The sequence below is a fragment of the Ochotona curzoniae genome, unplaced genomic scaffold, assembly GCF_017591425.1.
Source record: "Ochotona curzoniae isolate NIBS_2020 unplaced genomic scaffold, NIBS_Ocur_1.0 scaffold_4701, whole genome shotgun sequence".
Lineage (NCBI taxonomy): Eukaryota > Metazoa > Chordata > Mammalia > Lagomorpha > Ochotonidae > Ochotona > Ochotona curzoniae.
The window spans coordinates 73768653-73836529 of record NW_024467122.1 but is presented as its reverse complement, the minus strand read 5'-3'; the positions used below and the strand labels follow the sequence as shown (position 1 = coordinate 73836529).

The 67877-nt window shown below is 52.8% G+C and overlaps 1 protein-coding gene across 1 annotated transcript; it reads left to right on the top strand.

Annotated features, from left to right (window-relative positions):
• The first annotated feature begins 14594 nt into the window (after nucleotides 1–14594).
• Nucleotides 14595–37388, top strand: LOC121148421 (ammonium transporter Rh type C-like). Its single transcript, XM_040968462.1, has 10 exons — nucleotides 14595–14851; nucleotides 24988–25174; nucleotides 28814–28964; nucleotides 32845–32992; nucleotides 33528–33694; nucleotides 34406–34543; nucleotides 34686–34822; nucleotides 35059–35183; nucleotides 35387–35460; nucleotides 37287–37388. The coding sequence occupies exons 1-10, from the start codon at nucleotides 14665–14667 to the stop codon at nucleotides 37386–37388; spliced, it is 1416 nt and encodes a 471-aa protein (XP_040824396.1). The 5' UTR covers nucleotides 14595–14664.
• The last annotated feature ends 30489 nt before the right edge of the window (nucleotides 37389–67877 follow it).

Genomic DNA, 67877 nt, shown 5'->3' with positions numbered 1-67877 from the left:
ACTGAGTACCTCACTTCACCCCCAGGCCCACACCCGGCAAGCCTCTGAGGTCTGAGTATGTGCCTCACATCTCTAATGGAGAGGTGTTGGGGCACACTGAGTCAGTCTAATGCCTGACGAATGCAGGTGCCGGCTCCCTGCTAATGCACCTGGGAAACCAGCAGCTGATGACGCAAGTACTTGGGACCCTGCCATGCATGTGGGAAATTTAAAGTTTTTGGCTCCTGGCCTCCGCCTGGCCCTGCCCTTATCATTGCAACCATCTAGGGAGAGAGCCAGCTGATGGAAGATTTTTCTCTCTGTCTCTCCTTCTATCTGTAAATCTGTCTTTCCAATAAACAATAACAAATAAATCTTTAAAAAATAAATAAAAAGGAAAGAGCAAAATACAAGGTCCTCCATTTAAAGATGGAGTTCTAAGGTGGAAACCTGAGAATATTAGACCAGGCACAGGGACCCAAAAGATATGCAGGTCTGTGTGACTATGCAAGGAAAGTGTCTGTGGAGCTGGTCCTATGTGGAGCAAGAAAAGAAGTAAAAGAATGATGGGCCCAGTATGATAGCGTAGCGGTTAAATTCCTCACCGTGTATGTGCCAGGATCCCATATGGGTGCCAGTTCTAATCCCAGTGGCCCTGCTTCCCATCTAGCTCCCTGCTTTTAGCCTGGGAAAGCAGTCGAGGATGGCCCAAAGTCTTGGGTTCCTGCACCTGCATGGGAGACCCAAAAGAAGCTCCTGACTCCTGGCTTCAGATTGGCTCAGCTCCAGTTGTTGTGGTCACTTGGGGAGTGAACCATCAGATGGAAGATCTTCCTCTCTGTTTCTCCTCCTCTCTGTATATCTGACTTTGCAATAAAAATAATTCTTTGAAAAATAATAATAAATAAAAGAATGTCAGTCAGACTTGGGCCATCCTCCACTGCTTTCCCAGTCAGATTAGCAGGGAGCTGAATCAGAAGTGGAGCAGCTGGGTCTCAAACTGACATGCATCCCAGGCAGAGGTTTTGCTCACTACCCCACAGCACCAGCCATTGGGCCAGCAGATTTTAGTCCAGGTGGAAGCACCTGGGAACTTAAAGGGATGACTACCCAAAGCTGGCCCATTCTTAAGTATCTCAGTGGAATCAGGCTGGGAGACAATCTAGGCATGTGGGTAAACTCTCCATTTTGTTTTTGTTTTTGTTGTTGTTTTTAAAATATGTATTTATTTATTTATTACATTGCATTATGCGACACAGCTTCATAGGCTCTGGGATTCCCCCAAACCCTTTCCGTAACCTCCCGCCCCCATGGTAGATTCCTCCATCTTGTTGCTGTATTACATTTCAAATCCAGTCAAGATTCTTTCATTGCAAGTGTATACCAAGCATAGAGTCCAGCATCTTATTGTCCAGGTAAATTCAACTGTTTCTTGGGGAGACCATCTCTGGTCTTAAGGCAGTGCTGGCAGAATATCATCCCGATCAATTTGAAGCCACAACATAACATCAATGACAATTTACAACATTATGGAATTAATTGGCATGGTATTGAGTGACCAATATGTTAAAAAAAAATGCAAGTTTTTAATCACATGCTGTGACTACTTCATTGACATTTCAATTTTAGTTTATATACTACCGGCTTCTATACACCTTAAAATGGCTATAGGGTACTATTCAGCAGTCTCGTGTCTATTTTCATTTTAGCAGTTTATAGTGTTGAAGTATAATTTTGCTGAATTTGGCAGATTTTAGGATAGTCTAAACTGGGTTATAACTAACAAGGCATATGTCAATAATTGAGGTGCAGAACAGTTTTAGGAGGGGTGTGCAGAGAAATCTTCAGTACCTTAGTGAAGAGTAACTAATCTTTGTGTCCTACCTAGTAAGGTATGTGTGAGTCCACACTGACCGTTTCCTGTCTGGTTCTAAGCTTTCCTTGTTGTTCTCTGTCGATCTATTTTTTTTTGTGTGTGTGTGTGTGTGTGTGTGTGTGTGTGTGTGTGTGTGTGTGTGTGTTTGGGGGGGGCTCCGGAGCGACCCTGATGGTCATTGCAAGAGAGGGTGGGGATCCAAAGTTGAAACTAAGTGAGGACCAGAGAAAGATCCTCTCCCTAGTCCCGAAGGAAGTTTACTGTTCTGTTTCTGCGGACCGCTCAGGGTTCCTGGCTGTGAGTGTCAGTGGATTTCATGGTCATGCCTAGCTCAGCCCATCATCACCCCCAACTCTTAAGCTAACCAGTGGGACTTGTAACTCCACAGGATTAGGCCCACATATCTCTCACAGAATCCATCCCCAGACCTGGTTGTCTTGTATGCTGGTTGGTATCATAACCCAGCCTAATGTGACCTGTACTCTGTCCTGACACTCACTGTCAGGTGCTGGTATCTAGCTCGGCCAGACAGTCCCCCAGCTCTAGCTTTCATGTGGGCTGGTGTGTGGTGGTCAGCAATGTATCATACTAACAAGCCAGCCCAGGTCTCCCACGTGGGCTGGTGCATTGGTCTGACACATAAAGGTCTTCCGGTCTCTCCCCTCACTTACCTGCAAATGCAGTGGCATTGTTGTTGGAAGTCCCTCAGGAGTCATTCCTCACCTGTAAGATACTTCCACAGCAGTCCTCCCTATTCCATATCCCCTTGTTCCTTTCCCTATTCAACCCATAAACCTTGTGCCCAGGAGTACATGGGTTCTGCAGCCCAGCCTTCAGAAGCCCAGTGGGTGATGTGCTGATTCAGAACTCTGCCCACCAACCAGAGTCCCAAGCTCCTGGCACATGTGCTGGTCTGGTGCCTTACTCCTCCACACACCCAAGATCCAGGTTCTTCAGACCTTATCCACCAGCACACCAGGACAGCAAGCTGTCCTGGGGCTCTCCTCTCCCCTCTCCTCACCTCACCTCTCTCAGGACCAAGCACCTGGGGAAATCCCCAGGTTTGCTCCACCTTCCTAGAGGTGAGCTCCTGGGTCCCCACATGCTCACCAGTGCTATGCTCCTAGCCCTCCCCCGCCCCCGACACCCAAGCCTGCATCCACAGGCCCCCACAGCTTCCTGCTGCCCCTTGGCTGGCACAAGAATGGCAGCAGGTCACTTCCAAGATTTATTTTTGAAAGATGGAGAGACAGGGAGATAGTCATTTGCTAGTTCACTCACTGGATGTCTACAGTGGGCCAGTGCTTGGCCATCCTGAAGCCAGGATCTGGGAGCTTCTGCTGGGTCTCTCACTTGGAATGCAGGGCTGAAGCACCCGGACCATTATCTGCCACTTTCTCAGGCCACAAGCAGGAGCTTAAGTCCCATTTTCACTGGCACGGAAAGGGTCAGCAAGTTGCTGACATCACATTCCGGGTGGGGAACATTTCTTCTGCCAAGGGCAATTTGGATCTTTATAATGTTCACAGGCCACATGAAGTTATCAACTTAAAAGCTAACCTGCTTATATTGAATTTGGAGTTTATTGAATTTGGAATCCTGCCTGTAGTTATTTTGGCATGGACAAACCAAATGATTTCACAGCCTTAATACTGCCTGCAGGCTGGGTATTCCCAACTCTTGATAGCTGATGGAATGTTATCTGGAAGGAGGTGGGGCAGGCAGTGTGGAGATGCTATGGAGGGTGGAGTGGAGTGCACCCCCCACTAGTATGGGGTCCGGGACTGTGTGTTGTCCCCCCACCTTAGCAGCAGTCTGTAGGCCAAGCCTTGTATGAGGGCCATAGGACTCTAGACGTCTGTGGGACTGGCCCTCCTTTTTCTGGCCAGAGGAACAGAGTCAGGGCTGAAGGCAGTGAGGCGTGGCCCAGGTCTGCCTTATCAGGATTGCAGAGAGCCCAGGAACCCCTCACCTCGGATCCTGTGCAATGGTGTGGAACTCGGGGTCCACTCTTGTTTGTGGCAGCTCAAGGACAAAGGGCTCCGGAGGAGCAGCCTGGCTTCCCAGGGGCAGCCCAAGGCCAGGCTGAAATGCCTTGTTACCGCAGACACCTTCTCTGAAGCCAGCCCCCTGTTGGGACAGCAGCCAGCATCACTGATGGCCCCACTCATCTCTGCCTCTGCCCCGTGAGGCTGGGGGGTGGGGGGGGGAGGTGGGTGGTGTCCTCATTTGGAGAGTGGTCCAGTTTTCCCACTACACTTGGAGGGTCTTGTAGAGGCTCAGGGAAGCAGTGGGGCCTGGGGCAGAGAAGTGGGAAGCAACAGAGACCCCAGATGATTTGCAGGGTGGCCAGGGGAGCAAGTGGGAGCTGAGGCCTCACGCATGGGAATCTGCCCAGTCCCTCCAGCCTCCGGAGCTGCACCTGCAGTTTCTGCAGTGCCAATGGGTCTGAGCCTGGATCAGTACAGGAGCCTTGACTTCTGGCATCACAAACTCCATGGCTGCTCAGTTGTTTGGGAGTAGAGGCTGAGGAGCCCATGGTCAATTAGTCCTGCAGGAGCATGAGGTCATATGGAAACTACTGTATGGACAAGACTATACTGGGGGTTGCTGGATCCATTAGAGCACCATGAAAATTCTTTATCTTTTCTTTTTAAAAAAGATTTATTTATTTTTATTGGAAAGGCAGATATACAGAGAGGAGGAGAGACAAAGAAGATCTTCTGTCCAATAGTTCATGCCCCAAGCGGTTGAAATGGCTGGAGCTGAGCCAATCTGAAGCCAGGAGCAAAAAACTTCTTCTGGGTCTCCCATGTGGGTGCAGGAACCCAAAGCTTTGGGCTGTCCTCAACTGCTTTCCCAAGGCACACGCGGGGAGCTGGATGGGAAGTGGAACTGCCGTGATTAGGACTGGCACCCATATGGGATCTTGGCGCATTTAAGGTGAGGACTTTAATTGCTACGCTATCATACTGGGCCCCTATTTTTTTCCTTCTAAAGATTTATTTATTTTTATTGGAAATTCATATGTACAGACAGAAGCAAAGACAAAGATCTTTCATTCACTAGTTCACTTTCCAAGTGGCCACAATGGCCGGAACTGAGCTGATCTGAAGCCAGAAGCCAGGAACCAGGAGTTTCTTTTGGGACTTCCACATGGGTGCTGAATCCCAAGGCTTTGGTCCATCCTCTGCTGCTTTCCCAGGCCTCAAGCAGGGATCTGGATGGGAAGTGGAGCAGCTGAGATACAAACTAATGCTCATGTGGGAACCCGGTGCTTGCCAGGCGAGGATGTTAGTCACTGAGCTGTCACTCTGGGTCCCCGTGAAAATTCCTAATGCCATTGATCTGTGCCCTGAGAAGTGGCTAAAGGGGAATATTGCCTTGGTGCCTTTTTCACGGTGGTAGAAGAAAGATGATACTGGTTAGGTGGGAGAATGTGTCAGGCTATTCTTCTCTACCGTGGAATGGCTGCAGGCTGGGGCTGGCCAGATCCTGCGACGCACGTTGACTCACCTCTTCTGCAAGGCTCAAAACAATGAAACCCTGGCGTGAGCAAAGGGATCCAGGGAGCCTGATGCATGAGTCCTTCTCACCAGAGGTCCGTGGGTTGAGCTTCTTGCTCCCCTGGTTATTTTGTTTTTGAAAGGCAGAAGTGATGGAGAAACACACACACACACACACACACAGGTCTTCATCCAATTCATTCCACCAAATAGCCACAACTGTCATGGACTTCTATCTGGATCTCTTGGGCCATCTTCGACTGCTCCGCCAGGTGCTTTAGGAGGAAGCGGGATCCGAAGCAGAGCAGCCTGGGCTGTGATCACTGCTGCAATGTGGGGTGCCGGCGGCACAGTGCTCCTTAACCTTTTGCTCAACAATGACAGCCCCACTTTTCTCTCCCTGTCCCAGCAATATACAAGGGCTTCTCAAAGTTCACAGAAATGGAAATAAAAGATAAGTTTGTTTTATTCTTTCCAAGACATATTTGTTAATTTGAAAGCGAGAGTTAGAACGGCAGAAACGAAGAAGGAGAGTGAGGGGAGAAGGAAATTCCACCTGCTGGTTCTAAGTGGCTTCAGTGGCTGGGACTGAATAGGCTGAAGTCAGGAGGCAAGAGCTCCATCCAGGTCTCCCAGGCCCCGTCGCAGGGACCCAAAAACTTGGGCCGTCTTCTACCACCTCCCCAGGGGCATTAGCATGGGTTGGAAGTAGAACACAGCAACTTAACTTGCTGGGCCAAAATGTTGGCAACAAGATAAGTTTATTTTGCTGCCAAAGTGTGTGTGTGTGTGTGTGTGTGTGTGTGTGTATTAAAATTTATTTCTTTTTTTTTTGGGCCCGGCGCGGTGGCGCAAGTGGTTAAGGTCCTCGCCTAGCACGCCCGGGATCCCATATGGGCGCCGGTTCTATCCCGGCAGCCCCGCTTCCCTTCCAGCTCCCTGCCTGTGGCCTGGGAAAGCAGTCGAGGACGGCCCAAAGCTTTGGGACCCTGCACCCGCGTGGGAGACCCGGAAGAGGCTCCTGGCTTCGGATCAGCATAGCATCGGCCCGTTGCGCTCACTTGGGGAGTGAATCATCGGACGGAAGATCTTCTTCTCTGTCTCTCCTCCTCTCTGTATATCTGCCTTTCCAATAAAAACATAATAAAAATAAATCTTTAAAAAAATTTATTTCTTTTTTGTGGGGGAGGAACACAGATCATATCTACAGAGAGAAGGAGAGACAGAAAAATCTTTCACCCACTGGTTCACTACCCAAATAGCCACAATGGCCGGTGTTGAGCTGATTCGAAGCCAGGAGCTTCTTCAGGGTCTCCCACACGGGTGCAGGGTCCCAAGGCTTTGGGCCGTCCTCTACTGCTTTCCCAGGCCACAAGCAGGGAGCTGGATGGGAAGCGGGGCCGCCAGGATTAGAACTGGAACCCATATGGGATCTGGATGCGTTCAAGGCGAGGATTTAGCCATTGAGCCACCATATCAGGCTAAAAGTATGTATTTATTTAAAAGACAAAAACAGACAGAAGTGTGTATATATATAAGCTTCTTCAAAAACTTGGAAAATGTGTATTATTAAAAAACCCAAATTTTAAGCTTTGTTTTGAAGAATTATTTTTATTGCAAAGTCAGATATATACAGAGAGGAGGAGAGACAAAGAGGAAGACCTCTTTGATTTACTCCCCAAGGGACTATAATGGCTGGTGCTGCACCGATCCGAAGCCAGGAGCCTCTTCCAGGTGTCCCACACGGGTGCATGGTCCCAAGGCTTTGAGCCGTCCTTGACTGATTTCCCAGGCCACACGCAGGGAGGTAAATGGGAAGTGGGGCTGCTGGGATTAGAACTGGCACCCATTGGGGATCCCAGCTTGTTCAAGGTGAGGACTTTAGCAGCTAGGCTACCACGACAGGCTCCACAATTTCCAAACTTTAAAAAAAAAAAACATTTATGGGCCTGGCACGGAGCCTCGTAGCTAAAGTCCTCTCCTTGCATGCACCAGGATCCCATATGTCCAAAAAAAGATTTATTTATTTTTATTGGAAAGGCAGATTTACAGAGAGAAGGAGAGGCAGAAACATCTTCCATCTGCTAGTTCACTACCCAAATGACCATAATAGCCAGAACTGATCCAAAGCCAGGAGCCAGAAGCTTCTTTTGGGTCTCCCATGTTGATGCCGGGTTCTAAGGCTTTGGGACATCTTCCACTGCTCTTTGAGGCCATAAGCTGGGAGCTGGATGGGAAGTGGAGCAGCCGGGACATGAACCAGCACTCAGATGCGATCCCAGCACGTGTGAGGTGAAGATTTAGCCACTGAGCCATTGTGCCAGGCCTGTTATTGTTTATTTTGAAAGTCAAAATTACAGAGAGATACTGCTGGTTCACTCTCCAGTTGGCCGCAACGGCCAAGACTGAGCATAGAGCCAGTGGGACAGGGGCTTGAACACTTGGGCCATCTTTCGCTGCTTTTGCTGTGTTAGCAGGCAGCTGGATCAGGATACAGACCAGTGCCCATGTGGGCTACTAGCATGGCCCCATCTCTCATATGTGCTGGCTAGGCACAGTGGCTTGGCCTGGTTCTGCAGGTCCTCCTGGCTGTAGGTCCCACCCCCTACCCAGCTCTCATTCCCACTAGTGGGTGCAGGTGGTCTAGCCAGGGGAGGCCCATGGCTAATGCCCTGCTCACACCAGTGACCCCCAGCATGACCCAAGAACTCTAGGAAGCAGATAGTAGCAGTTTGCTCACTTCCCTGCCCAAATTTATTGTTACAGAGTATGCTGGCACCGTGGTATCGTTAGCACAGAGTTGGCATGAACTAGGTCCAGGATGCCCACCAGCTATTGGGTGCTTTTCTCCCTGTAGTGTAACACTTACCTAGATACAAGGCAACCCAGGCAGCTGCCCACAGCTGGGGGGCTCATCTTCTAATTCCATTTTCCATGTCAACTTTTTATTTTATTTATTTTTTAAAAATTTATTTATTTATTTATGTTGGTAACGCAGATTTACAGAGAGAAAGAGAGACAGAAAGAAAGATCTTTCATCTGCTGGTTTGGTCCCCGAGTGGCTGCAATAGCCATAGCTGAACCAATCCAAAGCCAGGAGCCTCTTCTAGTCCTGTAACGTGAATGAAGGATCCCAAGGCTTTGGATCATCCTCGACTGCTTTCCCAGGCCACAAGCGGGGAGCTGGAAGGGAAGTGGAGCAACTGGGATATGAACCAACACCCATATGGGATCCTGGCACATGCAAGGTAAGGACTTTAGCCATTAGGCTACCGCGCCGGGCCCCATGTGAACTTTTTTGAGCCTCCTTCATATTTGGGACTGTCCATGACCACTGAGCCAATGAGTCAGGTCCTGGCCCAGGAGGCATCTTGCCTCTCTCCTTGTAAATTCTGGTGGAATGTGTCATAGAATCCCTATTAGTACCAAGGTGTGGCATTTGCAGTGGAGAATATGGGCTTGGAGAGCTGGACCACCATCTGCAGAGAACATATTCTTTGGGCAGAGGTCCAATTGCACCCCACATGGGGATTCAGGGCAGTGTACTAAGAGTACAAGGAGCCACGGGAGAAGAGACTTATCTGCATGAGAAAGGGCACATCACCCAAGACAAAGCTGACGAGCTGCTTTCCACTCAGGGCCAGCAGCCCTGGGCATCCTTACCCTGTGGCTGGTGGGTGACTGTGAGTGGGGTCAGTGTGGTCATCCTGGTGAGCTGTCAGCACAGACAGGATCCATTGGAAGATGGCAGAGTCAAAGTTGAGGAGTGGGTGCCCATTGTCCTGTGGGTCTGCAGTCCTGGCAGCTAAGCACCTGTGACTCCGTGCGTGTGTGTAGGTGAGGTCCTGGAGGCCCTAGAGGGACACCGTGGTTCACCTGGTTCACTTCTGGTCACCCAAGGCTCCTACCTTGGTGTAGCAGCACTTGGCAGGTGTTGGTCCCAGGCCTGTCAACTCTACCTATTTTCCCACTGCCCTTTCTCTCTCTGTCTGCCCCCTGCCTGCCCCAGACAGGTGGGAGCCTGGCTGGCTGCCTTCCAGATATGATAGTCTATGATAGTCTCAGCTGACTGCCTCTCCTAGCCCCAGAACTCGCCTTATCTTGGGCCATCGCAATCTCCTGTCACAGGGCCTCAGCTCAAGTTCACCTTGAGAGGGTCCAAGCCTTGTTCAGTGTATAAGTCTTACCTGGAAATGGGGTTCGTGGAGGGGGGCAGTTAAAGGGCCAGATCCTTGCCTAGGAGCAGAGCCAGAGGGAGGATGGGAGGCGAAAGGACACAGCTCTCAGTCAGAAGCCAGGATTTTGTCCCAGGCTCTGAACCTTACTTGTAGAACGCCTCCGACAGTCACTTCCTCTTTCTGGGACTCAGTTTCTCCATCTTGGATGGGAGTGGCATAACCAGACACTCTCCCAAATCCTCTTCTAAGAATGTGTGATGGGAGGCTGGTGCTGTGGTATAGCAGACAAAGCTGCTAGCTAAAGCCCCGGCACCTAATATGGGCACTGGTTCCAGTTCCAACCCAATGCTGTGCACCTGGGATACGGCAGATGATCCAAGTGCCTGGGCCCCTGAACCCACACGGGAGACGCAGATAAAGCTCCTGGATCCTGGTTTCAGCCTGGTCATTGCGGCCATTTGGAGAGTTAATCAATGGATGGAAGCTCGCACTCTCCCTCTCTCTCTCTCTGGCTCTGGCTCTCCCTCTTCATAACCCTGCCTTTCCAATATTTTTATATTGGAAAGGCAGATATATAGAGAGGAGGAGAGACAGGGAGGAAGATCTTCCGTCCGATGATTCACTCCCCAAGTGGCCACAGTGTCCGGAGCTAAGCCGATCTGAAGTCAGGCGCTTTTTCCAGGTCCCCCACATGGGTGTAGGGTCCCAAGGCTTTGGGCCATCCTCGACTGCTTTCCCAGGCTACAAGCAGGGAGCTGGATGAGAAATGGAACAGCCAGGATTGGAACTAGTATCCATATGGGATCCTGGCACGTGCAAGGTGAGGAGTTTAGCCACTAATGTGTAACTAAATCTGTCCTCTGCATCTGTGATATGTACATATTTATGCATATGTATGTATATTTTTCTAAAGCTATGCATAGTTGTTTTCATAATATGCATTTCCATGAACTTTTTGAAAACTCTTCATTTGCATGGATTTTGAAATTTTTTGCACCAAAATAATTTCTTTTGTATCACAACACAGTGAAAGTGGAGAAGTCCATTTTATTTTTTAGCTTATCTTCTGTCCTCCACACTGCCAGCATGGTGGCCAGCCTCATCCCTGAGCCAGTGTGTGGGACCATCCGTGTCCCACGCCTGGCGGAACAAGGGACCGGTGCTGCTGTCTCAGCCCCGTCAGTCCCCTGTGCTCTACTGCTGCCTAAGGAGCTGCCTCATCTCCCAGGCAGAAGGCTGGGGTTCTGACTCTGTTACTCTAAGTTGAAGCATGGCCAGAGTTGCTTCCCAGGGCCCTGTAGCTCTGAAGAGGACACAAGGCTGACTCCGTGGACCCTACATGGGTCAAATTTTGAGGGATAACCCAGAGAAGCAACTCCCAGTTATATTTGTGACATTTTTCAATTTGCAAGGGTTTCCCCAGTCATTTCTAATCACAAGTAATAAGAACCACTGCTTTGTGAAAGACTTGCTACCAGGCCTTGGGGAGGACTGTGATCTCCAGCACTACCACATTCATTATAGCATTGAAGGAAAGAGATCCAGAGAGGTTAGGCAGCTTGGCCAAGGTCACCGAGCCAGGAAGTGGCAGGACTTGGACTCAAGCCCATGCCCCTTTGAGTCTTGGATCAGTCAGAGTGTTTGCAGGGGAGCATGTGGTTTCCTGTGAGCATCATGGCAAAGCAGCGAGTTGAGCAGAGCAGACACCCAAGTGCCCCTTTACAGGTGGAGGAAACAAAGCCCAGAGAGATTGTGTGACCCATTGAACAGTGACCAGCCCCCACAGATTCCAACCCCAGGCCTAGTGTGCTTGCCACATCCTCTGATTACCTGTGAGTCCAGCGGTGAGTGACTGAACGTGGATTTGGTCCTAGGTCTGTCTCACTCTCCAGAGCTTCCCTGACAGGAAGACGGCTTGGTGCTGGGGGGCTCTGGAGAAGGTCCAGTTTGCACGGGACAGGAGGGTAGTCTTTACAATGAACATGAAGTCCCTGTGTCCTTATCCTCACGGTGGCTCTGCCTAGGAGGCAAGCATTTGACCCGCCTTGTCTCATCCTAGGGCTCGGAGACAGTGCCTCTCACTGGCCTCCTGTCCCATAACTACTCAATTCCTTTAGGAACCTAGAAACCCAAGAATCTACAGGCAGCAGCTGCCTATGCTCAGCACATCTTCCTGTTCTCCTGATGCCTGAAGCCATGCCCTCCTCCTAGGGCCAGCCAGAGGGGGCAGGCAGCATGATGTGGTGGGAAAGTGGCAGCCTTTGAATTCTGGCAGCTTGGGGTCTGAGTCTTGAGCAAGTTCTTTAGCCAGTCTGACAACTACTTTTTCATCGATAGGATGTAGCAGCTGCAATATCCACCTAGCAAACATTTACTTGAGGATTTAAAACTATATTGAAAAAGTTGGGCCATTAGTAAATGGTCACTGTTGGCCCAGCGTGATGCTTCAATGGCTGAACCCTCACCTTGCAAGTACCAGGATCCCATATGGACGCCGGTTCATATCCCGACTGCTCCACTTCACATCTAGTTCCCTGCTTGTGGCCTGGAAAAGCAGTTGAGGACGCCCCAAGGCCTTGGAACCCTGCATCCATGTTGAAGACCTGGAAGAAGCTCCTGGCACCTGGTTTCAGATCAGCTTAGCTCTGACCATTTGGGGAGTGAACCAGCAGATGGAAGATCTCTCTCTCTCCCCTTCTCTCCATAAATCTGATCTGACTTGCCTTTCCAATAAAAATAAATATATATTTAAATTTAAAAAAAAAGAACAAGAAGGAAATAAAGAAATGGTCACTATTGCTGCTCCTGTTACTGTTCCTGTGGTTCTGGCTGTGACTTAGCAAGACACTTTCCTGGCAAGTGGGGTGGGGACGTTCTGATGCCCGTGTCACATGAAGGGACCACACCTGAGTTGCAAACACCCTGCTAGGATGCTCAGGTGAAGGCCATGCACACCTCACTTATGGGATGCATGCTTTGCTTGGGAAAGGCCCTGAGGAAATCTAGCAACACATGAACACCTTGCTTTTAAGAATCTACAGAAATGTATAGGAGGATATACATGTTCGTGGATGTTCGTGACAGCATTATTGATGCATTTACAAGGCTGGCATCCCAAACTGGAGCACTGGTTTAAGCCTCACCTGCTCTGCTTCCAATCTGGCTCCCTGCTAACTCCCAAGTGCTTGGGCTCCTGCACACACATGTGCAAGATCTGGCTAGAGTCCCTGGCTTGTGGCTTCAGCTGATGTTTTGGTCATTTCATGAGTGAAACAGCAAGTGGAAGACCTGTTCTTTCCCTCTCTCTGTCATTCTGCCTGTCAAATAAAAATATTAAACAAGCTCGTTGTGTAACACTAGAGGGCTGGCTAAAGCATGGTATCATCCTATTAAAAATGACGTGGGAGCACGTGCTTAGCCAAGCAGTGAGGCTGTCTACATTCCACATCCGAGTGCAGCTCTGTCGCTAACACCAGCTTCCTGCCATTGCAGACTCTGGGAAGTAGGTATGTTGGCTCAAATAACTGAGTTCTTGAAACTCATGTGGGAGATCTATTCTGTGTTCCTGACTTCCAGTTCAGGCCTTGGCTCAGCCCAGTCATTGTAGATATTTGGGTGGGGGAGGTGAAGCAGCAAGATAGGAGCTTCCTCTGTGTGAATGTCTCTCTCTGTTAATTATAACAATAAAAAAATAATACTTGTAGGACAAGATGAGCATAATTCAAGAAAGATGTTTTTAAAAAGTTACAGTGATGCTGTGGCATAGCAGATTAAGAATGACACAAGCGGGGCCCGGCAGCGTGGGCTAGCAGCTAAAGTCCTCGCCTTGAACGCGCCAGGATCCCAAATGGACGCCGGTTCTAATCCCAGCTGCTCCACTTCCCATCCAACTCCCTGCTTGTGGCTGGGAAAGCAGTCGAGGATGGCCCAAAGCCTTGGGACCCTGCACCGGTGTGGGAGACCCAGAAGTTCCTGGCTCCTGGCTTTGGATCAACGCAGCACATGCTGTTGCGATCACTTGGGGAGTGAACCATCAGACAGAAGATCCTCCTCTCTGTCTCTCTTCCTCTCTGTATGTATCTGACTTTGCAATAAAAATAAAATAAATCTTAAAAAAGAATGACACAAGCATCCCACATGGACACTGGTGTCCTGGCTGTTCTGTTTCTGATCCAGCTCTCTGCTGATGTACATGGCCAAGCAGTAGAAGTTGGTCTAAGAACTTGGGCTCTTCATCCACGTGGGAGACCCAGAAGCTCCTGGCTTTGGCCTGGCCCAACACTGACCATGTCGAAAGATGAAAGGTATGCTCTCTCTCTCTGTTACTCTTTTGAATGAATAAATGAATCTTGAAAAGTCATAAAAGCAAACTTGACAAATACAGACTAAGCACAAATTTAGTGTAAAAGTTATGGTATTAATCGATTTCTGATCACCAGTGGGTGTGCTTGTGAAAAACTTGTAAAAACTGCTTGTGCAAATTTTTGTATGTTCTTTCCTTAGGCTGTTTTTATTTTAGATTCCCAGAAATTGCAAAGAAAGTACCGGGTTCCCATGTGCTCCCCCGCAAACAGTCTGCCCTAGGTGACATCTAACACGGAGACACCCTCATGGCCATAGCACTTCTGACCAAACTGAGACTTCTTTGAGTTGGACTAGTCTTCCTTTAACAACCTCTTCTTACAGAATCCAGTGCAAAGTACCACATCCCTGGCGTTGCCCTGCTTCCCACCCCTGGGCTTCTCTAGGCTAGTTTTGCTCTGAATTCCTTTGTTTTTCACGTACGCTGAAGGAATGTTGTAATCTGAAAAGGGAGGGTGGCAATGGTGGTGGTGGTAATTTATGTCAGGATCTGAATTAAACAGGTGGAAAGGCGGGGTGGCAGTGGGATCCCCAGAGGATGGAGCACTTCAGGGAGCTTGGGGTGGGCGGGCCGGGGGCTGGACCAGGCCGCGCTCCGACGACCGGGCGGGCGGGCGCAGCCCCGCGGTCCCCTCGCCAGTTGGGCGAGCGCGCGGGCGCCGCGGGCTCAGTGTTCGCAGCTCCCAGCGGCCGCCCCGCCTCTTTCCCGGGTTGTATTAAGCCGGTCCGAAGCAGCCGCCGGCCCTCCCGGCGTCCCAGCACCATGGCCTGGAACACCAATCTACGCAGGCGACTGCCACTCTTCTGCCTGCTCTTCGAGGTGGCCATGGTGGTTCTGTTTGCCCTGTACGTGCGCTTCAACCCCGACTCAGACCCAGACTGGAAGTATGAGAAGAGGAAAGCGAACATCACCAGCGATATAGAGAACGAATTCTACTACAGTTATCCAAGTAAGTGCCGCCCCAGCAAGCCCGCCTGTGGCTGGGCCTTGACCGTGGCCCCTGGCTGCACCACCGCTCCCACACGGAGCCCGCTGCACCGGAAACAGCTGATGTACAATCCTTTGTAGGGAACACTCCCCCACCTTGCGAAGGTGTGTACTCGGTTCCAGTAGCCATCAGAGGTGTTACCCAGCTGTGAGCCCCAAGTCCCACCTCCACCACCACTCAGCAGGTGCCCATTCTCTCTAGAGAAGGGGTCATTGGAAAGTGACAGAGATGTCCTGATGGATGGCCAAAGTTGCTGCGGTGGGAGCCTAGGGAACAGTTTTTGGGACAGAGGGCTGAACACCCTCCCGTGGCTAGAATGACAAGGCTGTCACCCTCTCAATCTCCTGGGTGCCTTGCCTAAGAGCTGAGCTGGGGGCCTAGCTCTCACTCGCTGATGCCCTAGGGTTCATGGTGCTGAAGGAACTGGTCACTCCCAGTAGCCCAACCTCTGGCCTGCAAGTTAGTATTTTCTATGACCTGAACCTTTGGAATTTGGCACCCTACCTGCCAGCTCCCACCCTCACAGTATTACCAGAAGCAATCTTCTGCTTAGATGGCAGCTGGGCTTGACACAACAAGACTGGGGGCAGGGTGCCAGGCTCAGAGCAAGCAGCCGTGTTACCTGGTTGCCCCCACAGCAAGGGCTGTCACAGGCTGCGTTCATGGCTGGCTGGCTGGGGCCTGGGTGAAGGCAGGTGATGGAAGCAGGAATCCCACAGTCTGTCCTGGGCTCCACTTAGGGCCGTGCCAAAGAAGAGTTCCTGACAGCCGTGGTCTTGGGATTCAGACTCACAATCCACCCTTGGTGTTTTGTTCCCTTCCTGTCCTTGGTGGAAATGACTAGGAAAAGGGCAAGGCAGCTGCACTGGAGATCTTCCCTCGCATGTTGCTCTCCAGTCCGCTGGCTCTTACTCACCTCTTGGTTCTAGGAAAGCTTGAAAGTCAAGGCCTGCTGGGGCATAGGCAGGTCCCCCAGGTGTCCAGAGGGTGATGGCTGGACGGCCCTAGGACAGGAGTGGCAGAACATCTGCCTCCATCTCAACCGCCTTTCTTGCTCTCCTTGCATTTATTCACTCGACAGGAACTTAGGTCTCAGATGGCCACGTTGTATGTCTTCTGAATGAAGGCATTTGCAGAGCGAAAGGTGATGTGGTGGTGGCTTGCCTTGCAAGTCAAGGATAAGCCATGGCTTGGGGGGGTTATAATCACTCTGGACCAACAAGTTGAGTGTCCTGAAAATCTGGCCCCAGGGGACTTCTAGGCCTGTTGGGGAAATAAAGGTGCACCCCGACACCCAGGACCCCAGCAGGGCCAATGCTCCTGCAGACAACGTCTGTGATGAGTGCCTGGCAAGTGGAGGAGGGGGCAGAGAGGGCAGATCAAGGCCTTCCTCAAGGAGCTGTAGGATGATCAGCCTGGGACAAGGTTTTGAGACTTCACCGGTGGGGCTTGTGAAAGGGGATGGGGAGCCCCAGCTGTCAAGGAGGACTTTGGGTGTCTCCAGTTACTTCCCCTGCGAATGCTGGAGGGAGAGAGGAGAGGAGGGGAGGTAGGAGGAGTGGAGAGAAGGGAAGAAAGGAAAGGGAGAGAAGTGAGGAGAGAAGGGGAGGTGAGAGGAGGAGAGAAAATGGAAGGGGAGAGGAGAGGCGAAAAGTGGAGGGAAGGGAGGATAGGAGAGGAGAAAGCAGGAGAGAGAAGAGGGGAGAAGAGAAAAAGGGAGAGGAGGGGAGGCGAGGAGAAGGGAGGGGAGAGGAAAGGAGGGGAGTTCTTGGCTCTGTGTGACCATGTTCCTACCCAGTGGATCAGGGGAGCTCCCGATTAAATGTAGCTTCCAAATGAGCCCAGTTCCAGGAGGCTTGGGTGGAGGGACGGAGTTGAGCCTCAGCAAGGCAGCAGACACATAGCTCACAGAGACCCACCTGGCAGTGTCCTGGGACACCTGTGGTGCAGGCACTGTCTGGCCGCTGAACAGGAAGTGCCCAGGCCTGAGTGACCTAAGGCAGCAGGCACAGAGCCCCCAAGGACCCACTTGGTGAAGGATGTGCCTGTGCCTAGGCAGAGGGCATTGTCATCGGAGGGAACTGAGGACATCTAGATCCATTGTGCGTGGACTCAGCCAACCACCTCACCCCTCTTGGCCTCAATGTGCTTCTCTGTTAAGTGGGAATATCACTAAAGTAGATGGCAGGTAGCTGGGCTCACTTACCTTGTGACAGAAATTGGCGACACAGCGAATGCCGGTGGGAGCTCCTACAGAGACTCTAGCTTCAAAGGTGTCCATAGAGGCTCTGCCTTCTGTTTAGAGATGTGTTCAGGACCGTCTCCCTGAGCCCTTGTGTGCCCGGCTGTGGCATCTCAGCCCTCCATGTCTTCCCAAAAGAGCTGCTCTGGAACCTGGGCTTTTGTCCTTGCTATTTTCTGGCATAGGAGACAGGTGGAGGAGGAGCCTGCCATGGCCAGGCAGGGTGCCAGGCCCTCCCACCACTCCATCCACCTGCTTCTCACAGCCCTCTGAGGCACTGTTGCCCTTTGATCTTCTCCCCAGCAGATTGGAGATGGGGCCTAGAGTCTCAGAGTTGAGGGATGGCCAGTAGGGTGTCCCTGCACGATCCCACCAGCTCCCCGCTGATGCAGCAGAGGGAAGTGGACACCTGGCATTGCCGAGGACCCAGGCCTGTGCCCGGCATGGTTTGGGTCCGCATTAGGCAAGTGCCACAGGCCTCCAGGGTGGGCACAGTCGGCCACTACCTCAGCCCACCTTGCCTGTGAGGAGGCTGGGGAGTGGAGGGGAGAAGTTTGGACTCATGAGTAAAGTTTGCAGCATCTGCATCTTCATATCATTGTATAAGTCATATCAGGTAGCAGCAAACCTCATGAAGCAGAAATTAATCCACAGACTAATGCTTAGCTTTGGTGCTAGGTTAGCACCTGTGTGGGAAAAGAAAGAGAAAGGGATTCTCCCTCTGCACAGGCTCCCTCAGGCCTCGGCAGCTCTGCCCCTTGCCCTGTAACCGCCAAGCTGCAAGTAACCCTTTTAGGCAACTGGGTAACCCTCCGCCCCTTGAAAAGTCCCACCCTCTGTGATGCACTGCAAGCCCAGCCCCTGCAAAATGATTTTGAAATGAATGTGACAGGAAGTCCGAGGAGAGCAGAACCCCCAGAAAATGCTCCACAATGGGGAAGTTGGGATGACATCGGGTGGCACTTCCGCAATCCCCGGAGTAATGTGTCAGTTGGGAAGCTAGGCTTTTCCTCTTGTATCCCTCATATACAGGAAGAAGAAGAAAATGTGTAAACAAGGATCTCACCCACTAACCCCTGATCCTCGACCCTTCCCACTCTGATCAACTATGTAAACATCATCAATAATAAAAATAAATACATAATAAATCTTAAAATTTAAAAAACTCCAAGGAGAGGCTGGTGCTAGGCCAGGCCTCCACCTGCAGTGCTGGCATCCCATTTGTCCACTGGTTTAAACTCTGCCACTTCTGATCCAGCTCCCTGCTGTTGGCCTCCCACCTGCCTGCCTGCCAGCGCTTTTCCTCAATTGTCTGTAGGCTTCCAGGCTTGGACCCTTCTTGGTTGTTGCCTGTCCCTCTCTTCATTCTCCATGCTCCAACTCCCAGCTCCAAGCAATTGCAAATGAGATCCTAGGTCCAACCCCCAGGCTAGGCAACTGGTGCCTCGTGCCCGACCGCTGTGGCGGGCCCAGAGGCAGAGGGGCCAGGATGAGATCCAGCCAGCAGCCTCCTCTCTCTCTGTGCACTGGTTTGGTCAGTGGCCCAGCCATATCCCTCCCTCCCTGCTGCTGCTTGCCTTGCCGTCAGAAATTGTTGCTGCCCCCCTCCTTCTGTAACCAGAGTTCACATCCCTTGGCTCAGTTCTCCCCAACAGTGGAAAGTGCAATGAACCACCAGACTTGCTCATTCCTGAATCGGCTGCATGCATTGAGACACCCGAGCCAAGATGTGTGTGTCTGTCTAAGCACCATGCAGAAGGGATACTTCATGGGGAGCTCGGAGAACCATGCTGGGGCATGACCTGCATCCTGCAGGCACTGGGGCCCCCACGGCTCCTCTCATGAAGAACTCATCAGGGGAACCTGGAGGGGAGATGGATGAGGACAAGTGGGGCAGCAAGGTCAAGGTGGCAGTAACATAGACCTCCATTTCCTACTTCTGCCAGCCTGCAGTAGGCACAGCACTGCCAGTAGGAGGGACTGGGTGGAGGGGAGCTGATGCACACCCACCTGGTTGTGAAATCCCACCTGGGGCTTTGGACACTATGCAACTGGCACCCTTGAGTGCTGCTGAGACAACATGCATTCATTTGTTCATGGATATTTATCTCTCTTTTTAAAGATTTATTTATTTTTATTTGCAATGCAGATTTTACAGTGAGAAGGAGACAGAGAGAGGTCTTCCATCTGGTAGTTCACTCCCCAAATAGCCGCAATGGCCTGAGCTAAGCTGATCCAAAGCCAGGATGCTGGCTACGTCTCCACAACGGCCCCTCAGGGATATTTCTTGAGAGTTTGCCTTGGCCCCTCACAGGAAAACCACAGTGAATGTCACAGATATGATTCTGTCTTCTTGACAGTCTAGTAGGCTAGAAAAATAAACCTATAATTTTCTTTTACTTTTTTTTTAAGATTTATTTTTATTTTTTTTTTTTTTATTGGAAAGGCAGATATACAGAGAGGAGAGACAGAGAGGAAGATCTTCCGTCCGATGATTCACTCCCCAAGTGAGCGCAACGGCCGATGCTATGCTGATCCAAAGCCAGGAGCCTCTTCCGGGTCTCCCACGTGGGTGCAGGGTCCCAAAGCTTTGGGCTGTCCTGACTGCTTTCCCGGGCCACAGGCAGGGAGCTGGAAGGGAAGCGGGGCTGCCGGGATAGAACCGGCACCCATATGGGATCCTGGGCGTGCAAGGTGAGGACCTTAACCACTTGCGCCACCGCGCCGGGCCCTATTTTACTGTTTTAATCATTAATTTTATTTTAACGTTTGTTACAAAAGTGAGGGGATTGAAGATCCATGTGGGCCTCCTATTAGAATGGAGAAGGTCTGGGTGAGGGGGGAGGTGGGTGAGATGAATGTGTCAGTTCTCCTTCCTGTGCTCATGGCGGGGATGGAGGAAGGAAGCAGGAAGAGGAAGAAAATGTACCGCACTCTGCTGTCATGCTACATCACCATCCAGGGGGCACGGCCAGTTGTTTGATATCAGCTTTGAGGGCCTGGTATGGGGAAGGATATTCTGAGGCTGTTACCTGAGTGGTCTTGATTAGTCTGAGAAGTTGTCACCTGCTTTAGCAGAGGTGGAAAATTCTTTGCAAGGTCTGTTGGGCTGTCCTTGTCCACCACAGTGTGTCCACAAACAGGTGCCTGTTGTAGAGCCTGACCTGGAGTGTTATTCAATCTGTCCTTGCCTTCTTTTGATGGGGTACTCAAAGTCTTGTGTTGGCTTACAGGAGCTGGCTGTCTCGTCTTTCATGTTCATTTGAGTATATTCTGCATTCTTGCACAAGAGCCAGCCACTGAGGTGGTCCAGTACAGTGCTCCAAGATCAGACCACATGTCTGTGTGATTTCCCCTGAGGTCATGGATTAAATGAAGTGATCAAGTTGGGGAGCCCTATAAGAATCCTCACCTGTGGGCCCAGCGTGATAGCCTAGTGGCTAAATCCTTGCCTTACACATGCCATGATCCTATAAAGGTGCTGGTTTGTATCTGGCTGCTCCACTTCCCTGTAGCTCCCTGTTTGTGGCCTGGGAAAGCAGTAGAGGACAGCCCAAAGCCTTGGGACCTTGCACCCCATGGGAGACCTGAAAGAAGCTGGCTTCTGGCTTCGGATTGGCTTAGCCCTGGCCGTTGCAGCCACTTGGGGAGTGAATCAGTGAATGAAATACTGTTCTCTGTGTCTCTCTGTAAATTTGACTTCCCATAAAAAAACAAAATAAATCTTAAAAAAAAAAAAAAGAAAGAAAAGAAACCTCACCTGGGAGGTTCTCAGACCTTGCTTTCATATGCACCAGCCAATACACACACCAGTGGGTACAGCTACCTGGTCAGTGCCACCCACAGCCCTAGCTTTCACTTGAACTGGCAGTTGTTGCAACCTAGCATAGCCCAATCTGCCCCCAGCTCCAGCTTTTTGTGTGGGCAGGCAGGTGCTTTGACCTGACCCCAGAAGTCCCTCTAGATTCCCCCTTCTGGTCCAGTATGTCTCAGCTCCCTTGATCAACTGTATGTGCAGTGGCCCAGTCTATGAAAGCCCCAAGAAATTATTTTATACAGGTCAAACAAGTCCTCAGTGGTCCCCATTCTGCTTTGTCTCCAGTTCCCTGGCTCCTAGCAATGCATGCCCCACCAATGTGTGCATGTCATTGATGATGATGGTAGGGTGGCCCTGGCTGGCATGTGTCTGTGATAGCACAGTGGGTGTTCCATCCCTTTCCCCTTCAAATCTTTCTTGAAAAGAAATAGAATAGGTGACTATGCTGGCCCACTGGTATAGTGAACACAGAGTTGGCGTAAGTTAGGCCCAGAATGCCAGCCAGTTGTTGGGCGGCTTTTCTCCCAGTAGTAGAACACTTGCCTAGGTACAAGGTGACCTTGGCAATTGACTCCACCTGGGGTATAACTTAGTAAATTGTAACAAGGCTGGCATAGACAAGAGGCTTCCTGACACCATGCAATCAGAACCCTCTCCACTGAGGTGGCATGTGGTGGCCGGGCTCTATAGGAAGTGGAGTCTGTTGGCTGTTCTAGGTGAGGGAATGCCACAGGCCAAGAACCTGGAGTGGGAGTGAGGAAGATGAGGGAGGCTGGTGCAGCTGGGGGGCAGAACTGGGAGGAGGAGGAGTGTGGGTGGAGGGGGACCAGGCTTGGCAAGGCCTTCAAATTCTCTTTTATTAGAAAATAATTGAAGGGGCCTGAGATGATGGTTCAATGGCTAAATCCTTACCTTGCACATACTGCGATTCCATATGGGCACTAGTTCATGTCCCAGCTGTTCCACCTTCCATACAGTGACCTGCTTGTGGCCTGAGAAAGCAGTAGAAAATGGCACAAAGCTTTGGGACCCTGCACCTGCATGAGAGACTCAAAAGAAGCTCCTGGCTCCTGACTTTGGATTGACTTAGCTCTGGTCATTGCAGTCCTTTGGGGCCAGCATATGGAAGGCTTTTCTCTCTCTCTCTCTTTTCTATAAACCTGATCTGCCTTTCCAATAAAAATAAAATAAATCTCTTTTAAAAAGACTTGCAAATGTATGGTTGCTAAAAAAGCAATAGTATGAAGAAGTACTTTAAAAAATCATGGAGAATGGAATTAAAAGATAAATCCATTTTGATGCAAAAATAATGTTTAAAGATATATTTTATTTTTACTTCAAAGGCAGAGTCACATAGAGGAGAGAGTGCAAGCGAGAGAGGCATCTTCCATCCACTGGTTCACTTCCCAAATGGCCACAATGGCTGGAGCTGGGCAATTCAAATCCAGAAACCAGGAGCTTCTTCTGGATCTCCCACATGTGTGCAGGGGCCCAAGTTCTTGAGCCATCATCCACTGCTTTCTCAGGTCATAAACAGGGAGCTGGATGGGAAGTGAAGCGTCCAGGACACAAACTAGCACCTATATGCAACTCTGATGCCACAAGTAGAGGCTTAGCCTACTGCAATATGATACCGGCCCCACAGAAATAATTTTTGAAGAACATTTATTTGTTTGAAGGTAGAGTAAGAGAGGAGGAAATGCAGTGGCCTAATCTGTGGAAACCACTGGTTCACTCCCAAAATAGCTGTGAGAACTGGATCTAAGCCAGGTAGATGCCAGGAGACAGGAGCTCCATCCAGGTTTCCCACAAGGATGGCAAGGGTCCAAACACTTCCCAAGCTCATTAGCATGGAACTGGACCAGAAGTGGAGTCATGGAACTCAAACTGATACTCCAATACAGTGACTGCTCATGTTCCAGCCCCTGCAAACAAAACAAAAACAAACAAACAAATAAAAACCCTTGAAATCCATGAATGTGACAGGCGTTTGAATGTCCATGGAAGGGCCAGCATGTTGGTGTAGCAAATTAAGCATCTGCTTGTGGTGCTAGCATCCCATATGGGCACTGATTTGAATGCTTGGTTGCTCCACTTCTGATGAAGTTGCCTGTTAACGAGCCTGGGAAAGCAGCAGAGGAAAGTCCAAGTGTTTACTGTGGCCACTGTCACTCATGTAGGAGACTCGGATGAAGCTCCTAGCTCTCAGCTTCACACCAGCCCAGCTGTGCCCATTGTGACGATTTGGGGAGTGAACCAACAAATGGAAGATCTCTCTCTCTCTACCCTTCAAATAAAAATAAATACATCTTTTTTTTTCTGTTAAATAAAGCTCATGGAAAACATTCTGTGCTAATACTGCTTAGATTTAAAAATTGTTTATGCCAAAATGACATTCATTTTTCACGAATGTTCCAAGTCCTGCACGTAGGCACACAGAAATACATACACTCCCCGCCTCTGCATTGGAAGTAAAGCAACCAAGACATGAATGCTGCCCACCCCCCCACCGCTCCCAACAGGCAGAGATTTAACCTACTACTCCACAGTGCTGGCCCCTGCCTGATGTTTTCTGACGAAGGGATTGGAATATGCAGTCCTGGTGGGAATACACTGTGGGTAACACTAGGTGATCCACTCATTATAGTGTCACACGCAGAGGCACACAGCACCTCTCTGTCCCTTCTTTGCCAAATCAGTTTTGACCACCCAGTCAAAATGTTTCCTCCCTCGCTCGCTGCTAAGGAGTGGTCTCCAGGGAGATGCCTCTGCCAGGGCACAACAGCCAAGGGCACCTCTGCCAGGAAGCCACCAGCTCACCAGCTATGGCACTTGGTGAACGATGGAGCGCCCCACCTCCTACCTGAAGCAACAGGCCTCTTTCCCCTCGGTATCCCTGGCCTACTTATTAGCAGGGTGGCCTTTCAAATAAATATCTGTACTTCATGGTCTGGATTCACCGTAGGATACTTCAAAAATGGAATTTAAATGTACTTTCATTTTGGTGCAAAGCAATTTTTGAAATCCATGCCTAACCAAGAGGTCTTCAAAATGCCAAGGAAAAGTGTGTGTTATTGACATTTTAAAATTTGTTTGGCACCAAGTGGAATGTATTACCTATTCTCCATAAACTTGGCAAAGCACTGCCATGGTATGTTGTTGTCTTGGTGCTGGAAGTGCACCAGACCCGGCCAGGGAGAGCTGTGCCACATAGCCCATGCCCTGCAGCATCCGCAGTTCTTTCAGCATCTGACATGTCTGCAACCACTCTCTTTGCCTCTCACGGCTCTTGGCCTCCTGCTGTTTCCTTGGACGCTGGGGCCATGCCGTGTTAGCCCAGGGAGGACAGTGACAGTCGCTCCCATCCATCCCCAGGTCACTGGGCCCTGAGAGGGCGAGCAGCGTGCCAAGGCTGCACCTGCATTGGCAGAGGTAGGCTGCCTAAAGACACCTGCGCATCTGGGTCATCTGTCCTGGGGTCCACAGCTAAGTGCTTTACGTGTACATTGTGTGTCCATTTGCCCTGCAGATGACAGACAGTGCTGAGACCAAGTACTTTCCCAGAGTCCTCTCCCAGGAGAGGGAGATGGGATCCAAGTCCGTGATGGGGCAGTGTGCCTGCTGGGTGCGGACTGGCTGTCCACAGCAAAAGATGGAGTGTGGTGGTGGGTAGTGGGTAAGGCATCATGGTCCCAGAAGTCTTGGCCCTATCCTCTAACCCATGGGTGTAACCCATGCTCTGGCTCCAAGTTCAAATGTTTAGCCAACCAGGCTAAACCCTAGGACAGCAGAATGTTCCAAGGAGAAAATCGAGCAGAGGAACCACTCTCTTGGCTGGAAGAATTATAGCCCTCTCAGGTCTCTGGACCCCTCTGGAGGTGTGTGTGTGTGTGTGTGTGTGTGTGTGTGTGTGGCCTTGGTGGTCTGTCTCCATGCTGTCCAGTGTCAGGTCTTGGCCAGACCATGAGGGGCCCAGACCCTGAGCCACGGCAGTCCTTCGCCAGACCACTGAACTGTGTGGCTGCGCTTTCCCTGCAGGCTTCCAGGACGTGCACGTGATGGTGTTCTTGGGTTTCGGCTTCCTCATGACCTTCCTGCACCGCTATGGCTACTCCGCCGTTGGCTTCAACTTCCTGCTGGCAGCCATGGGCATCCAGTGGGCGCTGCTCATGCAAGGCTGGTTCCAGCATACCAGGGACAACTACATCCTCCTGGGCATCAAGAAGTGAGCCCAGGACCAAGGCGGGGCTGGCGGTGGGGGGCCGGTGGTACCCCTTTATCTGACTCCTGCATGCTCTGTTTTCTGGTCAGCAGCTCCCCAGCATGGGTCTTGTAAGGACTAGGTGCCATGACAGAGGCCACAGGGACATGGGCCGGACTTTTCTCCAGGTGCTAGATCCAGCCCTCCACCCAGATACCTCAAAATTGCCAATCCCCGGACCCTGAGAGCCAAAAGCTGGTGGCAGTGGGTAGAAGCAGGGAGGTCTGGGTTGGCCTCCAAGGGCTCTTTTGAGAAGTGGACACTGAATGGAGATTGCAGCCCAGCTTAGCCTAGGACACCAGCCTTGGAGAGAGTTATGAAGCAGCTAGGGGTTGAGGGGAGGGCAGGAGGGTTGGGAGACCCCTGTCTGACCCAGCCCCTAGGGCTCTTGTCTTCCTGACTTCACTCCTTTAATGACTTTGCTCTGTGCTAACTTCTGTCCTGAGGTCTATCACCTGCTTCAACACCACCCTCTACCAGATATAAAACAGATTCACCTAAAGCCAAGTCACCAACGCCAGCAGGTGCGGGAGCCAGCTTCCTGAATGACTCGTTGTCTAACTCCTCCATGACAACTTGAGAGATCTCACACTTCCTTGTGTCTGCCCAGCTGTACTTTGTTGGGCCCAGCTGGTTGGTCTTTTTTTTCCCTACAGACACACAACTTTTGTTAAAAGATAAAAACTTTCAATTGGAGGGAATCGTCATGAGTGCATGAAAGCAAACACTCATTAGCCTTCTCACAAGCTCAGTTCCACCAAAAGGCTTAGAAGTACACTGGTGTAACACCACATTTTAAGGGCAAATCCTTGCTGTCAGGTTTAGGTCACCAACCAGATGCCACAGGTCAGGTGCCTGTGACATTTAAAACATCCCCAATGTTTGCAAATCCTAATCCACTCATGCCAGTTCATTCTTTCATCCAATAATTAAATGAAACAGAAAGGACAGCTGGCCAGGTGGAATATGTGTTAGAACAAATACTTCAGATGTTTTTACTTTCTTTCTTTCTGTTAAGATTTATTTGTTTTTACTTGAAAGGCAGACTTACAAAGAGAAGGAGAAACAGAAGGAGAGATTTTTCTATCACCTGGTTCATTCCCCAAATGACCACAACAGCCAGCGCCAAGGCTAATTGGAAGCCAGGAGCCAGAACCTTCTTCCAGGTCTCCCACATGGGTGCATGGACTTGGGCCATCCTCCACTGCTTTCCCAAGCCATAAGCAGAGAGCTGGACGGGAAGTGGAACAGCCAGAACTGGAACCCGTGCCCATAAGGGATGCTGGTACCACAGGCCACTGCACCAGCTCCCTAACCTTTTTTGCATATAAAAGCCTTTATATTTATATATTACCCTAAAATGCAAAATACACAAAAAAACTCTCCTTCCCAAAGCTAAAGTATGGAAATCCAGCAGGTATTTAAGCAGCCACCACAGTAAAATAGCTATAACTAAATGAAAAAATAAGTTATGAAATGAAAATTAAAACATTTTCCAAGGTAATTATGTCCATTTTTTTGTTAGGCTGACCACTTGATAAATTGGGTTTGGCAAGTTAGTGAGGGGGAATCAATTGTCTCCAGGCTGTCATCCTCTCCTACTTTAAAAAAAAAAAAACATTATTTATTTGAAAGGCAGAACAACAGAGGGAGAATGAGGGAGAGAAAGAGGAAGAGATCTTCCATCTGTTGGTTTATTTCTCAAATGCTTGAAACAGCCAGTTTGGGCCACATGGAGGCCAGGAGCTAGGAATTCCATTCTGGTCTTCTACCTAGTGGCAGAGGCCCGGTCACTCGGTCCATCTTCTGCTACCTTCACAGGTCCAGTAACAGAAAGCTGAACTGGCAATGGAGCAGCCACGACTCCAACTGGCACTGCAAAGAGGAACGCTGGTGCCACCACCCACAGCATAACCCACAGTGCCACCATGCAGGCCCCTCATCCTGTCTTCCATCCTGTAGGACTGCCACTTGAGGGCAGTGCCCTTCTGCAGGTGCTGTCCAGGCTCCCTGAAGCCCTGCCTGTGTGTGGCACCAAGCGCTTCCTCTCCCAGGTGCTAATAGCCCAAGGCGTGGCTCCTCTTTCCTACTGCTTTCATATGGTCATTCTCATCTTGCAGGTCTTCTGGCTGCAGTGGGACTTTGGGCAGGTAACTCAGTCCCTCCAAGTCTCCATTTCCAGCTACATGTGGCTAATGCTGGAACCTGTCCTATATAGGCAGGGTATTGTACAAGAGAACATTGTAGGGACTGGCATTAGCTGCTGCCTACAATGTTGTCATCCCATACGGGCACATGTTCGAGTCCCAGGTGCTCCACTTCTGATTCAACTCCCTGCTAGAACCTCACTTCTTTCACCTCTACAGTGGGAATGATGGGCAGGTATGACCCTTAAAGTATCAGCCCAGGGCTCCTGCAGAGAGGGCTTCCCCTGCAAATGTAGAGGAGGAGCAACCTAAGAAATGGGTGGGGTCTCTGAGTGCACCTGGGAAAGCAGCAGAAGATTGCCCAAGTACTTGGGTCCCTGCACCTGTGTGGGAGACCTAGAAGAAGTTCCTGGCTCCTGGCTTCATCCTGGTCTAGCCCTCGCTGTAGTGGCCATGTGGGAAGTGAACCAGCAGAAGAAAAATTTTTATCTCTCTTTTTCTATCTCTGTAAGTCTGCCTTTCAAAAAAAATTTTTTTTAAATAGAATTTCCCCTCCAAATTATAGTACTGAGATCTCCCAGTACCTGGCTTCAGTGCACCCTTGTCCCCCAGCTCAGTTAGACCCTGAGGAACAAGCTAGGAGTGGGTGTTCTCTGTCCCAGGATCTCCACCCTCACTTGACAAACTAGTCCTGTGATCACTCTTTTTTCTCCCACCTATGACTCTCATACACACACTGCAGCATGGGAGGGCTCCTCTAGATGTGGCAACCCTGGGAATTAGCTCCTCTGCTCCTGTACCCACCTGCTTCACAGCTCCCTGGAGCCACACCCAGGGTCTCCATCGGAGTCCAGCCAACTGCTTCTGACCCGAAGCGCTCACCTGGCCATCTGCCTGTGTCAGCCTACGGCTAGGCTGGCTGGCCCTGTGGGATCTGACCCTCCCGGGGCCTATGTGCCTGCCCTCGTGCCTTCATTTTGTCAGTGAACCTTCCTGACTCTTCCCTCCACCCAGCCCTCCCCAGCTCCCTATTTACTCTCTCTTCCCCGGATATAGGTCTTCCCCAGGTAGATGAGGCTGTAGCTCCTAGCAAGGTCTGTCATCAGGAGGAGGGGCGTGCACAGAGCGAGCGCTAAAATCTGGAGGCAGCAACCACATCTGACTGAGGGAATGAGGGAAGACTTCCTCAAGCAGCCAGCGGAGAGAGAAAGCTCCAGAAGGGCAGGTGGAAGACACAGAGTAGGTGGAAGTCTAACTACAGGGCATGTTTGACAGCTGCAGCCAGGCGGAACATGGAGCACAAGCTCCCTACGAGGCTGGGGTGGGGAGTGCAAAGGTAGATGTGGCCTCTGGTGTGGCCTCTGGATAAGGCCGTGGATCAGACAGCCACAGGCCGGAATGCATGGAGCGCTTAGAGCGTCCCCCTTTCACCATTGCCCTGGCCTGTGTCTCGTAGCCTCATCGATGCCGACTTAAGCGTGGCCTCTGTGTGTGTGGCCTTCGGGGCAGTTCTGGGCAAGGTGAGCCCTCTCCAGATGCTCCTCATGACCTTCTTCCAAGTGACTCTCTTCTCAACAAACCAGTACATCCTCTTACACCAGCTAGAGGTGAGCTGGGCGCAGCACTGGGATGGGGTTGAGGGGACGGAGAGGGGTGGGGGGAACACCAGGGGAGTGGAATAGGATGGGGAGACACAGAGGACTCCAGTGCCTCACTTCTCTCACCTCTACAGTGGAAATGATGGCACCTAGTGGGCAGGTTTGACCATCTCCCAGGGTATCAGCCCAGGGCTCTTGCAGAGTGAGCTTCCCCTCCAAATATAGAGGAGGAGGTGCCTAAGAAATGGGTGGGGTCCCTGAAAGACAAAGGCCACACTTCACAGGCTCCTTGGAGATTTCTTTAAGAATATCTATTTAATTTGAAAGGCAAAGTTACAACAAGAGAGGTGTGAGGAAAGATCTTCCACTTGTTGGTTTACCACTCAAACGACTATAATAGCCAATGGTAGACCAGGTCAAAGCCAGGGAGCCTTGACCGCCATCCTGTTCTCCCATGTGCGCAAAGGGGCCATACTCCACTGCTTTCTCAGTTGCTTCAGCAGGGTGTTGAATCGGAAATGGAGCAGCTGGGACTCAAACCAGAGCCCCTGTAGGATGCAGTGTAACAGGGAGTGCCACATCCTTGGCGCCTACTGTGGTGAGGCTTAAGGGGCCCTTATTTATTAAAGAGCCAGTGAATGGACCATGCTGTGGCATACGCACAACATCCCTAGACTGCTCACCCAGAGGAGGACTCAGCATAGGGAGGGTGCCAGTCAGTCAGGAAGGGTCCCAGGTGTGTGGCCCAGACAGTCAGATAAACCTGGTAGCACCACTTGCAAGGACCTGGCAGAAATGTGCTATGCCTGGGGCTCAGGTCAGGTGCACCTTACACATCTGACTGTAGCTCAGCCATCTGGAATGGGGCTGGGATTCAGGTACCTCCCACTCACTTCTAAGTCCCCTTTTCTACTTGTGGACTCTGCCATGGCTCAGAAGGAGATTAAGGCGAGCTCTGAACAAGCTAGTAGTGGGTATCCTATGTACCCTAAATCCACTGAGTGTCATGGCCTCAGCCCCCCTGTCTCCCTGTCTGCCTACCTGCCCAACCTCCCTAATGAGGACCTGTCAGTGGGCTTTAGTTTCACTTGAAATTCTAATTCATACATGTCACCACTCCCTGCCTGCCTCCCAGGCCATGGCCCCAGCCTTCTTCCCCCAGTGGGGCACCTGCTCCTCAGACACACAAACATGGGCCCACCCCGGAGCGTTTCTGCTCCTGGGCCCTCGTCACTACAGACAATCAGCCCACGTCACTTCTTATGGTGGCCCGCCAGGCTCTCTGTGGCACCACTGCCACCCTGGCCCACCCACCATTGTTCATGTGGCTTAGATTTAGCTACTTCACAACACATTTTTGTGGCCAGCAAGAGCAGGGCCAACCCTCCCAGTGCCAAATGGGCGCCCACAGAGACCTGTCAGGAACTGTGGAGTCTGTCTGCCTTGGCGCCTGGGTTCAGAGGCCCCAAGGAGCTCATGAACTACTGAGAGGTATGGGAAGTAAACAGGAACCCTGTGCTGTGGCCCAGATGAGGGAGGAGCTAGCCTGAGGCAGAGGTCTGGAAGACACCTACAGCTAGGGATCTCCAGGACTAGGGCTGCCTGGAGAGGAACAGGGCTGGAGGCAAGAGTCCAGGTCTCCCAGATGCCTGGGGGCTGCACTGGGGCAGCAGCAGTGGGGAGCTATGGAGGGTTTGAGGAAGAGAGGTACACTATCAGATGTGTCGTGGTATGAGAACAGTTGGGAAGCAGGGAGCCTGGTTGGAGAGGGTAGGCTGTGTGAGTCTGCCTGGAGGCTGGGACTGGACTGGTCCAGTAAGAACAGGATCAGGAGATCTTAGAGACAGGCATAGGCAAATGGGCAGCAGGCCACCAGGCTGTCCTCTTTTTTTAAGTTTATTTTTTAATATTATTTGCACGCCCATGTGGGCCTCTGATTGGGGCGTGAAGGGCCAAGCTATCGAGGAAAATGGGTGTGACGTATATTTCCATTTATTTTTCCTCCTGTGTGCACAGGGAAGGAGGGAGAGAGGGCCACTCCTCGCTGTCAAACAGCCAGGTCAAACAGCTGCTGTCAGCAGCCAGGAATGGGGGACACCTTCGAGACCCCAGTGTAGGGAAGAATGTTGCGAGAGTGTTACTGAAGTGGTTTTGATGGTTCTGAGACATCATTGGCTTCATTGCTCCAGTGTTGAGAAAATCTTTCCAAGGTCTATTGGCTGATAAAGTCCACTTTAGTGCATCCATAGACCCTTGGATGTGCTGCAAAGCTTGGTCAAGGGAATTGTCCAAGCTGTTCTGCTTTCCATCCTCTGACCAAGCAGTAGACATCCCTTGCTGGCCTGGATAAGCTGGCTGGTCATGTTCCCCATGTGCATTTGGGCAAGCTGTCCACTGCATAAGCATCAGCAACTGAGGAGGCCCACAAGGTCGGACTACACATCCTGTGATTTTCCCTATGGCCGGGGTTTGAGTCCAGGTGACCTCAGACTTGATTCTCATGGCAGCCAGTGCAGGGTCAGGTTCATTCTATCACCTGCACCAGCCAGTGCACATAATGATGAATGTAGCTGCCTGTTCAGTTCTGCCCCTGCCCCATTGCTCATGTGAACTGATGGGTAATATGGCCTAACCCAGCCAGCCCACCACAGGCCTGGTCTTCATGTACACTAGCAGGTGCCAAGCAGGCCACCCTCTGATTTGAAACAGACAGGGGCTATGGGAGGGGTGGGCAGCTCGAGTCCCTCAGCAGCTCTCTACCACCTGCCACTCCTGGAAGCATGTGGTGCATGCCCATTGTTGAGCTGAGAGTAGGCGTGGCTGCGGGTCTACGAAAGTGAGGCATGCCCCTTGCCAGGCTTGCACTGCTCTGTGCAGGCCGGCTCTTGCCAGCTTTGTCTCGATTTCCACCTTACAGATGAGAAAACCAAGGCTCAGGGAGGCCATAGGGCTCACCTGAAATCGCCCAGGCAACAGAAGTACCTGCTATGGGACTGGGTGTCAGAGCCAGCTCTGTGACTGTGACTGGCGCACTCACCATGATTCATCTGGTGCTGCTCTGGGCAGAAATGCACTTAATACTCAGGAGGCTGGGGAGGCCACAAAACACCAGAGTGGCAGCATTCACTCCTTCCCAGGGCATTCCACCTGTCAGCACTAGTGCCTTGGGCAGTTGATCTGCAGCACAGGACCTTGGAGCAGTGGACACAACCAGACCACAACCCCAGCACCGTGTCCAGTGGAAAAGGCTGTGCTTCTCCCTGCTCTGAGCTGGGAGGAAGAGGAGGCTGGAGGGAGAGATTTGGGTCAGGTGTCTGCATGCCACGTCTCCAGGTCTCATCCCGCGTCGGCTAGAACCCTGCTCAGTCCCACCACCTCCCACTCAGATGAAGAGGTGTAGAATTGTGTAGCACAGGGTACTCAGGAATGGCCCAACTGCAACTCTGACTCAGGGGGCAAGGGCTGCGACAGGGTGTAGGGGAGGCAGGCAACAACAGGGTGTAGACAGGCAGACCCTCAGGGAGAAGAGAAATTTCTGGGGGCTGAGGTAAGGGGAGGCCAGTGGGTGACAGACTAGGCCGAGGGGGTGCCCCTGGGTTCCCTCTCCCCACTTAGAACCTGAGAAAGTCTGCTCCAAGCCTAGCACATGTCTCTGAGGATGATCCTGGTGGCTGGGTTGGGGGTGCTCTGGTGTTTTGCTGGCAGCTGGGTGAGGCTCCAGGGGTGCCCTCCTTTCCTTTCCCAGCTGTGTGGTCTGTCAGGGTCTGACTTCCCTCCTGCAGCCTGCAGGTTCAGGGGCAGCCGGAAGTATATACGTAGAGGCATGGGGAGTGCTACGGGGAGGCAGGAAGAGGTAGCAGCAGACCCTGACAGGTGCCTTGTATCCCAGGCGAAGGATGCGGGGGGCTCCATGACCATCCACATGTTCGGCGCCTACTTTGGGCTCGTGGTGACGTGGATTCTCTACCGGCCCAACCTAGACCAGTGCAAGGAGCGGCAGCGTCCTGTGTACCACTCGAACCTCTTTGCCATGATTGGTGAGAGCCACCATGGTGGGCAAGCAGGGTCACCATAGTGGGTGAAAACGGCCATGATCACACTCACTCTCCAGGGGTTTCCACCAGTCACTGTTTTGGGGACACAAAGGGAAGTTGCCGCTAGACACTCGAAGGAGCCCAGATGTCTGCTAGGTTCCCCCTGAGCCCCGGAAACTGACTGCCTTGGTGCACATGGCAGAAACACGAAACTAGCTGCCTGTGTCCATTCACTCTGGAAAACACACACTGCCTCACAGGGACTCATGGAACCCCGCCCAGCCCTCCACAAGCCCCTTGGTGCTTTGTGAGTAAATGGTGCTTGTACCATCCTACGATGGCCCGAGTGGTGCTGAGGGAGCCTACTCAGGGGTTCAGTGGTAGTGAGATATGTGGGGGGCCTTCCAAGGAGAACCCCAACTCGAACAGGAGCAGACGTAGAAGCAGCCGGGGTGTGGGTCCCCTTGAAGCCTGGAGCTACAGACAGGACTGCCCTCATTCCCCTTCTGGGGCTCCTGGCCCCATTGGTCTGCCTCAGGCACCCTCTTCCTGTGGATATACTGGCCCAGCTTCAACTCCGCCATGTCCTTCCGTGGCGATGCCCAGCACCGGGCAGCCATCAACACCTGTTGCTCCTTGGCAGCCAGCGTGCTCACCTCAGTGGCAGTGTCCAGCATGGTTCACAAGAAGGGCAAGCTGGACATGGTAAGCAGTGGGGACCGGGGGCATCTAACCATCAGTGTTTAAACGACACCCATGACCATGCCACTCCACAAGGCCGGCAGCCTCAGGATCCAGCTTGCAAAGAAAACAAACAAAAACCAACCAACCAACCAAACAAACAAACAAAACTGAGGTTCTGGGAGGAATGATTTGTCCAGAGCAAAAAGCCAGATTACTGGAGTCTTCTCTCCCTACCCTGTGGGCTGCCCCTCTGCCAAGCACTCTCGCAGACCAGGGTGTAAGACAGAGGCCTGGATCCAAATGCCTGTTTGTCCCTGGCCAGCTCTGTGGTCACAGAGGAGTCATTTCAACTCCCTTTCCCTCGATTTACTCATGTGCCATTGTTGTGAGCAGCAAGACACCTGCTGCGAGTTGGCACTCAGCATCAGCCGCCGGTGCCCGGGGACGTGGAGGGTCCTGTTGTGGATGTGCAGGCAGGCAGCAAGTGTGCACACAGCAGAGTTCCCCAGCATGCACACAGAAAATGCCCAGAGCTGCTGGCTGAGGTGGGTGGTGTGAATGCAGAGAACACCATGACAGAGGTGGTGGTGCCACACCACAGCCACAGCCTTAGCTGGACAGTTTCCCAGGGTGCAGGCAGCCCCGCAGAGCCTTTGGACAGCCCACAAACTCTGCGCAGTCTCAGGGGGAAGCACTGAGCCTCTGCCCCCCACCCCTGCCCTCCTCACACAGGTGCACATTCAGAACGCCACGCTGGCCGGCGGAGTGGGTGTGGGCACCGCTGCGGAGATGATGCTGTTCCCCTATGGCGCCCTCGTCCTTGGCTTCATCTGCGGAGGCGCCTCCACCCTGGGCTTTGTGTATCTGACGGTGAGGTCCCTGGGCAAGAGCCGGGGGCTAGAGAATGCTGGAGTCTCCATGGTGGAGAGTGCGGGGGTGGGGGGCGGCTCTAGATCTGTCACCCTACCCCCAGTCCTCACCAGCCTGAGCAGCACTCATCTCTCCTCCCCAGCCATTCCTGGAGTCCCGGCTGCAGCTCCAGGATACATGTGGCATCCACAACCTGCATGGCCTTCCGGGCCTCATCGGTGGCATCACGGGTGCTGTGGCCGCAGCCGTCGTCACCCCTGACATCTATGGAAGTCAAGGGTAAACCTGAACAGTGCTGGGCATGGGGACTGCCACATCCTCCTCCTCCCCCCTTCCTACTGCTCTGCCAGAGCCCAAGAGCCTGTCTGTCTCCCACCCGAGACCCTCCCCTGTCCTTCCGCTCAACATGCGTCGCCCCCATTGTGTAGAGTAGAAGGCTGAGGCTGAGATTTGCACCGTCCCAGTGCCCATGCGTACCTGGCCTCTAACTTGACCCTACCTCATCTCTGCCCCAGGCTGGAACATTCCTCTGACTTTCATCAGTACCAAGATGAATGGACCACAAGAGAACAAGGCAGGTATCAGGCTTATGGCCTCCTGCTGACCTTGGGCATGGCCCTAGTGGGCGGCCTCATCATGGGTGAGTAAGTGGCTGGGCCACATCAGATGGGGTGCGGGGAGCCCCCCGGGCTGGGGGGCCAAAGAGCACACAGGGGATGTGGGTCTGGGCTCGTGGGAGGTGCTTGGTGTTGCATGGCCGTGGGGGCCCCAAGGAGGTTTGGATCTGAGCCAATTCATCTCTGGGGGAGGTGATGGACTCGGGTGACCTCCAGTGTCTCTTAGGGTTCATTTTGAAATTACCGATCTGGGGACAAGCTGCGGATGAGAACTGCTTTGACGATTCCGTCTACTGGGAAGTAAGTTCTGGGGTCTCTGTCCCGCCCCCTGCTTGAGGGCAACTGAACTCCCCCTCTACTGCCCTAGGTGAGCTGGGGGTAGGGGACGCAATCAGACAGGCTCCTGGGAATTGCAGGCCTCTCCCTCCCTACCCTCTGGAGCCCAGGACTCACAGACGGTGTTGTGTAACCCCTTCAGCATACCTGGGGGGAGGGGTGGTAAGAACACACCAAAGGCTGTCACGGGTCTCATTCCCAAAAGAAGGCCTCCACAGCTGTCCTCTAGTGCAATGACTTCTCAAGCTGTGATCCTAGCAGCACCAATCATCAACCAAGGAATGGACTAGAAAGAAATGCCCATACCTCAATCTCACCCAGATCCGGATCCAAAGCTCAGGGCATGGGGCTCGGTGCTCCATTTAATAGCTCTGGTGGCAAACGTGTCAGAGGCCCACTGCAGTGGACCACAGGGGCCCTGGCCCACACAGGCTCAGGTGTGATTGCCCAGGGGTAGGCCTGGACAGACGCTATGTATAAAGGTTTCTAGGAGGTTCTGCTATCCAGCCTGCTGTAAGAATTTCAACCCAGTGCTCAATTTCTGTCTCCACAGGCATCATCTGGCGGTGGCGGGGGGCGGAGGGGAGGAGGCTGGGCATTTGGCACAGTGGATTATGCTTAGAACACCTGTGCCCCAGGTCAAGGTACCTGAATTGAAGTCCCAGCGCTGCTCCCAACTCCTGTTTCTTGCTAATGTGCACCCTGGGAGACAGCAGGCAATGGTCAAGTAGTTGATCACCCATGTGGGAGAGCTGAACTGAGTTCCCAGCATCGGGCCTTGGCCCGTCCAGGAGCCCTGGCGGTTGGTAGACATTGGTGCTAGAGAGTGAACCAGTGAGCCAGGGAACAAACAAGCCTGGAGACTCTGAGAGTTCTTCCCAGGCCCCCAGTCCCAGGCCCCAGCTGAGCAGGCTCCCAGGCAGCTTCTCGTTTCAGCATTGCCAAAACATGTCTCTTCACATGTTTCGGGAGCTGGAGGCAGTGCAGTGCCACGGAGCTCACGTCCTGTCTCTCTGAAAGTGGGCAACACGACTAGAAATTTATTGAAGCAACTTGAAAACCAAGAAAAAGAAATCCCATCACCCTCACCCAAGCACTCATATTTCTGGGTGTTTCTTTTTGCCTCCGTGTAGTTCTCATTTCTCACACAGCCAGTTTAGTGTCAGCTCCTCTTCACCTCTGACTACCCTAGGAATCATTGATCACTTTTTTGTGCTATTTCGTTCTTACAGAACTCGCTTTTTTTTTTTTAACAGCAGTGTTTGCATTCCTGCAAAGTCAGACGTGAGACTGTTTTAGACACGGAGCAGAGTGTGATCAGCTTCCATGCTCAGAGGTTTCCTTTTGGTTCTGTATCTCTGCAGTTTGTTCCAAGCCCTCTCTTCTCTCGGTGATAACGCCTTTGGCAGCACCTGGCTGGAGAAATGAAGGTCCAGGCCAGAGCTCGCGCACACCCACAGGCAGTCCTCCGAGCAGCCGCCTCTCACCAGGAGTATTCCCCTCTCCGCTTTCCAAGCAGGCCCAGCCTAACCTCCCAGAATCCTCCTGTGTGCGTGGACGACAGCTCCATGTCACTGCATGTTTCACGTGGATACTTGGTCACTGTTCTCACGGGGCAGGGTTCCTGTGTTTAAAGACAGGAGGACTGGTTCTGCTCTAGGACTGGTTCTGCACGCAGTCTGCACGGTGACCGCTAGGTGGTGCTCCCCACACGCCATCTGCAGCTCCCGGTTGGCTCTGGCAGCGGCCGGCCCGGGTAAGGCCCTCAGAGCATCTTTCTCTCTCTGCAGATGCATGAAGAGAGCACGGACTCCAGTAGTCCCGAGGAGGGCAGCCCCCAACCCACGGCACCCACAGCAATACCTGGACCTTCAGCAACCTTGGCACCCTAAGGTCCCAGGGTAGGGGAGCAGCAGGTGAGCATGGGTTTGCTTGGGTCAGAATCGGATGTCAGCGGCAAAGTGATGAAAAGCCAGCATACAGCATTCAGAGCAGAGGTGGAGTGGGTAGGTTGCAACGGGCAGGAGAGGGCCTCGAAGGTAGACTGGCCAGGTGCAGGCATGTGGAGGAGGCAGGCTGACAACGAGGGCGCGTTTAAAGTTTAATGAAAAGATGTTTAATTTGAAGAAGAAAAAAAGGCAATCCATGCATACATGGGGTCCTTGGAAATCATGCATGGATTTCTGTCATTTTTTCCACAATACAAAGCTGCCCTCTAATTCCACCTGCCCAGGATCTTTTGTTAAGTGTCCCTCTATCTGGGCACCCCTGGCTTTGCAATTTGGACCATCTCTTGATGCCAGAGACTGGACCACAGTTTCTCCCTCTTATGCAGGTGGAGCTGGAAGATCTGATTCTCCTCGGACCCCCGCCCCCTCCCGCCCTTTCCCAGAACTGTCATCTGCCTGCCCCTAGGGCACAGCAAGCCGGTGCTGGAAGCTCCAGCCAGCCCCTCTCAACCCTGCCCTCCGCCCTCCCTCGCAGAGCTCTGCACAGCAGGTGTAACCGTGCCCTTAGTAGCTAGAGGAGACAGGGTGCAGAGAGGCGCGCCCTCTTCAAGGGGAGGAAGGGAGATCTCTGCGAGTCATGGTCACTGACAGAGCCAGAAAACAGCTGTGTTGGGACAAGAACCTGGGCGCCAAGGCCTACGAGGTGTTGGCATTGCAAGAAGAGGAAAGAGAGGCTGCGGGCTTCCCACCCAGAAAGGCAAATAGCACACTGAGACCCCCCCCCCCCCGCCCAAGGCCCTGCAGTGACTGCTCTCGGCTTCTCCCTGCAGGTGGCACAGGCTGTCCCAGGCCCCACTGACCCCAGCTGGTAGCTCAAAAGCAAGTGGGCAGCAGCTGGGCCCCAAAGAGCCTTCACCCATCCCTGCTGGATGATCCCAGGGGGCATGCCTGAGCCCTGGAGACCCTCCCTGCCAAGTCCTCGCCACAGAAGGTTGGTCCCACATGGGTGGTGGCATCCGAGAACAGCAGGGGCCTGCCCCCCCCCCCCCGGGTCCTGCATTACATGTGTCTCGGAGGTGGCAGCCTCCGTGAATAAACAACCCTGTTTTCAAATGGGTGAGAGTGCTCTGCCAAGGCCAGCTGGAGGAAGGGAAGGCCCCTGGTCCAGGCACCGTCCACGCAGCAAGGGCAGGGTCCAGGCTGCTGGATCTGGCGTACTCCAGGCCCTCCCACCCCCTCATCCCCTGGACCCATGTCCTTCTGGAAAAGCATGGTTTCATCTCTGTGGATTCCCCTCCCCTAGCCCACCTCACCCACCATCACCCCAGACTGTGTGGAAAGAGCTACACCCAACACCTGCCCTCAGGGGGGTGCTCACAGCCTTGTGGGATAGGGGAGGGGAGAGGGGAGGAACCCCATCTCCAACATGCAGGACCCACCCAACTCCAACAGGTGCGGCTGCAGAGGCCACCTGGGCAGGGTTCTGGTCCTGGGTGGCAGGAATGAGCCCTGGGTGCGGAGGACGCGTGGCCGTCCAGCCTCGGGCCCCGCCCCCTGCCTGCTGGCCACGTCCTCTCGGGTCGCCACCCACTCGTGTCCCCGCCACGCAACACCCGGGGGAAAGACAAAAAAAAAAAAAAAAAAAAAAAAAAAACCTTTACAACCTGTCTCTGGAACTTGTCAGCAGCTGCCAAGAGGAGCGCGTTAATTAAATGTCGGCCAAGATGGAAGCCGGAGGCCGCGGCTCTAATTGGGCGGTTTGCTCCGCCAGATTGAAAAACATTGTGACAAAGGAGGAGGGGCGCGGCGGGGAGGGGCGGCCGCTTTGATGGCTCCCCAGCGAGGAGCTCTGCAGCGTCCCCCTCCCCGGGTTTGCAAGTGATGAAGCTAGCCGCCCTTGCCCTTCCACGGTTGGCTGCTGGGGAGCTCTGCCCTGGCCAGCCTTGCAAAGCCTGGAGTGACCGCCAGGCTGCTGGGGCCACCGGAGGCTGTGTGGCAGGTCTCCTCGTATCGACAGCGGCCAGGCAGCGGGCACCGACGGCCTGGGTGCCCTAAATGATTTGCACTCACTGCCACCCTAAAGGAGACGCCTTTGCATTCCTGTGTTGTGAGAGTGGCAACTGAGCAACTGGGAGCCCAATCTGAGTCATGATGCGGGGTCAGACTGAACCCAGACTCATGTTCCCCGATGTAGGCTCTTGATCCCAGGAGGTTTTAAAAAAGAATGGGATTCCTAAGCAAAGAACAACCCTTCTGGAAGCCTGGTGGCTGGGGCTCCCGGGAGGTAAGGTGGGGCTGCCACAGGCCGGGGAGCCCCAGGGGCAAAGGCCAAACCCTCACCTCCAGGCTTCCTGCTTTGAGCCCCATCCCACCCTGAGCCTGGGCTGCCATCCAGGGGGCTCCATGCGGAGCCAAGCTAGAACAAGCAGGAGCAAGTACGTGGACTGGGGCCACCATGACTCAGTCCTTGGGCTAAGCAGCTATAAACTGGGTGCAGAGGGCAGAGCCCTGGACGTTGGCCCAAGGAGTGGGTGGATAACCCATGCCCGACTAGGGCCAGGCTGCTGAGTGGACCTCATCTCCTGGGAGCCCCAGAATCAGGGCTGCTTCTGGTGCTAGATGTTGGGGTGACCACACCCAGTTGGATGATTGGAGCAGGTACGCACAGATACCCATGGTTTAGGTGTTGTCTCAGTGCCTGCCTCGTGTGTCTGAGGTTTGAGGCTTGAAGAATGAGGCCTATAGAAGGCAGCTGGGACAAACCAGAGGGCGGGAGGCCCGGGAGGAATGGCAGCCGTCCCCACCAGACCCACATGGGTGCCGTGAGAGTGTGTAAGTGTGTCTGCATGTGTGTGTCTCATGTCCATGCTTGTGTGTGTGCATACACCTGTGTGTGTACCTGTGCATGTGTCCGTGTGTATGCGCCTGTGTGTGTGTGTGTGCACGCACATTGATGGGGCCGGGTGCTTGAGAACAGCTCTTCAGAGGCGGCTGCAGGGGGGCGGGGGTGGGGAGGAGAGGGGACCCTCTGTAGATTGTAATCAGATTAAGGGGACCAATCACTTACGGCTCTTGAGAAGGCTACAGGCTTCTAATCAGCCCAGAGCAACCAGCCCACAAAGCCCCATTGGGGAGGGGGCTCAGCGGGATCCTCCTCTGGGGGGCCAGGCATGGGGCACTTTCTTCCCCTCTGCCTCTCATAATTATATCAATTTGCTGGCCAAATTGTTTGCTCCAGTGGTCAGGGGGGGCCTGTGCCCCATTCATGTGATAATGTGGGAACAAGCAGATCTGCAGCCTGGGAACATGGGACATACTGGCCCTGGGGTGTGGGGTGCCCCAGCCTTGGGAGCCCTCCTCTCAACAGTGTGGGGCTGTGCCCTACAGATTCCAGAAACTTGCAGCGTGCTTTGTGCCCTGGATGTCCCTTCTGGCTGACTGGGATGAAGAGTGGGGAAGGCAGCAAGGAACCCCAGAGAAAGAGAGAGCTGGGTAGAGAGGTGGCCTCCAAGTCCCCTCAGGGGACAGCCATCTGTCCCCAGGTGGCACAGGCTGAGGCTTGAGCAGTTTAGAGGCATCGGGGACCTGGAAGGTGCCAGAGGGATGTTGACCCCGCTGGTATGAGCAGCGCCATGCCACACCCAGGGACACACAGCTCTTTCCAGCTGGCCTCCTGTAGGCACCTGCTACCCTTTGTACTGATGGCACCCAGGGAGACAGGCACCAAGCCTCGCGCCTCACAGATGTGGAAAAGCCACATGGCTGTCGGAGAGCAGCTCTGAGGGCCCTCCAGCACCCACAGCGTGTGGATTCCCCCCTGCTTCTGACCAGCCCACCAGTATGGGACAGTGAGGATGCGATCCTGTGGACCCAGTGCACTGGCACACACAGCAGCCACGCGCACGTTGGGCTGTGGGCCCACAAAAGGGTCAAGCCCCACCAGAACAGGGTTTATGGTCAGTCCAGTTCAGAATGCGCGCCAGCTGCATTCCTGTGCTTGTCTGGCTACCCTGAGGGGTCTCCTTTAGCACAGGAGGACCTTTCTCCTCTCCCCTGGGTGTGGCACCCTAGCACCTCTGTTTCTCAAATTCTGGAGCCCTTTCCTCCTTGACCACCCCTACTGGACCCACATGGCGTGTCAGTGTCACAAACATGCAGAGCTGTCACTTGTGGACGCTGCACGTCCCTGTGTTCCAGCCTCCAGTGCATCCTTACACAACATGACTCCATGCCAGGGCTGCTGGGAGCTGCCTTGTGGGCAGCCGGCAAGAGGCCCTGGCAGAAGCTCCTGGTCCTCACTCCAAACTGGGAGGAAAGGCCAGAGTCTGTGTTTCTTACCCTTTAGGACTCTGGCCAGAGATTCTTAGCAGTTCCCTTGGGCCCTCCACTGGCACGGTTCCTGGACATTCAGCTGTAGGGGACCCAGGCGCTGAAATCACAGGGCTCAGTGGCCCTTCCTGGTGTGTGTGTGTGTGTGGTGGGGGAGGTGACAGGACCAACATCATAGCAGAGTAACTGGCTACGACAGGTGAAGACTAAAGACTGAAAACAGCCAAACCCTGTGTCATTCCAGGCACCGTCCCTGTTAAAGTATAGCAGTCTGCCTGTGGACTTGAAGGAACGCCCAAGACAGTATCCACCCAGCTCTCCAGAGCTCTAGCTCAGTCCTGCAGCAGCCATGGGAATTATCCAGGAAAAGATTGGGGGTGGGAGGACCAACTTCCTAGAGGTGACGGAACACCCCACTCAGAAGAGTGGGCAAGAGGCTGAGAGCATAGCGGGGTCCTACCCCATGGGGCAAATTTGGATCCATTAAAGCAAACAGGAACTAGTCAAATAGGCTGGCCAGGGCCTGGCACTATGACATAGTGGGTTAAGCCTCCACCTGCGGCACCAGCATCCTATATGGGCACAGGTTTGACTCCTAGCTGATCCATTTCTAATCCAGCTCCCTGCTAATGCTCCCAAGAGAGCAGTGGAGGATGGCTCAAGTGCTGGGACCTCTACACCCACCTAGGAAAAATGGAAAAAGTTCCTGGCTCCGGGGTCCTGGCTTAGGTCCAGCTCAGCTCTTGCTATTGTAGCCATTTGGAAGTGAACCAGCCAATTGAAGATTCTCTGTTTTTGTCTCTGTCTTGTCTTCTCTGTATCAATAACTGTTTTTCCATTAAAAAAAATTCAATATTTAAAAAAAATGAGGAAGGCCACCTGTCTGCTTCAAGGCCTTTGTATAGGCTGTACCTTGGCCTTGAATTTCTGTATCTCCTGCTCACTCCTCTGATCTTTCATCCCTACTCAGGCCTCTACTGAACATTGTGCCCTTTTGCTGTGAAATCAGCTAACTGCCACTTCCCAGTAGATGTCTGCCCCACAAGGGCCATCCTACAATACTCTCCCCAGCCATAAGAGCCTACACTGCCCTCCCACACCATAACAGGGAGCTGGATGGGAACTGGAACAGCCAGGACATGAACCAGCATCCACGCGGGATGCCAATGCTGAAAGGCCCTGAGGATTAGCCTGTTGGACCACCATGCCAGCTCCAGAAGTATTTTTCTTATAATACCTTGGAATATGTCGTTGCACGGTCTCTGGCTTGCAGGGTTTCTGCTGAGAAGTCTGGTGTTGCTCTAATTAGACCTAATCCACACTGACAGGGTGATTCATCCAACACTGGAGAAACTCTTAGGGCAGATTACATGAAATTAGTAAAATTTAAAAGATTGAAATCATACTTTGTATCTTCTGAAAGAAAGAAAACTGGAATCAAGGAGAAGGGCAATAAAACACTCATAAATACCGGGAAATTAGATGACATGCCAATGAATGATCAATGGGTCATTGGAGAAATTAAAACAGGCCATCAAAAACTTTCTTGAAGCATATCAAAACCTGCGGGATGCAGCAAAAGCAATATTAAGGGGGAAGTTTACAGCATTAAGTGCTTACATTAGAAAAGAGAAATGTTTCAAATTAAAGATCTAATGATGTATCACAAAGACAGAAAAACAGGAGGAAATAAAATCCCAAATCAGTTGGGAGTGATAAATAACAAGGGTCCAATCTGAAATAAATGAAATTGAAACTAAAACACAATAAGACTGAAGCAGTAATCAAAAGTCTTCCATTGGGGTTGGCACCATGGCATAGGAAGTTAAGCCTTTGCCTACAGCATGGGCATCTCATACTGGCCCAGTTCAACTCCCAGCTGCTCTACTTCCCATTCAGACCCTTGCTAATATGCCTGGAGAGCAGGAATTCTCCTAAATCCTTGAGCTCATGCACCCACATGGAAGACCTGGAAGAAGTTCCTGACTCCTGGCTCCTGGCCAGTTCAACTCCCAGCTACCTACCTAACAAAGGATTAATATCCAGTACACATCAGCAACTTAAACAACAAAAACAAACCAGTTAAGAAATGGGCAAAGCCAGTAGGGAAATAGTGGGCACCTCCCTCTTGGGATGCCACTCCCATTGGTGAGCATGAGAACCAGGACTGGGACAAGCATGGCTAGACAGAAAGTGGCACCGCTGGCAAGTGTGTGGGCTGGGTAGTGAGGTTGGTTGTGTTGAGCTAGACTTCAATGCCCACTGACATGTATGAGTGCTGAATGGGATGTGGAACAGATTGTAGCAGTCTGTTGTACATACTGGCAAGCATGGAGAGCATGTCAGGGGGCAGGACTGGTGGGGGTTATTGCACGTCGATCCGACTAGGTGGCCCACTCCCACTGGTTTATGTGAAGGCCACGTGTGTGGTGGGCAGGATTGGTCTGGGCTGCAACACATTAGTTTGGGTAGAAGACAGGGCTGGAGGCAGAACTAACCCAGAAATTGCAACCACTAGAATGTGCATAAGCTGAATGGGGCAACGGACTGTGCCAGACCCTGTATTGGCAAGCAAACACAAGAATCAGGTCTGGGATAATCTCAGATGAGGTTTCTTTGGGGATCCCCCCAGGTGAATCACTGGACTCAGAAACCCAACCATTAAGAGATTGCAGGTTCCATGGTCTGATTTGGAGTACATGTAACAGAGCTGGGCCTCCTCAGTGGCTGAAACAGAGCAGTGCATGGATACCCAGACACATACGGAGGATATGCCAGTCCACTGGAGCCTGCACAGGAAGGACATCTGGTGCAGTAGCAGAGAAAGGAAGACAAAACAAATTGACCAACTACCCCAGCCAAGTGTTGGCAGTGAATATCTGAGCAAATGGAGACTCTAAGGTGGAATATGTCAACCAGTGGATTCTGGAGAGATTTCATCGTGCTTAGAGTGGTGAGATTGGCAGTAATTCAGAACTGTTGAACTATCAAAACCTCTTGAGCAGAACCCTCAGAGCGCATCCCACATAGGGGACCCTGGGGTAGTGTCAGGTGGCTGTCCTCCATCCCAGGGTATAGAGGCATTTGGGAGGCTGGGTGTGGCTTCTCTGCTTATCCTCCCCTGTCCCCAAATACAGGAAGGAAAAAAGAGAATGTGGAAATGGTGATTTCACCCACCTTCCTGTAGCCTTTGACCCTGATCACCCTAATCAACTATTTTAAAATAATCAAAAAGTAAACATTAATTTTTCTTAAAGAAATGGGCAAAGGTGGGAAGGATTCTGATGGATTACTTAAGCCTGATGATGGTGGACAAAATCCACGTTTCCTAAACAGGCAAGAAGAAAAGTGGCTTCCAGGGGAGAGCGGAGGCAGGCTGAAGGAGATGCAGATGATGGTATTTAAGTGCCAGGGACCCTGCCACACATGAGGCCAGCCTATCCCTGGATTTCTGAGTTGTGTAAGCCATTAAATTCCCATTTTTCCTTCCCTTGGCTCCCTTACAGGCTCTAGGCATTGGAGGCCTGGGATTCTTCCCGCTTCCTCGATCTGCAGCTCCGTTCAGAAGGCTTTTCCAGAACAAGCAGGACAAATGCCGCCTGGATGGAGCAGTCTTATTAGGTGAACTGCTGAAAGGGATCCTCACTTACCTCAGCTCGGTCACTCCTCCCAGCCACCACACCTCATTACTCATCAACTGAAGAGCGTTGACTGAAAATGCCAAAGAACATAAATGGCTTCAACCATAAGAGGGCGTATTCACCCCATTGCAGAAACCCCAGGGGCGGCTCTGACTCCAGGGGTGAGGCTGCAAGGGTTTGCCTCCCTTTGGCCTCATGGCTTCAGCCTTCTCAGTTGGAATAGTTGCAAGGAAGGTTGTGCAAGCCTGCCTTTTTTTTTTTATGTCTTTATTTTTTTATGTCTTTATTTTTATTGGAAAGGTTGATTTACAGAAAGGAGGAGATACAGAAAGATCTTCCAAGAACCAGAAGTTTCTCCTGGGTTTTTTCCATGTAGGTACATGGAACACTTGGGCCATTCTTGACTGCTTTCCTAGGCCACAAGCAGGGAGCTGGATGGGAAGAGGAACAGCCGGAACCAGAACTGGTGCCCAAATGAGATGCCAGCACTGCACATAGAAGATTAACTTTCTAAGCCACCACACTGGCCCCTTAGTCAATGTCTAAGGAAGTGCCTAAGACAAGCTGCCTATGAAGGGCAGTGTTCAGGAGAGCCACTACAAGGTCAGGCATACTTTGCTGTCTTGGGCTCTGACGATGTCATTGTTGCTGTGTCCCTGAAGGGGCACAGAGCATCCTGTGGCCTGGGCAAGTCTATGTACCTGTTGTTTCTTCTTTTTTTATATATAGATGTATTGTTTTAAAGAGTTATAGAGAGGCCCAGCGCGATAATGTAGCAGTTAAAGTCCACACCTTGAACGCACCCAGATCCCATATGGGCGCCAGTTCTAATCCTGGCGGCTCCACTTCCCATCCAGCTCCCTGCTTGTGGCCTGGGAAAGCAGTCGAGGATGGCCCAAAGCTTTAGGACCCTGCACCTGTGTGGGAGACCTGGAAGAAGTTCCTGGATCCTAAAGTTCAGATTGGTTCAGCTCCAGCTGTTGTGGCCACTTGGGGAGTGAACCATCGGACGGAAGATCTTCCTCCCTGTCTCTCCTCCTCTCTATATATCTGCCTTTCCAATAAAAACAAATGAATCTTTTAAAAAAAGAGTTACAGAGAAAGAGAGAGATTCTACCTATGGGTTCACTTTGCAGATGGCTGTAGTCGCCAGGACTGAGCCAGCAGAAGCTAGGAGGTGGGGATGCAAGCTCTTTCCTCTTGTGAGAGTTGGAAATGAACGATCAGTATGCAAGGTGGACTACTTCCGGTGCAAGTGGCCCTGGGCACCCGTGAATTCACCTAACTATGGATGGAAAATTCAGGCATCTGTGCTGAGTATGAAGAGAGATTTTCACTCATTGTTGCTCTCTTGGGATGGTTTATGACATGACTCCCATAACGTGTATGCCATGCTGGATGTTATCACTAATCCGGGGATGAGTTAGAACATACCAGACAATGTGCCTGGGTTCTGTGCAAACGTTAACACTTCACCATGTTCAATAAGGAGCTGGAGTGGTGGGGGCACTGGGACCAGTTCCCCATGGGCACCAAGGAGTGACTGTTCAATCGAAATTTTCATGGTGCACTTATAAGTTGCCTAGTTGGTCAGTATACACAGTTTGTGCATAAACAAGCATGTGTAAATGTGTAATCACTATACTGATGTGTAGTATACGAGAGAGTACACGTTCAAATGCACTTGTACAGTATTTTCACTTATTTTATGTAATACACACACACACACATAGGAAAGGCAGATATACAAAGAGGAGGAGAGGCAGATAGGAAGATATTCCGTCCGATGGTTCACTCCCTAAGTGGCCACAACAGCTGGAGCTGAGCCAATCCGAAGCCAGGAGCCCAGAGCTTCCTCCAGGTCTCCCACACGGGTACAGGGTCCCAAAGCTTTGGGCCATCCTCAACTGCTTTCCCAGGCCACAAGCAGGGAGCTGGATGGGAAGCGGGGCTGCTGGGATTAGAACTGGCGCCCATATAGAACCGGCACGTTCAAGGTGAGGACCTTAACCGCTACGCTATCATGCTGGGCCGATTTTATGTTATATTTTCCAAAAGTTTTTTGAAAGGCAGAATTACATAGGCAGAGAGAGATATCTATTTGCTGGCTTACTCCCCAAATAGCTTTAACAACTGCAGATGGGGCAGGCCAAATCCAGGAGCCTGAAACTCTGTCTGGGTCTTTCATGTGTGTGGCAAGGACCCCAACACGTGGGCCATCTTTTGCTGGTTTCCCCCGGGCCCATCAGCAGGAAGCTGGATCTGAAGTGGTGCTGCTGAGGCTCCAACTGGCTCTCACACAGGATGCTGGCATCACAGGTGGTGGCTTACGCTGTTGTGCCTCAATGCTGGGCCCAGAAAAAGGTTGTATTTATTGAAAACGGAAAGAAAGGGAGAAAGTCTTCCACCCACTGACTCATTCCCCAGATGGCTGCAACAGCCAGGGCATAGCGAGGCAGCAGCTAGAACCCAGGAATGGCATCCGGCTCTTGCCCATAAGAGGCAGGCATCCAAGCACTTGGGACATCACTTGCTTCAAGTTCACAAACTATAGGCTGGCTGGGAAACAGAGTTGACACTCAACATCAGGCACAATGGTACGGGCTGTGAGTGTCACAAGCCGTGGTTACCACCGCACCACAACACCACCCCCATTCTGTATTTTTAATCAAAAAATATTTTGAGTGTGAGTCACTGCATGCCGTTCGTTTACTACCTACAAGAGCCACCGGAAGCATGTGATACAAAAAGGAACCAATCACCGGGCAGAGTGGAAGGGAGCCTACCAACGTCTCCCCCATTGGCTGCCCAGTGTTCTTTCGTGCCAGGCGCATCGCGGAGAATCGAGACACACATGAACCCATGAACCGAGAGAGTGTGTGCTCTGCCTCTTTGACACCGGCCTCTCTCATCCGCAGTGAGAGGGACATGCCCCTGGAAGTGGGATGCGGCTATGTGCGTGCCTGTGGGTCCCTGGACAAGCTGCTTCCTGAAAGGCCTGTTTCTTCTTACATTCCTAAAAAGTGTTGCCGTGGAGTCCAGAAGGCAGAGCTGACACCAACACCAACCAGCGGCTCCCATCCGCGGCTCCCATGCCCGTCCCCCCCAGCCACGGGGAGGTCAGTAAGGGATACCGCAGTACTGTAAGTGCTGCCCCTACAGTGTGCTTGGGGACACTGCAGGGAAGGAGCTCCAGCACTGTAAGAGCAAGCAAATTTTCTCCATCTGTTTCAAAACAAATAGCATTTCGTGGTCCACTGTTACCTCGTTTGCCGTAGGTAGATGACTGCTGGGAGAGACCCTGTGCCTCTCAGAGCCCCTGGAGCAGGACCATCCTGGGTGTCTGTGAGGCTGGCTGGCACGGGCAGCTCTGGGGACAGCTGCCCGTCTCCTCTTGTCCTCCTCGCCTCCTTCTCCATCTCCTTCCGCTTCTCCTTCCCATTCTTCTTCCTCCTCCTCTTCTAGATTTGTTTTTATTTATTGCTTGAAAGACAAAACTACAGAGAGGAACAGACACAGAGACCTTGCATTCTGATCCACTCTCCCAAGTGGCTACAATGATCCAGGCTGTGGCGGACCAAAGCCAGGAGCTTCTTCCAGGTCTCTCATGTGCGTGCAGGAGCTTCAGCACCAGGACCATCTTCTGCTGCTTGCCCAGGTGCAAGCAAGGAGCTGACCCTGAAGTGGAGCAGCCAGGACTTGAACAGGTGCTTGTGTGAGATGCCAGCCTACAGGCAGGGGCTACCTGCTGCTCTATAACCTCAGCCGCTCACCTGGGTCCACATGCAGATGTGAACAGGTCTGTCTTCTGCTATCTCCTCCCCTCCCCAGCACCCTCTCCCGTCTTGCTCTCTGTCTGCTGTGCTTCCGTCTCCTCCATCCCTTCTACCTCTCTGGACCCCCAGCTCTCGGACCCTCTACTTAGTAGTCCTCCTTATCCATTGGAGACCAGTTCCAAGACCTCAGGGATGCCGGCCACCACAGACAGTACCAAGCTACTATCTGTACTACGCCTTCGCCTATACAAGCATGCAGGATCTAATGCCTTTCCCATTTTAATTAAGCACTTACCAGGCACTGCGGCTATAACTGCTGTAGTTTGAGTGTAACAATGACACTAGCATGAATTTTTTTTTTTCCTTCTACACAATTTCAAGGCCAGAAGATGTGTTCCTAATGCAGATCTTAGCAACCTTAGCAGGCAAGACTTTTCATTCCTTATTTAGTCAACACCTTTCACCTTTTCCTTTAAGGGAAACACACGTTACAGCCTTCTTTCAGCATATCCAAATTGCCAGCACTGTGAGGCCATTATTAGGTAGAACAAGGGTGATTTGAAAACAAGTTCTACTGCAACACATCAACAGTCCATCCGTTTACCAAGGCGGCTGTAGGTGACGAGGGTCAGGCACGCACAGCCCGGGTACACCAGACAAAAGGACCATTCACACCCCCAGCAGTGTGGTGCAGAACCCATCACACTATTCAGGATGCCATGCAGTTTAAAACGTAAGACCTGCTTTTTCCTGGAACTTTCCATTTGGAATTTTTGAGTTATGGAACTAAAACCTCAGAAAGTCAAAACATGGATAAACGGGGTGACTGTGCGTCTTCCCCTCCTCTCTTGGCTGCTCCTTTCTCTCCCTCAGTGTCTCCTGGGGCTCCTGGGTGGGGCTGCCTCCTGTCTTGCTGGGGCTGTCTGCCTTCCTTTTGGTCTCCTCTGCCTCTCTTTGCCCTCTCTGGAGGAAGTTACGGGATCAGGCCAAGCCCAGAGGGAAGGTTAGGGCTGATACAGCCTGCCATTCACCTGTCACTCCTGCCTCTAGCCAGGACAGCAGCAAAGCAGAGGCAGCTGTACAGGCAGGACACCTTGGCTGTCACTGACAGGTGCAAGCAGACGCTGCAGCATCAGCTACAGGACTACCTCGGTACCGAGGACAGCTGGCAGGGACGCCCGGGCAGCAGCCTTGCCCTGTAGCTCTTTCCACTTCTGGGTGTGGGAGATGAAGGAAGAAACTGCGTGGTGGTCCCTTCTTGCTCCCCACAGTTGCAGAGCTCAGCAGGTCTGATCTGCCCCTACTGAGCTGACTTTCAACCGCAAATTGGCAGATTCTACTACCAAGAGAAATGGAAGCTTGCTCTGGAAGACCTGGTGGTGCCATGAGGCTGCACCTGAGGCAGTAGCAGTGGCCAGGCCCCCTGCCACTGGCTGGACCTTTCTGGAGAGGTTGGATGTCCCCTTGCAGTCATCTGCCTGGCATCTGGGAGCCCACAGCAGTGTGGCTTCTGGCAGAGCCGCACAGAAACCCTTAGGATGGGCAGTAAAGGCCCATGTCCAGCACCTACTCACCCCAGGACACTGAGTTTTCTGGACCTCAGCCTTCCCGTCTATAAAATTGGTGGCTGGAGGAGCCTGGCCAGGTGCTTCCCCTTGAAGAAAACCTGACGAGGTGCTGTGTACACACTGTGCATGGAGATGTCTGGGATTTCAGAGGTCCAGATGCCCCTCCTCCAGGGGTGGGGAACCCCTGCTGGGCTCCAAGGTCCCTCTCCCTGGCCTCAGCCACATGTGCTCAGCTGGACCACCTGGAGCACTCCTTCTCTGGGAAAGCCAGGGCTGCACTATCCCAGCAGCTGTCCCCACCGCTGCTGCCCATCCACATACATACAAGACGGGTTGGTGCTGCGTGAACATGGCTATGGCTTCAGGGGCAGCACTGCCTTTGTCCTGGCTCAGAGCCTGGGCAGCCCAGCCCAGGAGGCCCCTCCACTCTTGACTGCCAGATGAAAGGGGCAACATAAAGAGGCTGCCAGGGGCTGAGCACGGGCTGCTTTGTGTCCCTCCAGACAGAGTTAGGGACATCCACGAAACGTCAATTACGGCTGAATGAAGACGTCTGCTCAGCCCAGACACACTGCCTTTCAGCTTGGGACTGGCTGGAGGTGCCTGAGGCAGCCTCAATTGTGACTCACGGGCTGGATGGGGCTGGGCAGAGGTGTGCTGGCATGTGTGTATAACCACTCCTCCAGGCCTGCCTGGCTGTAGGTTGCAAGAGAAATGTGGGAACCACCGGAGTCCCCTGTGTCATCCTGGCTCCCTCCCTGGGATTGTGCTGGTGTCCACAGCCAGTGACCCTGACAACTGTAGTTGGGCTGTAGTGGGGTGTAGTGGATCAGAATCCTCCAGTCATTTCTCCTGGTGTGTTGCTGAGGGGTCAGCCTGTGGTTCAAATGGGTGCAGGACAGCCTGGGACCCACGTTCCTGCTCTTGCGCTTTCTGAGTACGGTGTTGGCATGTTAGTAAGCCATCTCCACAGCACCAGTTTTCCATAGGGTAGCTGTTCATATCCCAACTGCTCCACTTCCAAGCCAGCTCTTGGCTGGTGCTCCTGAGAAAGCAGGAAAAGATGGCCTGAGTCCTTGGACCCCCTGCGCTCATGTGGGAGACCTGGAAGAAGCTCTTGGTTTCTGGTTTCTGCCTGGTCCAACCTTGGCCATTGAAGCCACCAATGAATCATCAGATGGAAGATTTCCCTCTCGGTAATTCTGCCTTTCAAATGAATAAATAAATCCTTACAGAGACAGAAGGGACCGTGCCACTCAGAGCCAGTGTGGGAGGAAAGGACAAAGCTGTGATAGTCATGTGACCCCAGGACAGGGCGTACTGAACTCGGCTGCCCTTCCTGAACCAAGGTCATGGTGAGGGGCCTTAGCCCCAGGAGATCTCACCCCTGGGCAGCAAAAGCATTTCCTGCGGAGCCCTGCTCTGCCAAGCATTCACCCTGAAACCTATCCAGCAGCACAAGCCGGTGTGAGCAGGGCGGGGGCTGACCCCACAATGATGCTTGTGCTCCCTGAACACCTCATGCTCGTGTACAAACACCCAAAAGACCCTGAGGCCGCACAGGATGCAAGGCAGCGCACAGCGCTGGGCTCAGCTGCCTGGCTGTGCTCCAGGCTCTGCCCAGTATGGGAGCTGCGTGCCATAGGTGAGAGCACTGTGGGTGGGATGGGGTCAAGGGTCCGTGCTCCAGGCTTTTGCCTCTTACCCAGGAAGCATCTTAAGAACCAGCACAAATGTGAGATACAGCGCGATCAAGTTTATGTAAAAGGTAAGGAAAACCCAAACACACACACGTACATTGGTCGGAAACACAATGGAGGGAAGAGCGAGAGAGGGAGTTTCAGTACCTGTGTCCTCCAAGACTGTGTGTATGAACAGAGAGAGAGGAGAACCCCTGCCGGTTGCCGGCCTCCAATGATACAGCACCTAGGTCCCGGGGGGGGGGGAGGCGCAAAGGGGGGAGACACATCCTGGGGAAGAGGTCGGTTTGACATGGAGTTCCATAGGGCAGGGGAGCTGTCCCAGCTGGGCACCCCAGTCTAGCTCCCTGGCCTGTCCTACATAGGGAGCAGAGCCGAGGTCTGAGTCAGGGTGGCCCATGCAGAGTAGGCCGCCTCCTGAGTTCCCATGTGCTCTGGGTTCTGTGATCCTGAAGGTAGGGACCTCACTGCCCACCTGAGATGGACCTGCATGAGACCAGGGTCCAGGGCTGGAGGAGCCCAGCACCTTCCCCTCTCCTGAGTGTTGCCTGGGCCCTGTTGTGTGGCAGGCTTCTGTGCTTGCAAGATGGCCCATGCAAGGCCTGTGTGAGTGCGCACCCGGGGATGTCCTTGTGCCATAATGTGGTCATAGCAGTCCACTTGTGTGTGCCCTGGACATGTATGATTACAGCCGAGATCTTGAACCTACCTGGTTTTGTGAACCTGTGAGACAAAGAGGAGGGGCATTGTCCTGGCACAGCGGGTAAAGAGACTGCTTGCAATGCTGGTCTTCTGTATGGGAGTACTGATTCGGGTCCCAGCCGATCTGCTTCCCATTCAGCTCTCTGCTAGTGTACTTGGGAAGACAGAGGAGGAGGGACCTGCGTACCTGCTACCCACGCAGGAGACCAGGCTCGTGGCTGTGGCCAGACCCATACTTGGCTGTTGTGACCATTTGTGTAATGAATGAGCAGACGGAAGATTCTCTCTGATTCTGCCTTTCAAATAAGTAGATAAATACAAATAAATAAATACTTTAATATTGGGGGCCCCCACACAGCTGTGCTGCTGTGTGAGTCCTAGTGCAGACAGATAATGCAGAGGCTGGGAGTTCCTGAGGAAGGAAGGGGGCAGCAGGCCGTATGTCCCCCTCCCCCTGGCTTGCTGCACCTCCGATCCTGAGAGAGTGGGAGAAGGATGGCATTCCTAGGACCAAGGGCAAGTCACTCCTTTGAGAGGCAGGGGAAACCGCCTCTCAAAGAAATTACTAAAAAGGGACTGAAAATATGAGTTTATTTGGGAAGAGGGGAAATTGAAATCCATGCATTTGAGGGATCTTCAAAAGTTCCGGGAAATGTGCATTAAGACGACACTACACATGGTTCTCAAAATTACTCTGCACCCAGACAAACTTGTCTCTTGCTTTCGATTTCCACAACTTTTTTGAAATGCCCTCAAATGGGAGAAGGCTTGGGAAATACAGCTGATAAATGGTAGCACTTGTATGTAAAGAAGACTCAAAAGAAATCAGCGCAGAGTCCCTTCCAGGATGGAAATCTATGCATGTGTGAGTAAGTGTGTGCATGTTCAAGTATGGAAGTGTGTGCATGCTTATCTGCGAATATATGTGCACGCCTCCGTGTGACTGTGTTCATGTGTGTGTGGTTTGTGTCCATGTGTCGGTGTTTGTGTGTTCATGTGTGGATGTGTGTGCATGTTCAGGTGTGGGTGTGTGTATGTATTCTGCAAGGCTTCCCAGGACCTCCCAACCCCATCCATCTAGAAGTGGGATTGGCCTGCCCTTGCACGATTAATAACTTTGGGAACAGATGCCTCTGTGGAATGCTTTGTGGAAACGGAACTCCGCCAGGCCCCCGGTCGGTGGCCATTGTGAAAAGGGTATGAGCTCTCTTCCCCAAAGCGCTAGCACACAGGAAGTGCCCAGCAAAGGCTGCTGGCTTTCCTGACCGACCTCCGGGCTGCCCCACGAGGGCAAGGGTCAGGCCTGGAGGCAGACGGCCCGGTGCCCTCCAGCCAGGCCGCTGGCGAGTCTGGCGCCGCTACAGAGCAGGGGCCCGGTTCACTCCTGGCTGTCTGGACAGGCCGTGGAGGCAGCCGCTGTGGCGAGTGACAGCTGGGAAGGTTTAATTGCTCCTCAGTGGCTTAGGAGCCCCTCCCTCCCTCGCCAGCGATCTGCATTTCAATGTGAGAAGAGTGGAAAGCAGGAATCCGCTCAAAGGGGTTACAATGATTAATCATTTAAAAAGCAAGATCTTAATTACAGGCCGCAATTTTTGCTATTTAAGGAGTCCATTAGTTGCCAGAAAGAAGGAGAAAAAATGATCGCAGGTTATTCTCTGAGAGTGGAGTGGAAGAGGGAGGGCCGGCAGGGGGAGTCAGCTGCTGCCCAGAACCCGTGGGGGCAGGGGTCCCACCCTGCAGAAGGAAGCAGAGAAGAGGGAGAGCCTAAGCCCTTAGGCTTTCCCGCCCCTCTTCTTAGCTGGAATCCCACCTGTGGGTGCTCTGGAGCTTCCTCCCAGCTGGCAGCTGGCGGGCAGCCCCGCCCTGCCCCATTGACCCCGTCTGCTCCCTGCTCAGGACTCCGGTTAATTGCCTGGTCCTCCCCTCTGACCTCGCTGTGGGTTTAGTCTTGTCAGGTTCCTCAGCCACAAGGGTGTACAAAGAGGACCAGTCTGTGCAGTGGAGTTGGGAGTGTAATCCGAGCAACCCAGCCTCTGCAGTGGGTTAATTCACCAGTCCTCAGGTCGGGAGGTCGGGTTTCCTGTAGCTGCAGAGTTTGCCGCAGCTGGAAACAGACTGCGTCCCCAGCTAGGGCACCTAGAGGCCTGGGCACACTCGGAGGACAGTCCTGGCATAGTTAGATTCCAGGAGAGAGCCCTGGCTAATGAGGTGACCTCACTGGTATGCAGCAAACCAGGAGTCCTTATACCCCAGAGCAGGCTGCGGTGTGCTTGGGACCACCAGTGCCATCCACACGGGTGGCTCGGAGGAGTGGAACATGGTAGGTGTGAGCTGGACTCCAGCTTTGGGGTAACCTTGTCCCATGATAGAGTGGGCTTGGCACCAGCTTGCCGACAAGTCCCCAGGCCTCGCCTGCATAGCCTAAAGTGTCCTGGAGTGATGCCAGGAGTAACTTTGTCCAGCATCCTGGTCTAACACGGCCCCTCCTGCCAGACTGATAAATGTCTCCCAGCCTTACTGGCTCCCACCCTGCCCAGAGGGCAGGCTGCTCAATTGGACTGAATGCTAATCCCAGGGACCTGGGACAAGGAGGCCCTGGTCACAAACAATATGAACTTGGACTTAGAAGAGTCAAATTGGCAACACTTCTTTTTAAATAAAAAGATTTATTTATTTACTTGAAAGGCAGAGTTACAGATAGAAGGAGAAACAAGAGCACTCTTGCTGGGCTGGTTCGAAGCCAGAAGCCACCATTTTTTTTCCATTTCCCATATGGATGCAGGGACCCAAAGACTTGCACCATTGTCTACTGCTCTCCTAGACGTGCCAGCAGGAAGCTGGATCAAAAGTGGAGCAACCAGGACTCAAATCGGCACCCACAGGGGATGATGGCATGGTAGGCAGCGCTTTTACCCGCTATGCCACAGAGCCAGTTCCAAACTGACTTCCTATGCTCCAACCTGTCCTTTTAAATACCAGGTGCCCACCTCTCCTCAGCCTTCCTCTGGGCCCCTCTGTTGCTGATTTACTGCAAGTTTGGACCCCCAGAACAGCCTGGGCCTGCATTTCTGACATTGGCCCTTTTTGCTGGTCCCTGATCTGGAGCCAGAGTGTGGCTCCCCGACTCCTGGCTTGGCTCAGGAAATGGCAAATGTGATGGAGACCACACCGCTCCAACTGTGTCTTCCTTTCCAAGAGCAGGGCTGCTGGGCAGGAAGGAAGCTCCACTACCCACACCCCACCCCCGGCCGATAAGAGCCAGGACTGGAGGATGGAGGGCATGGTCTGGCACTGAGAAGACGGCCGCCCCCTGCCACCTGACCAGGTACAGATTGCAGGGCAGGTGGCAGAGGACATACCGGGACCTGTCGGGGAAGCAAGCCCCATCCTGCCCACCTGAGACTTGCTCGTACCTTCTTCTGGGGAAGCACTTTAACCTCAAGCGATCCTGAGGAATGCAGGGGCCTCCATCTCTTCTAATGGAGCCTGTGCCCTTTTAGGGCTGCCCCACCCTGCCAGTCTTTTGTGAAAATGGGGAAAGGACGCCCCTGGGGGCAGGTGCAGTCCTTACAGGGTGGCTGTGGGGCACAGATGCTGCCAGGAAATGGGTGTTTGGCACTGACCACTTAGGGGGCCAGTGCTGTGGCGCAGCGGGTTAAACCTCTGCCTGCTAAACCGGCACCCTATATGGGCTCTGTTTTGAGTTCTGGCTGTTTTACTTTTGATCCAACTCCCTGCTAATGTGCCTGGTAAAGCAGCAGAAAGTGAAGCAAGTACTTGGGCCCCCTGCTACCCATGTGAGAGACTCAGTTAAAACTTCTGACTTTGGCGTAGCACAGCCTTGGCTGCGGTAGCCGTCTGGGGTGTGAACCAGCAGATAGAAGATTTCCCCCTCTCTCTGAAAATCTGCCTTTCAAATAAAGAAATATTTAAAAGAAGAAGATAATGGTGATTATGCTCCCACCCATAGCAGAGTGGGTTCGAGTCCCAGCTCACCTCAAGCTAGCCCTCTCTGAAACTTGGTTTTCCACATGAAAAAGTGGGCCTGCCCACAGGGGTGGTAGCCAGGAGTTGGATATACACACTGTGGTGCATGCACAAGTCAGAAACCATTGCTTCCTCCTCTTCACTCCAGGCAGCCGGGCGAGGGTCTGTTGTCCTTGTCCCCGCTGGCCCACATGCTCTGGGAGGTGCAGAGTCCTAGATGGGGTGGACAGTTTTGCTGAGCCCCCGAGTTGGCCTGGTCTCCCCTCACTGCTTTCCCTGTAAGTTTGCTGCCTACTGAGCCTGGCCTGAGCGGGTGGGGCTGGGGTTTTGGTCACATTCCTTCTCTCCTATTTTCAGCCATTCCAGGTGCTTAGGACACACTGGACACGAGCCCGTATCCCTGTTTTTCTGCCACCTGTGCACTAACTCCATCAACCAGCAAGAATAGCTGTGCTGGGTGTCCTGGCACAGTGGGTAGGGCTGGGCACCCTGGCACAGTGGGTAGGGCTGGACACCCAACACAGTGGGGATAGGGCTGGACACCATGACACTGGGACAGTGAGGTGGGGCTGAGCACCCGGGCACAGTGGGTAGGACTGGGCACCTGGCACAGTGGACTAAACTGCTGCTTAAGATGCCCACATCCCCTATCAGAGTGCCTGAGATAGAGTCCCATCTCTGCTTCAGATTCAGCTTCCTGCTCATGCACCTGCCAAGTACTTGTGTTCTTGCCACCTGCATGGAAGACCTGGATGGAGTCCCTGGCTCCTCACATCTACCTGGTTCAGCTCCAGCCAAGGAGTGAATCAGCAGATGTAATTCCACCTTTAAAAAAGAAACGCTTTTGGGTGCTGGTGCCTCTGCCTGCATTGCCAGTGTTTGAGATGGGCACTGGTTTGAGTCCCAATGGCTCCACTTGTGATCCAGCTCCCTGCTGATGGCCTGGGAGGACAGCAAAGAGCCCTCAAGCCCCTGCACACACAGGGCCGACTCAGGAGAAGCTTCTGGCTTCAGAGGAGCTCGGCTTCAGATGTGACCATTTGGAGAGTGAACCAGCTGATGGAAGATTTTCCTTTCTGCTTCCTCCTTCTCCCTCTTTGTAACTCTTTCAATAAATAAATCTTAAATATATATATTTAAATATATATTAATAATATAATAAATACATAAACATAAGTCAATATATAATTAATAAATATATTATATATTATACATATGTATTTTTTTCAAATGGGTGAGTGGATGGACTGGTTTTCTGATTGGCTTCCAGACTTTGCCAGCCCTAGAGCACCCTCCCTCTGGGTCCTCACCTGCACACGGGCACCAGGCATTCGGCTGTATCCTCCCCAGAGGCCAGCTCCACCGGGCTGTGTCTGCTTCAGAGCTGTGTGAGGGCATTTAAAAAAAAAAAAAAGCCGAAAAGGGACTTAAAGATTTTATTTGGATGTAGAAAACGTGTGGGGGTGGGGTGCAAAGTAGCGGCCCCCGGGCGTTGTCCGTAGGCCTGGGCGTGGAGCTGTCACCCGCTGGCTGGCCGAGGGACAGGCTCTGTTAGCCTTGCACACTTCTCGCGGCCTCTCTGGGACTTGAGGTGCGTCCAGTGGCCTCGTTCTCCGGCGTCCAGGCTGGCGCGTGACAGATCCACTTCATTGACAGCTGGGTCCATAGGCTTCTGAGGATCACCCAAAGGTCAGACTTCCTCTGATTGGAGGAGGAGGAGGGGGGTGGATGCTCCAGATTCCAATACATGTTTTCACTGGACACAGTAATCAACCCCGATGACGGAGTGTTTGAACAGGCGGAGCCAGAGAAGTGGTGGACTCCGGGAGCTTGACCTTGGTGAAAGGCGCCCGGGTGGACTTCAGCCATTTCAAGGACTTCATCCTTCTACGTCAGGCTCTGACATGGGGGATGGGAGATCTAACCACCTTCCCCCCTCCGCCCCAAGTGTCAATATGAGGAACCCGGGATTAGTAGTAGATCCTTCTAATCATGTCTCGCTCCCAATTTTATCTCCCTCAGTTGAGCATCCACGGATGTTGTGTTTGCCACCACTATTCCAGAATGTGAAGTTTTGACTCTCCAGCTCCCTCCTCCCTGCCCCTACACAGACCTGCAGGGACCACGGGGATTCAAGTCGCCGGTCGAGAACAGAATAATGGACAACTGGAAATCATCTCTCTGGGTTTGTGAGCTGCCTGTACATAACTCTGCATAAAACCTCATTTGAAAGAAAAATAAAGGAAACATCGAAAGCCACCAATATGAAGCATCATCACAGAATTCATGAGAAATGTGTTATATGTGTGGATTTCAATTTTTGGCATTAAATAACCTTATCTTTTAGTTCCCTTTTTGAATTTTATTTTATTTTTGTGGGAAGTTAGATATACAGAGAGAGTGAGAGAAAAAAAAAAAAGATATACAGAGAAGAGGAGAGGCAGAGGAAAATCTTCCATCTGATGGTTCACTCCCCAAGTGGCCGCAATGGCAGGAGCTGTGCCAACCCAAAGCCAGGAGCCAGGAGCTTCCTCCAGGTCTCCCACGCAAGTGCAGGGACCCAAGGCTTTGCTTTCTCAGGTCACAAGCAGGGAGTTGGATGGGAAGCCAGGCCACTGGGGTTAGAACTGTCGCCCATATGGGATCCTGGCGTGTACAAGGCAAGTACCTTAGCCGTTAGGCTACCACGCAGGGACCTTAGTTCTGTTTTTTTTTTCTGTGAATATTTTGGGGTGCCCCTGTGTGTCATGATGCTTGCCAAGCTTCAGGAAAGCTGTGTGGACTTCACGATTGACACAGTACCCTCACTGACCCTCTTGGGCAGCCCTGCTGCCAGGTAGCTGCGCTGCCTTACCCCAGGTGGGCAACCTCCTACTCCTGGTCATTGCCATCGCCTTCAGAGCCCAGGACACAGGGGCCTGCAGGATCCAGGTGCCAGCTTAGCCCTGGCTGGCGCAACTCAGGTCTGCTGCAGCAGACACCAGGCAGGGAGGCGTGCTTTGATCCGTGTGAAGCAGTGCTTTCTGTGTGCAGTTCTGTCTGTTCACAGTGTCTTCATAATAGGGCAACAGCTCCGAGCAGCTGCTGGGGAGCCAGGCTGAGGCTTAGGGATGGAGGCGCCCACCTGCATGTAGGCTGGGACCCAGGGCTCCTACCAGCAAGCCTTGGAGCCTCCTGGGCTGGGACTTGACTGCTAGTGGGATCTGGGACCTGAGGCCACTCTCCAGCGAGAGAAGCATCCCAGATCGCCCCACCCACCCTGGCCCACCCAGTAGGTCATTTCATTCCCCTTGGCACTGCCACAGTGCAAATGACCGCAGGCTCCCACATGCCCCTGGCACAAGGCCTGGAACCTCTCTGGGCCTCCGTCACTTCACCTGTGGAATGGCCTGATGATCGCATTTCTTCTCCGTTTCTCATAATCAATAATTACTAGTGAGAGCATGCAAAGTACCAAGGGTAGAGCCACTGCAGTATTGCATGGAGGCGTTTGGCACTCATGACATTCATAAATGGCAGCAGTGTTTTTAAAAACACATTATTTATTTTAAAGATCTATTTATTTTTACTGGAAAGACAGATTTACAGCAAGATGGAGAGACAGAGAGAGAAAGATCTCTCATCTGCTGGTTCACCCCCCCAGTGGCCACAACAGCCAGAGCTGAACCAATCTGAACCCAGGATCCAGGAGCTTTCTATGGGACTCCAGTGCCAGTGCAGGGGCCCAATTCTTTGGGCTGTCCTCGACTGTTTTCCTAAGCCACAAGCGGGGAGCTGGATGGGAGGTAGGGCAGCCGGGACTAGAACTGACGCTCCAAAATGGAATGTGGGTTCCGGGTAGTGGGTGCCTCCACTGGGCTGCTACACTGACCCCAGCAGCAGCTTTGATGCTACAGCCTGCACAGAGATGGGGCACAGGCAGACAGATTCCCCCCCTTGGGGAGCTCCCCACCCCACGAGCTAGCAGCACGCAGTGTGGCCAGGCCTGCCCACGGAGAAGTCAGCAGAAGAGCAGCGGACTCAGCCAGCAGGACCACCGAGATTGAAACAACAGGCTTGACTTGAGGGAGTGCACCTTGGGCTGAACTCCATTTTAGGTGAGGTCCCCCCTCCCGCGAGCTCCTGGACAGGTGTATCCTTAATAGCAGCTTGGGCACAGACGCAGGAATGAGCCGAAGGAGGCTGTGGGGGAGGGGACCGGCTCACGGGGTGTGACCACTGTGTGGAGGCGTAGGGGCTCAGGGGAAGGCTCCCATGTTGTTGTACCCTAGCTCTGCTGCCCGCCAGCACTCCCCCTCCAAGGGATGAGGTGATGGCATCATCTCAGGCTGGCAGAGGCTGAGCCCCAGGAGCTCCAGCTTCCTCACATGGTCCCCGAGGCTCTAAGGCCACTTAGCTGATGGCACAGCATGGGACAAGGAGGAGGTTCCCTGGTGGTGCTCCCTGAGCCCTCTACTCCGAGTCTGTGATCCGCTCTGTGACCCCTCAAACTTCCCTTCCCTAAGGCAGACCTCAGTTTCCCCATGTGTCGGATGGGCCAATCTTCCTCCCTTCTCTCACATCCCCATGTTTGCACACTGGGTTGCCGAGGCAGCCAGCAGCAAGGGTTTCTAGCTGCCAGGGTCAGTCACTTCCTGCCCGGGCATCCAGGGGGCTCATGATGGGCAGCATGGGAAATGCTCCATTGAGGGAGGAGCCTGGTTGCAGAGGTCAGTCAGCTGCCAACATGTCCCAAGCTGACTCAGCCAGCATCAGGTCCTCCTAAGATGGCAAAAAGGGGACCCACTTAGTGCCGCCCCATAGAGGATGCTCCTGGGCTCCCAGTTTACCCGGCCCCTGGGGCTCCCAGGTATAGCAAGGAGGCAGATGTCCCAGCTGTGGCTGTATTCAGGCCTCTGCCCTGGGCTTCCATTCCTGCTGAGGTTTCTCCAAGGGGGACCCCTAGGTGGGGCTCTCCCTTGTCCTTTGCAGGGGCTGAGTGAGCAGCACAGGGGCCCAGGCTGAGCTGATGGCATTGCTTCAGGCAGCAGCATGGTGTAGGATAAGGCCACAGGTCTTGGCTGATCAAGGACGGACTGACATCACACACAGCAGCCCCAGTGTGTCCTAAACACACAGGAACCACAGCAAGAAGTCCTAGTGGGTCTCCTGGCAGATTGGGGCTGAGCAGACCTGACTGCGTGTGTTTCAGCTTGCTGATGCAAAATAACCAGAGCAGCACCAATTTGAGAAGTGCAAAGTGCCACGTTCAGGACCTGGCCCCAAGCAGGTGCTCAGCCAGTGGCAACAGCGTCATGAGTGTTCCCAGGGACAACCGGCAACTCAGCACGACAGGGCTCTGCGTGATGTGACCAGGTGTGCATGTCTCTGGGCACACTTACAAAACAAGGGGCTTGAAACAGGGCCTCCTCCTGGGGGGGGTGAGCTTTGTGCTTCATGGGCCTTCTGGGGGGCGGTGTGAGGGTGAGGTTACACGTGAGCCTGGGATACCAGTGACAAAAGGAGCAGGTAGGTGAGAGAGGACTGAGTGAAAGAGAGAGAGGAGGCATGAGGGAGAAGGTGTGAGAAACAGAGGGGAGGAAGGGGAGAGGGAAAAAAAGGTGAGCTGAGGGAGGGGGGAAAGCAGGAAGGCGCACAGAGGGAAGGGGAGTGGAGGGAAGGGGGCTTCACCTGGGCTGAGCTGAGGAGTCGGGGAGGGAGTTTGCTCCAGGGTCACTTTAAGCGATCCTGGCTTGTTGGGGATAGGGCAGGCTTGGACAGCCCTTGGATTGCTCACAATTGAAACCCCTGAACTGGGTGCACCCATCTGAATTCCAGCAAAAGAGCCCCAGACCTTGGGGCCCTGCCTGCTCCCATCCAGAGAACCGGGCAGGCTGAGTGAGAGCCGCTGGCCCCGGGGGAACCTGGTCACTACCCCCAGGACATGAGCAGGAGCCTAGGGGCCGCTCCTGCCATCCATCCATGCAGGTGCCTGGTGAGCTAGAGGCGGGAAACGCCGCAGAAGAGGCTACTGCACTACTTTCCCCAGCAAATGCGGCTGCTCCTGGTTCAGCTGGGTTGGTACAGATGAGGCAGCCTGGGTTCGGTGCTATATCCCTCAGCTGGCATTCCCTGCCCTCCCTCCTACTGCATGGTCCACAGCACAGGTCCAAGAGCTCCACCGGCACGTGGGAACTAGGAGGCCCCAGGAAGTGGGCTTGACCCCTGCCGCCTGGGGTGGCTGAGGGCAGGGACAGGGGCCCAGGACCAGGGATTGAAGGCACAGGGAGGAAGGATGTGGTGAGGCAATCTCCTTTCTTCTGCCTCTTCCTTCCTTCTCTGTCCCTCCTCTGCCATCGGGCAGGAACAAGAACCCTGCAGACCGGCTGCTGGTCCCATGATCCAGCCTGACTTCAGCTTCCAGTCTGTTCTTAGGGCAGCCCTATGCAGCCCTCAATCAGGTGCATGACACACACAGCCACCCCTGGGGTTCCCTCACTGCTCACAGGCCTGCATACCACCAAGAGTGAGCCTCTGGCCTGCGACAATGGTTGGGCCCCCCGGGGTGGGTGGGCGGGGAGCCTGTGTGAGCTGTTGAATAGGTCTGGGGCCCAGAAGCAGGAGTCTGGGACCCCAGCTGCCTGGGCGGGGGCAGGAGGCAGCCGTCTGTCCGGGGGGGCCTGGGAAACCGTGGGGCAGCCAGGCCACAGGCAGGGGCGGGAAGTCAGGGCCGGCAGGGGCTTTGTGCCCCACACAATTGCAGACGCTCTTCTGGATAAAGGGACCAACAAAAGGGTCTTCGGAAGTTGCCACACTGCTCAGCACCCCGGAGGCCCCAGGAAGCCCAGCTTATGGGCTGCCCACCCAGGCATCCTCCTTGGGGTGGGGGTGGGGGCTCGGTGGTGGCCAGCTGGGCCCCAGCCACCCACGGCCTGGGAGACTGTGCTGGGAGCTCAGAAAGTCTCAGAGGAGCCCCCCAGACAGGGGCAAGGTGGAGGGGGGCAGACGGTCATGGCTAAGCGCTGCTTTCCCCCACCTTAGGACTGCAGCTGCCGGAGCTGGAGATGTCTCCTCTGGTCTCCAGAGCTCAGCAGTAGCTGCCTCTGGCCTGTCACCGTGGCCTGTGGTCCCCATCTCCTTGCAGGCTGGCTGACTCACAGGGGCACGGTGGGCCTGCATGAGGGCGCAGCGGCTCATGCTGCTGGACCCCCACATTTCTCCCTTTCTAAAATGGACTAGAAATTCAGAGTTGGGACCAAGACCCTGATGTGAAGGGTCTGCTCTGTACACAGGATATTCATGGAAATGATCATTAATTCTAATTTACTTGTACGCAGAAGTAGTCTCGGGCTACTTCCAAAAGTATGCAGGGAAAAGGAAGTTAAAAAGATTCTTTTATTCTTTTACTCATGGGTCCAGCACCATGGTGTAGTAAGCTAACCCTCTGCCTGCAGTGTCTGCATCCCATATGGGCACCGGCTCATGTCTCAGCCGATTCACTTCCCATCCGATTCCCTGTTCATAAGCCCAAGAAGGCAGCAGAGAATGGTTCAAGTCCTTGGGTTCTCCAACATGGAAGACCAGGAAGAAACCCCTGGCTCCTGGCTTCTAATCAGTTCAGCTCCAGCTATTGTAGTTGTGTGGGGCGTGAATCAGTGGATAGAATATCTCTCTCTCTGTGACTCCACATTTCACATAAAAAATTTTAAAAAACAAATAAATCCTTAAAAAAAAGGCTCTTATTTTTGCTCCTAAAAAGTGTTTGGAATTCATGTATTTCCATGAACTTTGTTGAAAGCTCCTTAAATGCATGGATTTTAAAAATTTTTGTACCAAGGGCCCTGCACAGTGGTCTAGCGGCTAAAGTCCTGACCTTGAATGTGCCTGGATCCCATATGGGTTCAAGTTCTAATCCTAGCAGCCCTGCTTCTCATCCAGCTCCCTGCTTGTGGCCTGGGAAAGCAGTCAAGGACGGCCCAAAGCCTTGGAATCCTGCACTTGTGTGGGAGATCCAGAAGAGGATCCTAGCACCTGGCTTTGGATTGGTTCAGCTCCAGCCGTTGCGCTCACTTGGGGAGTGAATCAATGGATGGAAGATCTTTCCTCCCTGTCTCTCCTCTCTCTCTCTCTCTCTCTCTCTCTCTCTCTCTATATATATATATATATATATATATGACTTTGCAATAAAAATAAATAAATCTTTTAAAATTTTGTACTGAAATAAGCTTATCTTTTAATTACATATTCCAGGAATATTTTAAAAAATATTTATTTGTTCTTTAAAAGATTTTAAAAGATCTTTTTAAAAAGATTCCCACCCCTTCTGCACACCTGCCCCTCCTCCCATGGACTGGAGTCTGGCTGCGGGTCCGGCCCTGGGAGCAAGGAGCTGGCTGGACCCCAGAGAGAGGCCGAGGAAGGGCCCCGTGGCACAAGCGAGGGCAGCTGGGCAGAACCTGCCAGGCCCTGGGTACGCAGCTGCCTGCTGGTCTGGACCTGGGACTCTGTCTGCAGCCAGTCCCGTGCCAGCACCCACCCTCCCCTGCAGAAAAGGGGCTTCTCTTTCTGCTGGCCCACAGAGAGCAGCAGGGCAAAAAGGCTGACCCGTGTCCGGAAGCCGAGGCTGCCTGGCCATGCCCGCTCCACCTGCACTCCAGAGTATCGAGTGTCCAAGGCCTCCGTTCCCCTCTATGTTCCAGGCCGCTTCTGCCCATCTCTGACCACCACTGCCCCACAGAGCACCCATGGCTCCAAATGCTCCTTCCAGAAGGCTGGCCCAGAGAATGCATTGGAAAGGCAGATAAGATTTACAGAGAGAAGGAGAGACAGAAAGATCTTCCATCCACTGGTTGGGTCACTCCCCGAGTGGCCAGAGCTGAGCTGATTGAAAGTCAGGAGCCAGGAACTTCTTCCAGATCTCCCACATGGGTTCAGGGGCCTGAGTACTTTCCCAGGCCACAGCCAGGTAGCTGGATGTGAAGTGGAGCAGCCAGGACACAATCTGGAGCCTGTATGGGATCCCAGCACTTGGCGCATAATAAACTAAAAAGGAAGTAGCAGAATGAAGACCCTGGGAGTGTCCTATGAGCCCAGGCACCCCCAGCTGGGGGAGGGACAGGAACTGGGTCTCCAACACCTGTTCAGGATTGAGCCGCCAGTAGTTTCCCAACGATTCACTCTAGAGCCTATGCCCTCAGCTCCATGCACAGCGGGGATCTGGCTCTGTGAGAGAAGCCTTGGTCCTTGCTGCAGTTCCCTGCTGCCTGCTTCCAACAGCCTGGTCTGGGTCCATGGCTGAGTCCCTGCATGGTTGGGGGTCTCCAGGAAGACAGCCTAGTACGGCTGTTGGGCAAGTCGGCCTGTGTCTGGGGAGGGGAGGATACAGTGGGAGAGGCCACGTCCAGCCTCCCCAGGACCCCATGCCGTCCAGGGTCCCCAAGGAGCAGGTTCTGAGGGTGCTGCTCAAGTCGTTTTGGTAGTTCTGAGATGCTGTTGATCTCGCCGCTCCAAGGATGAGGAAATCCTTCCAAGGTCCACTGGCTGACACAGTCCACCCCAGAGTCTCCGTTCGCCCAGAAGTTTGCTGTCAAGTTTCACTGGGGTAATTGATCAATTTGTTCTACCTTCCGTTCTCTGAAAAATCAATAGATGTGCAGCTGCATTTTAAACAAATAAAATAAATCTAAAAAATTTTTTTTGTAAATGTGAAATCTTTATGATAAAAAAGAGAGATTAAAGCCATGTGGCTGTGTTGTGTGGGGAGACTTGTACAAGCAGAGACTGGGAACATGGCAGCGTTAAGTCTTGAACAAGAGAGGGGACGGAGGGGGGCCTCCCGGGCCTGGGTCTCCAGCATTGGGGACGGGCACAGAGCTCAATTATGGCCTTTTCTGGAGCTATAAAAATATAAAGGGCATGGCGGGTGCAAGGGAGGCTTACGGTTTCTAAAAGAAAAACTGCAACAAAATTCGAAGGAAGGAAGTGATGAGTTAGATGCCTAACAGGATGGAGCTTCTGCCAGCCATGACTGAGAGTGCACCTTAGCGGGCCTGGGCTAGCCATCGCAGGGCTGGGCCGAGCTTCCCTCCGGCACGCCCAGGGCCCGGCCCCGAGGGCCTCAGGAGCCGTTCCTCCACGCCAACACTGGAGACGGCAGCCCCCCAGCCACAAACCTCCATGTGCGAAAGGAAGCATGGACTCCCACTGGTATTACATCAAAATGAAAAACACACAGAGGGTGATCAAGATACCTACCCTCCACATCCCAGTACCTGGGGCAGCCCGTGAAGCTGCCGCTTGCCGTGCCGGCATACCGTATCAGAGCATCAGACTCAGCTGCTCCGCTTCCAAGCCAGCTCCCTGCTGTCAGGCCTAGGAAAAAGAAACAGAAGATGTGCAGCTGCTCGGACCCCTGAACCCATGTGGAAAATCCAGATGGAATTGTCGTGGTCATTTGGGGAATGAACCAGCAGGTGGAAGCTTGCTCACTCTCTCTCTCTCAACTCTGCCTTTCAAATAAATCACTTAAAAAGAAAAACAGGGGTCCAACGCAGTAGCCTAGTGGCTAAATCCTCAGCTCACATGCACCGGGATCCCATATGAGTGACTGGTTTGTATCCCGGCTGCTCTACTTCTCATCCAGCTTCCTGACTGTGGCCTGTGGACAGAAGATCTTCCTCTCTGTCTCTCCTCCTCCCTTTATATCTGACTTTCCAATTAAAAGAAATTGTTTTAAAATGTAATATCCTGT

Excerpts from the sequence above, each read along its gene's own strand:
- LOC121148421 (XM_040968462.1), top strand. The coding sequence starts at position 14,665 with ATGGCCTGGAACACCAATCTACGCAGGCGACTGCCACTCTTCTGCCTG. Across the intron at positions 34,544-34,685 it reads TGGGCTTTGTGTATCTGACG|CCATTCCTGGAGTCCCGGCT; the intron begins GTGAGGTCCCTG and ends TCTCCTCCCCAG. Across the intron at positions 35,461-37,286 it reads ACGATTCCGTCTACTGGGAA|ATGCATGAAGAGAGCACGGA; the intron begins GTAAGTTCTGGG and ends CTCTCTCTGCAG.